We start from the raw sequence: 61,423 nt of genomic DNA, 5'->3' as shown, positions 1-61,423 counted from the left end.
TAATAATAATAGTAATAATAAATATATATTTCTTGGTCTGCAGTAACTTTAACAGAGAAACCAGGCTGCATTAAGTCTACATGATTAGAACATATAGTGGTTATCTTTCCAAAAGTTTGCCAGTGCACAAAGGTTAAAAATAAAGCCCAGATATCTTCTTTCCTGGTTCTGCCCTGCAACACCAGCTCATGATGTGAGACGAGAGATTACACCTGGGCAGAGGCAACATTCTGACAGGAGACAATTAAATGATCATTGAAGAGGATGCTGAAGTTAAGTTCAGTTATCTACTCTCTGATATTCTTTGATAAGGAAGGTGAGGATATTGGATAAACTGTAAATTATATTCTTCATTCTTCAAGTAAGTAAATCCTATATGATGGAGTTGATGGTCTATCAAGCAGTACAATAGGATGAAAATCTAGGCTAGTTATAGATCTTTGTGCCTAAAGAAAAGAACAGCAATGATAAAGGAGTAGAGAGGAACATTAAAATGCCTGAAAGTATTAAAAAGAAGAGCTTTTTTTTTCTTAAATAAGACAGGAAACAGCATCTTTTATTTTCCTCATGCAATGGCAGCACACTTGCTTGTTTTCATGAAACATGATTTCCAAAACAAGGTCTATTGATAAGCTTCTTCAATCACAGAAGGAAAAACACGAGGTTGACTGCTAATGTTAGAAATAAGTCTTCTCACAGAGACTCTTTTTTTTAATAATTTTTTAATTTTTTAAATAAACATATAATGTATTATTAGCCCCAGGGGTACAGGTCTATGAATCTCCAGGTTTACACACTTCACAACACTCATCATAGCACATACCCTCCCCAATGTCCATAACCCCACCACCTTCTCCCAAGCCCCCTACCCCCAGCCACCCTCAGTTTGTTTTGTGACATTAAGAGTCTCTTATGCTTTGTCTGTCTCTTGAGCCCATCTTGTTTCATTTATTCTTTTCCTACACCCTCAACCCCCCACATTACATCTCCACTTCCTCATATCAGGGAGATCATATAATAGTTGTCTCTCTGCAATTGACTTATTTCACTAAGCATAATACCCTCCAGTTCCATGCACATCATTGCAAATGGCAAGATTTCATTTCTTTTGATGGCTGCATGGTATTCCATTGTATATATATATACCACATCTTCTTTATCCATTCATTTGTTGATGGACATCTAGGTTCTTTCCATAGTTTGGCTATTGTGGACATTGCTGCTATAAATATTCGGGTGCATGTGCCCCTTCGGATCACTACGTTTGTATATTTAGGGTAAATACCCAGTAGTGCAATTGCTGGGTCATAGGGTAGTTCTATTTTCAAATTTTTGAGGAACCTCCAAGCTGTTTTCCAGAGTGGTTGCACCAGCTTGCATTCCCACCAACAGTGTAGGAGGGTTCCCCTTTCTCTGCATCCTTGCCAGCACCTGTCATTTCCTGCCTTGTTAATTTCAGCCATTCTGACTGGTGTGAGGTGGTATCTCATTGTGGTTTTGATTTGTATTTCCCTGATGCTGAGTGACATGGAGCACTTTTTCATGTGTCTGTTGGCCATCTGGATGTCTTCTTTGCAGAAATGTCTGTTCATGTCCTCTGCCCATTTCTTGACTGGATTATTTGTTCTTTGGGTGTTGAGTTTGCTAAGCTCTTTATAGATTTTGGATACTAGCCCTTTATCTGGTATGTCTTTGCAAATATCTTCTCCCGTTCTGTAAGTTGTCTTTTGGTTTTGTTAACTGTTTCCTTTGTTTTGCAAAAGCTTTTGATCTTGATGAAGTCCCAATGGTTCATTTTTGCCTTTGCTTCTCTTTCTTTTGGCAATGTTCCTAGGAAGAAGTTGCTGTGGCTGAGGTCGAAGAGGTTGCTGCCTGTGTTCTCCTCAAGGATTTTGATGGATTCCTTTCTCATATTGAGGTCATTCATCCATTTTGAATATATTTTAATGTGTGGTGTAAGGAAATGGTCCAATTTCATTTTTCTGCACGTGGCGGTCCAATTTTCCCAACACCATTTGTTGAAGAGGCCGTCTTTTTTCCATTGGACATTCTTTCTGGCTTTGTCGAAGATTAGTTGACCATAGAGTTGAGGGTCGACTTCTGGGCTCTCTATTCTGTTCTTTTGATCTACTACATGGGAGAGGTCTTTTGATCTATGTGTCTGTTTTTTTGCCATTAGCATACTGTATTGATGATGACAGCTTTGTAATAGAGCTTGAAGTCCAGAATTGTGATGCCACCAACTTTGGCTTTCTTTTTTTAATATTCTTCTCACAGAGACTCTTGCAGTTACTATTCTCATGCTGGATCATCAGAGGTGCCCCAACACCATAAGGTGCTTCCGTTAAGGTTTCTGAAATATTGGTTGCAATGGCATGATTGACAAGGTTATTTTTGGGGGGAGGCTATGTCTTTCTTGTACACATAAACTCTTTTGGAACAGCTGGAGTTAAAGATGAGCAGGAGTTTGGTTTTAAGAGACAAAGTTTCAGGCACCAGCCACAGATGCCTCTGCCCTATTTCACTACATGTTCTTTTCTGATAAACAGATTCAATGGTTGATTGTTAATTACTGTGGTTTAAAGAAATGACCTGCTCACAACCATCACCCTCCTTCTCCCTCATTGTGAATCTCACAACAGCAGATGCTATAGACAAGAAGGTTGTCTGTGTTCCCTTTCACCAGGGAAATTACTTTGGTGACCTGGTGAATGGCATGGGCAATATAGCCCATATTGTCCAAGGTGAACCCTGCCACAGAAATGTGGCCATCTTTTGTCATGTAGGTGGAGAACTCCTTGGTCAGCATCTGCACCTATTCAGGCTTTAGTCCTGTGAAACAAAACATGCCAATTTGGTCAGTGATGTGCTGGCAGTAGTGGGGAAAGTCATCCTTCTTGAGGCTGGAGACCAGCTGAGTCCACATGCTAGTGATGTGGTGGCCCATGCCTGTTACTTCCTGCAACCATTGTTTTCACATGTCAGGGCTGGTCAGAATGATCAATGCAATCCAAATCCCACTGACTGGAGGGTTGGGATACATGGGAGAGGTCAAGATCTTCAACTGTGACTCTACTCTTTTGGTTTCATCAGTATCTTTACAGACCACTGTGAAGGTTCCCACATGCTCATTGTATAAGCCTGTGTTCTTCGCATAGGACTGGCAGAGACAAACATTAATGCCCTGTTCAATGAAGATGAAGCGGCATGTATCCCAGGCATTCTTTTTTTTTTTTCATTTTATTTATTTTTTCAGCGTAACAGTATTCATTCTTTTTGCACAACACCCAGTGCTCCATGCAAAACGTGCCCTCCCCATTACCCACCACCTGTTCCCCCAACCTCCCACCCCTGACCCTTCAAAACCCTCAGGTTGTTTTTCAGAGTCCATAGTCTCTTATGGTTCGCCTCCCCTTCCAAATTTTTTTTTTAATAAACATATAATGTATTTTTATCCCCAGGGGTACAGGTCTGTGAATCGCCAGGTTTACACACTTCACAGCACTCACGATAGCACTTACCCTCCCCAATGTCCATAGCCCCCTCCCCCTCCCCAATCCCACCTCCCCCCAGCAACCCCCAGTTTGTTTTGTGAGATTAAGAGTCATTTATGGTTTGTCTCCCTCCCAATCCCATCTTGTTTCATTTATTGTTCTCCTATCCCCTTACCCCCCCATGTTGCTTCTCCATGTCCTCATATCAGGGAGATCATATGACGTGGATGGAACTAGAGCATATCATGCTTAGTGAAATAAGTCAATCGGAGAAAGACAACTATCCCAGGCATTCTTGTTGCCATCACCACTGGCAAAGCCTTGGTAGGCCATGCCAAAGAATACAAAGATACTGTTTATCTTCACCACAGTTGCTATTTCCTTCCGTTGCTCAGGGTGAAAGTCCACTCCTGTGGGATTATGGGCACAGACATGCAGAAGAACATTTTGCTGTAGCATTTTTGAAATGTCCTTTAGAGTGCTTATGAAGTCACAGCTGCATGTCTTGGGGTCTTAGTATCAATAACCATGTAACTGCATGCCAGCATCCCTGATGATCGGTGTATGATTTCCCTAGGATGGTTTGGGCAGAAAGACATCTCAGCTGAACTTAAAAACTCTTTGCAGTAAACTGTCTCTAATCCTCAAAGTCCTGGTTCCAGAAATGGCCTGCTTAGTGACATACTGGCTACTTTTCAAGACTTCATTGTTCTCACCCAGGGCTACTTCTACAAATGCCTTACAAAATTCAGCAACTCCCACGATGGGCAGGTATTCTTTGTCTACTTTTTTTGCAGCAATCTTGGTCTTTGCCTTCTGGATACTAGGGAGTACATAAGGCTTTCCATATCATCTGGGTAGGCACCATATTCTAATTTATATTTATTTATTTATTTATTTTGCTGTTGGTGTCTCTCTTAAAAGCTTCTGTAACTCCCAGGATGGACTCTGGGGGCCCCATCTCCACATGCCCACATGGATCCACCAGAATCTGACTCTGGTAGGAGTCATAGCAGTGAGGCCTGGGTGGAAAATAGTGGCAACACAAGACAGGATGCAGCTGGAGTGCAGGAGGGCTATGGTGGGTGGTGAGAAAGCAGAGGGTAGCTACAGGAAGGAGCAGCAGGCACAGACACCTTTTAAAAGATTTTTATAGTAATTTATGTTTGTATATGGTGTGAGATAGGGGTACACACTGATTCTTTTGTGAGTGGAGGTCCAGTTGTTCCTTAGCCAGTTGTTGAAAAGACTATTCTTTACTATGAATGTTTTTAGCACTCTGGTTGAAAATAAATTGTCCATAAAGGTGAGGGTGTGTGTGTGTGTGTGAACTTTAATTCTATTGCATTAATCTATATGATATCTTTAAGTCAGTTCCATGTGATAACTTTAGCTTAGTAGTAAGCTTTGAAATATGGAATTATGAGTCTTCCACCTTTGTTCTTTAAGAACATTTTGTCTATTCTGGGTCCATTGCATTTGCATATGAATTTTAGGATTAACTCATCAATTTCTATAAAGAAACAAGCTGGGATTTTGATATGGATTGTGCTGAATCTGTATATTACTTTGGGGTATACTGCCATCTTAACAATATTAAGTCTTCTGATTCAGGAGCATGGGATTCTTTCTACTTATTTAGGCCTCTTAAAATTTACTTCAACAATGTTTTGCAGATTTTTCAGTATACATTTTATATTTCTTTTGTTAAATTTGATTCCTAAGTATGTTATTTAAATTTTTTATTGAAATATTGTTGATACACAATGTTATAGTAGTTTCAGGTGTACAACATAGTGCTTTGACAAGTCTATACATTATACTATACTCCCCATAACTGTAGCTAACATCTGTCACTATAAAATGCTATTATAATACATTGACCATTTTTCCAATGCTGTACCTTTTAGCCACAAGTGGAAGCCTGGACCTCCCACTCCCCTTCACCAATTTTGACCACCACCCCTCCCTCCTCCCTTCTGGTAACCATCCATTTGTTCTCTGTATTTATGGGTCTGTTTCCTAAGCATGTTATTTTTTAACATTATTATAAATGGAATTATTTACTTAATTTCATTTTCTGGCAGTTCATTACTAGTGTATGGTATTAAAATTTATTTGTGCATATTGATTTTGTATCCATTAACTATGTTGAATTTGTTTATTAATTCTAATAGTTTTTTGGTAGTTTCCTTAGGATTTTATATATACATGTTCGTATCATCTGAACATTATATTGTTTTAAAATTATTTACGTATATCACAATAAAATTAATATGTATTTTTCATGAGCTTACTTTTTTGGAAGCACAACATCCAAATAGTTATTTTGTACAGATTAAGTATAAATTCCTATTATTCATTCCTTCACTCCTTCATTCCTCCCAGCTCTCTCCTATCCCTAGAGAATCTAAAGACTCACTTCTGAGACCACTGGAGGTTTGTCCCAGACTAAGCAGAGAAAGCCTGTATCATTTCCTGCTGTTTCTGGGAGAAGGTAGGCATGCAGCTTGCAGAGGGTGAGGGAACTGGAATGGAGATGGCGTTCTGAGTTTCTTTGGTCCTGGCATTCCCCACAATCAGTTCATCATTCACAATGCATAGACTAGAGAAAAGTTGAACCCTTAGACAACTGGAGAAATGGACAACCCTACCCCCAACAACCCTCTTGTTCCCATTGCCACTTAGCAACCAGATTCCTTCCATATCCCTACTGTGCCCGATCTCTGGATTCCTTGGCTGGTACCTCTGCCCCCCCTCCCCACAGAGATCATTTTTGGAGGAATTGTCTACCAGCTTCACTAGATTTATAGATTTAATTCTAATGTATTTACCTTTTACAGAGACACAAGGAATGGATACTTCAATCCTCATTTTCAAAGTAAGACAGTGAGTCACTGAGGTATTATAATTTGACCAAGGTCACTCAGCTAGCTAGTGAGTGTTGAGGTCAAGAAAAGAATCTGGTATTCTGACTCCAGAGTCCACACTCTTAACCATGATCCTAGACCTCTCCTTAGGTCTACCTGTTGGCTTTCCACTGAGGAAACCTCTAGGCTGTACCACTAGATTCCTACACCATTGTCCTCAGACTGGGATGGGTGTTTGTTCCATGTTGTACCTACAACACAGCACTTACCTGGAATTGCTATCAGAAGTCAAGATGAAGGTCAGAGTGAAAGCATGGACAGAACCTTGAGAATTTCTTTCTACTTCAATGAGAACAAACAGCAATATCCCCTTAGAGTTGTATATATTTTTCACACAAGCAGTATTCCCCTTTCAGGGACTTACTTGATAGTCTTTCAGTACCCTGATGGGAGCCAGACAGGGACAATTTTTCACTGGAGATAGGAAGGTGTTTCAAGGACTGAGAGGGTAACAGTAGGGATAATCAACTCCCAGGAGTAGGACCCCCAACATGTATCAGATCCTTTGACAAATACATGTTCACTTCATTCATTTTTTTCTAAAGCAGACCAAGATAAGCATACTAGTAGCCTGTTTTGCAAATCAGGAAACTGAAAGGGTAGATAATCAGCTCAAGGTCACCAAGTAAGGAAATGAGATGAGAGCTATAAAATGCCACAGCCTGTGCCTCTAACATGTGAGCTGTGTTGAGTCAGAAAGGCATGGAGGTGTGTCAGTCCAGGATAGTCTGGGGCAAGGTGGGGATGGGAGAACACAAAAGAATCGAAAAGGAAGGGAAAGGAAGGGAAGGGGAGGGGAGGGGAGGGAAGAGGAGGGGAGGGGGCAGGAGGGAAGGGAAGGAAAGGGAAGGGAAAGAAAGGGAGGGGAGGGGAAGGGATGAGAGGGAAGGGAAGGGAAGGGAAGGGAAGGGAAGAGGAGGAGAGAGAAATGGAGGGAGGGGAAGGGAAGGAATGGGAAGGAAAGGGAAGGGAAAGAAAAGGGAGGGGAGGGGAAGGGATGAGAGGGGAGGGGAGGGGAGGGAAGGGAAGGGAAGGGAAGGAAAGGGAAGGGAAAGAAAGGGAAGGGAAGAGGAGGAGGGAGAAATGGAGGGAAGGGGAGGGAAGGAATGGGAAGGAAAGGGAAGGGAAAGAAAAGGGAGGGGAGGGGAAGGGATGAGAGGGGAGGGGAGGGGAAGGAGTAACTTGGAAAGCTGGGAAAATTGGGAGGTAGTCCAGCCAGGGGAAGGATTTAGTGAGATATCTGGGGAGGGGACTCTATAGATCCGTGCCTTCCTTAAAAACCCCATTGACATAAAAACAGAGCATTGTTTCCTGAAAGGGGAGAACAGTTACTAAGGCTCTCAATATCCTTCTGAACCTCTTACCCACTTTTGACTTTCTTGGTCTGCCCAAGGGAGGAAACACCTGTTTACCATCTGGATACTCAGGTCCACCACATAGGAATTAAGGTCATGCTGAGTTTTAGGCAACATATTGAGGGAGTCAACAATGTCATATTTTGCATGTTTTAGCAGCTGAACCTGCAGGTTTGTGGGGGAAACAGAAAGAAACCTTAGGCCCTTGGACCCTGTATATGTTATCTTCATGTCCCTTTTCCCATGCTGATCTTCTTGATTTTCACATTTACCAGGGTTCTTGACCTTCTTAATATCCCTACTGTCCTTGAAGTATTCTTCCAAGCTCTTTGTAGGGGAAAAAGAGGAAAGGGAGGTGGTGGTCAGGCAGTGTAGATGTTTCCAGGAGCTGATCTGTGTTTGCTGGGGGGACACATGGCCCAGGAGCGGAGTCTGAGCTGTGATACTCACAAGGCTGCATCTCCAAGGTTGAAGGGAATGGTCAGGGAAAAGCACCCCTCATTGTGGTAAGCACTGAGAAGATCCTATCAGTCTCCTGAGTCATAGATCAAGTAATACATAAAGAGGAACAAAGAAAATAAATAGGCTATCTCTGTAGTTTGGGCCCCCATGGGGACTTGAAAGCTCCCCTCAACCCATGAGCAGACCTATGCTTGGGTGGCCCATTCCAGCCCTGTTTCGCCTTATGGTCCCAAGGGTACTTACTGAAGCAGATATTGAAGGATTAAATTCCTAAGAATCTCAGATCCTTTATAGCTTTCCTGGAATCAAAAGACACCTTGAAACTATGGGGTAGACAAAGACTCCCTTGCAACATCCCAAATCATGCTTGGTTCATCCTCACCTTACAGGGCATTGGAGGCTTCAAAGCAAATTACAGTTCTTGTTGGTAACACCTGGCCATCCTGAAGAAGGGAAGAGGAAATCAGAAATGCAGACCATGGAGGTTGCAATAGGTGAAAAAGGGCATGTATAGGCACAGGGGGAAAAAGGGCCAGAGGTCATGGGTGAAATGGCTCCCAAAAATCTATCAGCAAGACTACAGTAGGAGTCTTCAACATAGGATCCTGTAAGTCTCTATTATTATATGCAACTTTGGGTAAATAGGTAAATGACTCTCTCTCTCTCTCTCTCTCTCTCTCTCTCTGTGTGTGTGTGTGTGTGTGTGTGTGTGTGTGTGTGTGTGTACATTTTCCAGGAAGAACAGTCATGCTCTTGTCAGGATTCTATATACCTCAATGCGCTAAGGGTCAGATATAAAAATATAACCTGTATAAGTCCCCAGAAGCTTCAGGGCTGGTGTGGAGGTCATCAATGTTAATAGGAGGAGAAAAAGATGAATGTAGGCACCTACAAGACATAACAATGTGGAGAAGCAATCCTTGATGGCACTGTTCAAGGCCAAAAATAGAAAGAAATGAATTGCAGTTTAGGTTGTAAAGGTTCTCCGTCTTTCCTTCCTCACCTAGACTTTCCCTCCCACCTAGACTTCCCTGACTCCCTTCTTCAGTGCCTGAAGCCCAGGCTCCAGGGATGCCTTCCCCTCCCTATCTCCCTTCCTGCCTCCAAGTCTCTACTAAAGGCTCCAGAAAGAAAAGGGAATGGGGTGGAAAACTAGTGCTCTGCTACCTCACTAGGGGTGTAGCATTCTGCAGGACCATGATACCTCCCAGGGATGACCCAGAATGTCGGGGCAGGGAGGTAAGTGAGGCAAGGCCCAGGAGGCAGGGAGGGAGAGGGACATGGATGAAGACAGAAGAGGGAGTGAAGGTAAGAGGGGAGATGTAAGAAAGACATAGGGAGAAGAGACAAAGAAGGAAGAGAAAGCAAAGCAAATGTAAGGGAAAGAAGCTCTACCTGGTGGTGGGAATCAGGGAAGAAGAGAGAAGGAGAAAATGGCTCTCTGGCTGCAGCTCTTTCCTTCATCTGCCCTAGTTGGCCCTGGCACCCAAGGAAGGAATGGAAAACATGCAGGTGTTGGGCTGGGGGTCTACTGGTGCTAGCTGAAACTTTGTCACCTGTGTGAGCTCAGTCTGAGATGGGGATGGGGAACAAGTCAGCCGTGGGAGCAGGAGATCTTCCCCAGGAGTAGAGGATGAAGCCCCAGGTCAGAATGGAGCTTAGGGTGTGAGGCACCCTCTTATGATTACCACCTTCCCTCCTGATGGCCCAATGCACCTGTGCTTCTCTCAGTCAGTTCCTAGCCTGAAGGATTATTGTCATGTCAGGCTGCCCAGGGCTTCTCTGAAGGACCAGTCATGATGATGTGATATGTGGAGGGAAGAGAGGAAGAAGTGCATCTGAGAGGCCTGTCCTCTCTCCTCAAGCACCTCTGCCCTCTACCTTCCATTCCTGCTTCAGAAAGCCCTCTGCCTACTGACAGTCACCTATTTCTGGCTCCCTGATTCAGGCAACCCTGTTTTCTCCCAAGGAGGGCCCAGTTCCTAACATTGGGCCAGAGGAATAGGACCTTGAGGAAGAGCATCATCCCTGCCCAGGACCTCGGCCCTCAGCATGGGGCAGGCAGCCTAGAATTAGAGAGGGGACCCATTTGTTTCCTTCTTGGGGTGAGAAGGGAAGCCCCATCTCAGCAGGGAGTAGGAAGGCCTGTCTCAGCATGAGGCCATGGGCTGGAGGACCCTTGTCATTTCAGGTATTAACATCTGGCTCAAGGTGATCACTTCTGGTCCTGGAGAGGAGGACCCGTGCTTCCTGGAGCATTCTCATTGGAAGAAATGTTAGAGACAGTTGGGTACAGAGTGGGGTACAGAGTGGGGAAACAGCCCAGACCAGAAGAACAAGTGAGCAGGTCATTGAAGGAAAAGACCTCAAAGCACAGGTAAGGAACACAGAGAGAGGAGAGAGGGGACCCCCTCCTAGAGAGGGTAATTCAGGCTCCCAAGTTACAGAGTTCCCCAGGAGGGGTGACAGAAGTTACTACAGACATTACCTAGGTGGACTGGTTTGGGAAGATGCCACACAGAGGGTTCTCTTTCAGCCACAGCTCTTCAAGCTTCAGCCCTTTCATCTTGCCTAACTCCCAGACTGATGGTACCTGAAAAATATGGGAAAAGAACTAGAAAAATGCCCCAGGACTAAACACCTGTGCCCTCCCTCCTGCTCTGGTATCTTCTCCTGACTCCTGTCATCACTCTGATGAGCACTACCACCCACTGTCAACCCCAACTTTAATCTGGCTCTCTTCCCAACTCATTTTTTTAATATTTTATTTAACAGAGAGAAATCACAACTAGGCAGAGAGGCAGGCAGAGAGAGAGGCAGAGAGAGAGGAGGAAGCAGGCTCCCTGCGGAGCAGAGAGCCCGACGTGGGGCTCGATCCCAGGACCCTGAGATCATGACCTGAGCCGAAGGCAGTGGCTTAATCCACTGAACCACCCAGGCGCCCCTTCCCAACTCATTTTTGAAGACGTTCAGGATATTTACTGTGGGGACCATCTGTATAATGTTAGACAAGCCATCCAGCTGGTACAGTTTGTTCTTGCACAAGTTCAAGGACAAAAGTTTTGGGGGAAGAACTTAGAGTGACAGTTACTATCCATGACCTCAGAGACAAATCTTCCCTCTACCCCCTGTGTTCCACCCTGTACCATAATACCAGCAGTGGACATAAGGCTTCACTTCAGGGAAATTCTCTTTGATTATCTGTATGGTGGAAGCCATGTAGTTTCTTCAATTCAGGATTATATCTATATCATGGCCCATCAACTTTTCAAAAAGATGAAAGGAGGCATCAGAAGACTGAGAGGGATCCAGGGCCAGCATCAACCTTTCCCTCATTACCATTCTTCAGTCTCCCTTCCAGGCAGACCCCTAGAATAGCAGTTATTTTCTATCAGTTGCACCTGGGTCAAAGTGGAGTTTATGGAGGTCAAGAGCTTTATGGGAGATATACAGCATTTGCTCATGGTCAGCTGCAGAGAAAGATGGTGAGAGCCACTGTAAGTCTGTCATGGTGATAGAAAATTGGGAGCTGGGGGAAGGAGAGCTAGGTCTGGGTATGGCATACAATGGGCCTTGAGTCTTCATTACCTTTAGCTGCTCCATTTCTTCTGGCTCCAATTTATTCTGTACAGAGTAGGGTACAGCAGAGGGATTGACATGCATAGATAGATAAGGAGAGGTGGGGTAAGCACTAAAAACTCTCATTTTAAGATTACTGGCCACTGGCCTGTCTTTCTGCACTGGAACTAAGCATGGGTAATATCCTCAACACATACCTTTTGATTTTTCTCATCACAAATCCTGTAGTTGGTATCATTCAATGCAGAGGCAGCACTAACATACTGAATAAAGAACTGGGCTTGGTCTTTAAAGTAATGGAACTACAGGGATTGAAGGCAACAGCAAGTGTCAGAGGTCAGTGGCCCCTGCGGAGCTATCTCCCTGTCTTCCCTGTACCCACTCATCTGGCTTCACCATCCTCTCTTACATTGACCGTGGTAAAAGGGACACTGCAATGGCTTTGGATTGAATTTATTAGCCATGTCTTGTTATACTTTATTCCATACGGAATCTAAGGATGAAAAGAAGGGATGGGAGAGAAGGGAGACAACATGGCATTAAGACTGTAGAATAGACCCACACTGGTGTTCTATTCCAACCTTCCACTGAGCTTTAAAAGGTTTCCATGTAGGGACTATTGACATGATTTTAACTTTTTCTTTTACCAGACATGGATTTTTCTAGTTTTTCATTCTCCCTATTTGAATATTTAACTCCCAAATAATCAAATTTAGATATTTAAAATGATTTTCCTTTAATAAGGTTCCAGGAAATCCTATGTATTGAAAACCCTACGTGTTCCTCTAACAAGGAATTTAGAGAGTATGTACCTCCACACTCAGCTTGAGCCAAACTGTGGCATCTGGTGAGGAGTTGCTCCATATCCTTGCCAGTAATTTCCCCTTTGCCTTTAGTCAACTTCCTGTGACCTCCCTTCAGTCAACCTGTTCCTTTTGAATTGTTTGTGTGAACATACCCTTAGATGATCAAAGATGTTAACTCCTTTTGTCCTCAACAAAGTTCCTAGCATCTCTATATAAGACCAACACAACTCCGGTTGATCTGCCTCTCCTGCACATTCCCTATTTTTTGGTCAGGATACTTACAGTGATCCTGAACCAGCCCCCCTGAGCTTCCATCCTGTGTGTTTTCCATATCCCTCTCTGGAAATGTTCTGTCTTGGAATTCATTATGCCATTTCACACTGCTTTGTTGGATTGGAAAGTAGAGAGAGTGTTGTGGAGAAGTTGGTAGAAGGAAGTGTCCATAAATATATAGAAATGCATAGAAATGTTACAAAACTTTCTATATACTCTCACCTTAATAATGTCAGACCTATAGTTAGAATTGCTCAGTTATTCCAGTTCTATCACTCTTCACTTTCAGTGAGAAAAGAAAAATACTATGGAGAACAAAAATGTTTCAGAGTCCCAGGGGGTGATTGTTGTAAATTAGGCTGCCTAATCACTTACTATCTTATTTGGGAGTCTTTTTTTTTTATTTTTTCAGCATAACAGTATTCATTGTTTGTTGCACAACACCCAGTGCTCCAATTATTTGGGAGTCTTATTGGGGACACCTCATTGCCATCTTTCCATTATTCTCCTGACGTTGGGAAAGATGAAGCTCATATCCACATGTTCATAATGAAGATTCCCTTTGCCAAAATTATCCCAGGAAAAATCTTTGCCTTTATTTTTTTTAAGGAGAGCTACCATCATTTTTATTTTAAATAAAAAATAAATTTAAAATGAAATTAATTTCAAAATTAAGAAAAAACATACAAATTTGAAGACACATCAGTGGTCTCATACTATATACCTCATCTTGGTCTAACAGCATGGTAGGGCAAGTGAAGTGTCAACCTGCCTGGATAGAACAATCATACAAACCCCACAAAGCAAATTTATCTACCTGTCTAGATATGGGAGCTTTATTTGACAGATGGCATAATCAGGGAGGAAATCATGAAGTAGAAGTTAACTATGTAGAACCATTTAGAAAATAGAATGGTATTCATAAAGAACAGAAGTATGAACATTCATGAGTTATACACTAGAAATGCATCTGAATCTTGCCTTCTTTCAGACCTCTTTAATCTAACAACCACCACAACCTGATAGGCACCATCTCTCTCACCTCCCAAGTCCAATAAACTATGAAGCTGATTTCATTAACATCAGCAAGCTGTACTTTCTTTTTTAGTATAGTACAAGCTTTAATGTCAGGTGAGACTGATGTAACAGCCTTCTAAACTGTCCATCTCCTTCTAATCTTGCTCTCAACAATACTCTGAAGTATTCGGAATAAGTTTTCTTTTGTTCAGCCTGACATGTTGTGGGGAATTGACTGCAAGCTGACAGAGTCCTTGAAGTCAAGGGAGTTTTGCCAAGGGCTATCTCCCTCAATCCCAGAAGTTCACTCACTATTTGATTAGGCTTACATAAGCTCTCTGGGTCAAGCTGACATGATCCTTGAGCTCCTCTGTAAATATGCTTGAGTAAACTCTTTTTTTTTTTACTTTTAAGCAAAGCCATGAGGTGTGAATTGTGGTCCTCTGACCTTGAGCTCCTTGATAAACATTCTTGTTATTGAACTATAAAATAAAGTCTCTTATGCATGTTGGGGATCCACTGGGTCATCAGCCCATGGAGACCTCCTGATCCGAGGTTTCTGACTCTTGTTTTTCTTAATTTCCCACCATTCTCTCTTGGTCTTCCCTGGGACTTCTCGTGCTGGTCCACGACAAAATGTCCTTGAGCTCAGGAGACCATTATTTCCAAACTCTAGGGTTTTTTTAATTTTTTTTTTAAATTGACAGAGAGATCACAAGTAGGCAGAGAGGCAGGCAGAGAGAGAGAGGAGGAAGCATTGCTGAGCAGATAGCCTGATGCAGGACCCGATCCCAGGACCCGGTGCCCACGACCCGAGCTGAAGGCAGAGGCCTTAACCCACTGAGCCACCCAGGTGCCCCTAACCTCTAGGTTTTAAGACAAGGATCTGAACAATGAACCGGAATGATAGATGTCAATTACAATTTCCAAGTGTTTACTTTTCTATTTGCTTTCTGTTTTTGATATATAGTTTGATTCCATTATAGTCAGAGAACATACTCTTTATCTCGGTTCTTTTACATTTGTTGAGGTTTGTTTAATGGCCCAGAAGATGGTCTATCTTGATGAAGTTGCATGGGAACTTGAAAAAATGTATACTCTGTTGTTGTTGGGCAGAGTATTCTGGTATATATCATGTAGATTATGCTACTGTATTGATTGCATTATTCAGCTCTTCAATATTGCTGATGATTTTATCTCTAGTAATTCTATTACTTCCTGAAAACAGGTGTTGAGACCCCAGCAATAAGTGTGGATATGGTCATTTCTCCTTTCAACCTCATCAGTTTTTACTTCATGTACTTTGAGATTCAGTGTTTTGATGTGTACACATTAAATATTGTTTGGTCTTGCTGGTGGATTTATCCTTCTACCATTTTGTAATATCCTCTATGCCTCTAATTTTCTTTGTTCCAAAGTCTACTTTATCAGATATCATGGCCTTGGGTATGGATATAAACTTTTTTTTTACTTTAGAAATAAATTTTAATGGAATTCAAATTTACAGGATCCCAAACATGTGCTTTTTTTTTTTTTAATATTTCACACTATTCACTCCTACGGTTTTTCTTTTTTGTACCCCACACTTGCCACCACAACATATCTAATTCATTATGTGGCAAGATTTGGAAATTTTTTTTCTGGAATCTACAGAATTAAGATTGTTTTGAAGGGTCAGGGGTGGGAGGTTGGGGGAACAGGTGGTGGGTAATGGGGAGGGCATGTTTTGCATGGAGCACTGGGTGTTGTGCAAAAAGAATGAATACTGTTACGCTGAAAAAATAAATGGGAAAAAATAAAAAAAAATTAACTTTGAAAAAAAAAGATTGTTTCAATTATCTCTCCCATAGTAGGGTTGCTAAGGGTATCTATATTTTAATATTCAGAGGAATTCAGCTGAAACAATGTACCAGTTGGTAGTAATACTAATGGTTTTGGGGGAGGGAGGATTAAGGCAATTAGATGGTTAGGAACCAGATTTTCTTGGGTTTTAACATTTAAGTTTCTCTAGGTTTGTGTGTTGCACATTGTATATTAATTACTCCACATTGTCTCAGAGCATGCTTATGAGTAAAGATCTATTCATTCCTGGTCACTCCATGATGCACTGATTTTGAACAGGCCTTGGATTAATTCCTTTGGGAAGTGGTTACTTTCACAGTGTGACCTGCTGTCAGAAAAGTCCTGTTACTTGCAACTTTTGATATTTTCCTTGTATGGCACATGGAAGTGAAATTAAAGTATTTGAACCAGAAATTCCATATGCTTAGTGTCCAAAACTTGGAGTTAGCCTAGAGTACTCTGTTTCTCTCATACCTCACACCAAACTTATCAAAAAAATTATCTTGGCTTGCCCTCAAAATATGTCCAGTCTAGTTAATTCTTACCCCCTTTACCGCTACTAACCTTGTTGTTACCAACATCAGTCTTCTGTATTATATTGCCTTCCATCTGGTCCCTCTGTTTTCACCCATGCTCCCTCACTATTTTTAACTCAGCTGGCAAATGATATTTTAAAGCATAAGTCAAAACTTGTCAGTCTTTTGCTATAGAGGACTTGAAGCCCATCAAAATGTTAAAAGGTGATTTCATCATGATAACAGCAACAAAAAGAAACCTTGTTGTTGACATTTGGAGAAGGTCAGTAAACCAACTTAGCTTCATGAAAATTTATAAATAAAGAGGAAGAATCAAATATTCTTTTTTCTGTATAAGGTGTACATAAAGATAGCAAATTTATTGATGATGGAGTTTCTCTTTATAAGTGTGTTCTAGCTAATATAAGAAGGCATGATAGAATTTGAGCATCATCATTTTAATACTCTTAAGTAAGGAACCTACACAATGATGATAAATGGCTGGTAAATATCACACACACACACACAAATCAGACATCATGTGTTATGTTATAGGCACTGTCTATGAAGAAGTCTTACAAAAGGATCAAACCTGTGTCCAATCAAGACTTTTAAGTTCTTGGGACACCTGGGTGGCTCAGTGGGTTAAAGCCTCTGCCTTCAGCTCAGATCATGATCTCAGGGTCCTGGGATCGAGCTCCGAATCAGGCTCTCTGCTCAGTGGGGAGCCTGCTTCCCTTCCTCTCTCTCTGCCTGCCTCTCTGCCTACTTGTGATCTCTGTCTGTCAAATAAATAAATAAACTCTTAAAAAAAAGACTTTTAAGTTCTTGTTCCAGCATTAGGATGCAATGAACCAGTTTCTTTAACAAACAAATGAGGGGGAAAGATATGTGAATATATTTGGTATTTTATGTTTGTATGCTATTGGGATATATTATGCATTTATGCAGATATAGATATCTCCATTTATATATAGATATATATAAAATATGATCATTAGCAAAAAATATCTTTAACCAGCACTTTTTTTTTAAGATTTCATTCATTTATCTGATAGAGAGAGAGATCACAAGTAGGCAGAGAGGCAGGCAGAGAGAGAGGAGGAAGCAGGCTCCCTGCGGAGCAGAGAGCCCTATGTGGGGCTTGATCCCAGGACCCTGAGATCATGACCTGAGCCGAAGGCAACGGCTTAATCCACTGAGCCACCCAGGTGCCCCAACCAGCACTTTTTATTTAACAAAATTTTTATGCCATTGCATGTTCAGAAATATTTAATAGATTTTTATTATTTGTCAAATTAATATGCTTTTTCTTAAAGACATTGCAGAAATTAAAACTAAGGTAACTTACTCACCAGAGCAAGAACTGAGGGCTTAATTTCATTGAGCTGGAAGCTCAGGGAAAAATAAATAGCATTAATTTGAAACATACCTTTTTTATAATTTAAAAATGTAAAAATAATAATTTCTGATTTTCATATAATTTGTACATTAGATTATCATTTCAGTTAAAATATTAATTGTCACAAATATTAACCTACTAATACAGTTTCAAAATTTTTTAAAGATTTTATTTATTTATTTGGCAGAGAGAGAGATCACAAGTAGGCAGAGAGAGGAGGAAGAAGGCTTCCCTCCAAGCAGAGAGGCAGATACGGGACCCGAGCCCAGGACCCTGAGATCATGACCTGAGCCAAAGGCAGAGGCCCAACCCACTGAGCCACCCAGATGCCCTACCGTTTCAAATTTTAACAAATCCAAGGTTTTTCTACAATAAGCTATTATGAAAAAGATTATATACACATTCTATATATTTTATTGTTTTCCATGTAATAATTCCCATAAGTAGATTATTATTTTGGTCAAAACATGAATATTACCAATTTTAAGAAATTTTTATAAGTGACATATATATATATATATGTCACTTATATATATATATATATACATATATATATATATATATATATTTACACCTCTTTGCATGCTAATCAACAGTGAGGGAAGGAGTCTATTTACTCACCAGTCCACCTCAAATTTAAAGAGTTTGCACTCTGATTAGACAATTATCTTTTAAATTTATATTCAGAATAGCACTGCCTCTAATAAATATATGTATTTATTTAAAACAGGAAGATATAGTGGAGTGAGGATCCAGAATCTATTGTCAGTGGAATGGTTGAAATATGAGAGTGGCTGACCTGAGGGCCTCAGAGAAAGGAGCAAATAGTCAAAAATAGGAGGATAAGATGATGATGTGTGCTTGTAATATAATAAAGCAAGAAAATTATCTGAGGTACTGACTCCATCCTGGCCAGACATATCCATCTGGAAAACTTAATGGAAAGCATATTACATGTGTTTTCCTGTTCTTGTTGCCTTATCTTCCAGACATTAGAGAGAGCACAGTGCAGAAGATAGTGATTATAAGGACTATGCCAAACTAAATATGAAAAAAGAAATAAATTTAGAGTTTTGTTTCCAGCACTTACAGATGAGATAAATTGGACCAAACCTCCAACTAAGAACAACTAGAAAAGTGTGAAAAATCATTTAAAATAAAATACTATTTGAAGACATAAAAGAACTTGCAATTCTATAAGTTGCTATGGAGCAAAGATCAGAGGATAAAAGAAAATCCAGAAGGCAATCCCAATGTTTGAGGATACTTCTCTTTGAGCTGCAATTGATGATTCCTAAGGAGACACATAAAATGCTTAAATGCTGGCAAATTTTTTTATTATGATTTTTATTTTTTTAATTTATTTATTTTCAGTGTAACAGTATTCATTGTTTTTGCACCACACCCAGTGCTCCATGCAATACGTGCCCTCTCCATTACCCTCCACCTGGTTCCCTAACCCCCCAGCCCCTGCCCCTTCAAAACCCTCTGGTTGTTTTTCAGAGTCCATAGTCTCTCATAGTTCACCTCCCCTTCCAATTTCCCTCAACTCCCTTCTCCTCTCTATCTCCCCATGTCCTCCATGTTCTTTGTTATGCTCCACAAATAAGTGAAACCATATGATACTTGACTCTCTCTGCTTGACTTATTTCACTCAGCATAATCTCTTCCAGTCCCGTACATGTTGCTACAAAAGTTGGGTATTCATCCTTTCTGATAAAGGCATAATACTCCATCATGTATATGGACAACATCTTCCTTATCCATTCGTCTGTTGAAGGGCATCTTGGTTCTTTCCACAGTTTGGCGACCGTGGCCATTGCTGCTATAAACATTGGAGTACAGATGGCCCTTTGTTTCACTACATCTGTATCTTTGGGGTAAATACCCAGTAGTGCAATTGGAGGGACCCAGGGAAGCTCTATTTTTAATTTCTTAAGGAATCTCCACACTGTTCTCCAGAGTGGCTGCACCAACTTGCATTCCCACCAACAGTGGAAGAGGGTTCCCCTTTCTCCACAACCTCTCCAACACACATTGTTTCCTGTCTTGCTAATTTTGGCCATTCTAACTGGTGTAAGGTGATATCTCAATGTGGTTTTAATTTGAATCTCCCTGATGGCTAGTGATGAACATTTTTTCATGTGTCTGATAGCCATTTGTATGTCTTCGTTGGAGAAGTGTCTGTTCATATCTTCTGCCCATTTTTTGATATGATTATCTGTTTTGTGTGTGTTGAGTTTGAGGAGTTCTTTATAGATCCTGGATATCAACCTTTTGTCTGTACTGTCATTTGCAAATACCTTCTCCCATTCTGTGGGTTACCGTTTTGTTTTGTTGACTGTTTCCTTTGCTGTGCAGAAGCTTTTGATCTTGATGAAGTCCCAAAAGTTCATTTTCACTTTTGCTTCCTTTGCCTTTGGAGACATATCTTGAAAGAAGTTGCTGTGGCTGATATCAAAGAGATTGCTACCTATGTTCTCCTCTAGGATTCTGATGTATTCCTGTCTCACGTTGAGGTCTTTTATCCATTTCGAGTTTATCTTTGTGTACGGTGTAAGAGAATGGTCGAGTTTCATTCTTCTACATATAGCTGTCCAGTTTTCCCAGCAACATTTCTTGAAGAGACCGTCTTTTTTCCATTGTATATTTTTTCCTGTTTTGTCAAAGATTATTTGACCATAGAGTTGAGGGTCCATATCTGGGCTCTCTACTCTGTTCCACTGGTCTATGTGTCTGTTTTTATGCCAGTACCATGCTGTCTTGGTGATCACAGCTTTGTAGTAAAGCTTGAAATCAGGTAACGTGATGCTGCCAGTTTTGTTTTTGTTTTTCAACATTTCCTTAGCAATTCAGGATCTCTTCTGATTCCATACGAATTTTAGGATTATTTGCTCCAGCTCTTTGAAAAATACCGGTGGAATTTTGATCGGAATGGCATTAAAAGTATAGATTGCTCTAGGCAGTATAGACATTTTAACAATGTTTATTCTTTTGATCCAAGAGCATGGAACAGTCTTCCATCTTTTTGTGTCTTCTTCAATTTCTTTCATGAGTGTTCTGTAGTTCCTTGAGTACAGAGCCTTTACCTCTTTGGTTAGGTTTATTCCCAGGTATCTTATGGTTCTTGGTGCTATAGTAAATAGAATTAATTCTCTAATTTCCCTTTCTGTATTTTCATTGTTATTGTATAAGAAAGCCACTGATTTCTGTGCATTGACTTTGTATCCTGCCACGTTACAGAATTGGTGTATGAGTTCTATAGTTTGTGGGTGGAGTCTTTGGGGTTTTCCATATAAAGAATCATGTCATCTGCGAAGAGAGAGAGTTTGACTTCTTCATTGCCAATTTGGATACCTTTTATTTCTCTTTGTTGTCTGATTGCCATTGCTAGGACTTCTAATACTATGTTGAACAAGAGTCGTGAGAGTGGGCATCCTTGTCGTGTTCCTGATCTAATGCTGGCAAATTTGTGACAGATTTTATACAGAGTCATAATGTTAAGTATGTAAATGTTGAAAGTGGGGCTTCCAGGGAGAGGAGATCCTAGCAAACCACTCAGGCTTAAGTAGGGACCTCGAAGAACAATACAAGGCAAGTAAGGGCAAATTGAAACTAGATCAGTCCTCTAAGGGACTGAAGTCCAGATTGATAATCTCAACCACCAATGGGATTAAAGGTATTTGGGGTTCTTTGTTGCTGTCTGACAGTTTATCAGGAAAAACAAACAAATGAAAAAACTTTTTTCATGAAGAACAATAACTTCATTCTAGGACTGAAGTAAATAAATGCACAGTGTATTACGTATAGTTCCCCCCAAAAAATTAGAATAAGTAGTTTAAAAAGAGATAAGATAGGGGCATCTGGGTGGCTCAGTGGGTTAAGCCTCTGTCTTTGGCTTAGGTCATAAACCCAGGGTCCTGGGATGGAGCCCTGTATCGGACTCTCTGCTCAGCAGGGAGCCTGCTTCCCTTCCTCTCTCTGCCTGCCTCTCTGCCTACTTGTGATCTATTTGTCAACTAAATAAATAAAATCTTAAAAAAAGAGATAAGATAATATGATTAAAAATCAAGGAATAAAAAAAGACATTAAAAAATCCACATGAAATCCATATAATGGTATTATTAGATGTAAACTTTAAAATAATCATGCCTATAATTGTCAAGAAAATATAAAAAATTGAAAATTTGGCCAAGAATTTGAAAATATAAAAAAATGAATGAAAATTCTAAAACTCAAAAGCACAATACCCGGAATTAAGAACAATTACAGTATTAGCAGCATAAAAGACACAGTGAAAGGGGAGTCAGAGAGATAAATGAAGGGTCTGAAAAAATATCTAGAATGAAGTATGGAGAGACAAAATGATGAAGGATATAGAAAGAGATGGAACAAATCTAAAAGGTATTCAGTAAATACATTAAACATGTTTAATTGGAATCCTATGAAGGAGAAAGAACAGTGCAGAATAGTATTTCAAGATAGAATGTTCAAGAAATTTTAAAAAGTAACATAAGACATTAAGTCACAGATGTAAAAAGCAGTATGTATATAGGCCAACCATAGTGAAGTATGAGGAAAACCAAACCCAGGTCCATCACAATAAAGCTGTTGAAACACAAATAAAGAGAAAATATTTAAAGAAGACAGAGACAACAGATTATCTTAAAATGAGTGAAATTAAGACTGACATGTAATGTTTAAACAGAAATAATGACAGCTTAAAGAAAGTGAAATTCTATCTTCATAGTGTTGAAGAAAAATAACTGCATACTTAGAATTTTGTGTCTATAAAAGCTCATCTTTTGGAAATGGAAGTTAAAAGTAGGCATTTTAATGCAAACAAAAGCTAAGCAAATCTGTTACCAGCCAACTCAATCTAAAGATTTATGTTCAAGTCAAAAAATGTGATCTGAGATGAAGGCATATAGATGCAAGAAGAATGAAGAATAATGAAATTTCAAAATATGGAGGAAAATCTAAATGAATATTGACAGTAAAATATAGTGATAATTTCTTTGAAAAAATTTTTATATAATTATATTATACCTATATTATATAATAAAATGCATATCAATAAATCAGTAGAGGCATTAATAGAATTGAACTATGAAAGATACAAGTGTTATTCAATGAAATGCAAAAGAACTTATTTATGTTCAACTGTGATAAAGAAAAAGTATATGTTTTTTTTGTTTTTTTTTTATTTTTTTTAATTTGTTTATTTACAGCATAACAGTGTTCATTGTTTTGGCATCACACCCAGTGCTCCATGCAGTTTGTGCCCTCCCTATTACCCACCACCTGGTTCCTCAACCTCCCCCCCCCCCCGCCCCTTCAAAACCCTCTGGTTGTTTTTCAGAGTCCATAGTCTCTCATGGTGCATCTCCCCTTCCAGTTTCCCTCAACTCCCTCTCCTCTCCATCTCCCCATGTCCTCCATGTTATTTGTTATGCTCCACAAATAAGTGAGACCATATGATACTTGACTCTCTCTGCTTGACTTATTTTGCTCAGCATAATCTCTTCCAGTCCCGTCCATGTTGCTACAAAAGTTGGGTATTCATCCTTTCTGATGGAGGCATAATACTCCATTGTGTATATGTACCACATCTTCCTTATCCATTCATCCGCTGAAGGGCATCTTGGTTCTTTCCACAGTTTGGCGACCGTAGCCATTGCTGCAATAAACATTGGGGTACAGATGGCCCTTCTTTTCACTACATCTGTATCTTTGGGGGTAAATACCCAGCAGTGCAACTGCAGGGTCATAGGGAAGCTCTATTCTTAATTTCTTCAGGAATCTCCACACTGTTCTCCAAAGTGGCTGCACTAACTTGCATTCCCACCAACAGTGTAAGAGGGTTCCCCTTTCTCCACATCCTCTCCAACACACGTTGTTTCCTGTCTTGCTAATTTTGGCCATTCTAACTGGTGTCAGGTGGTATCTCAATGTTGTTTTAATTTGAATCTCCCTGATGGCTAGTGATGATGAACATTTTTTCATGTGTCTGATAGCCATTTGTATGTCTTCATGGAGAAGTGTCTGTTCATATCTTCTGCCCATTTGTTGATATGATTATCTGTTTTGTGTGTGTTGAGTTTGAGAAGTTCTTTATAGATCCTGGATATCAACCTTTTGTCAGTACTGTCATTTGCAAATATCTTCTCCCATTCCGTGGGTTGCCTTTTTGTTTTGTTGACTGTTTCCTTTGCTGTGCAGAAGCTTTTGATCTTGATGAAGTCCCAAAAGTTCATTTTTGCTTTTGTTTCCTTGGCTTTTGGAGACATATCTTGAAAGAAGATGCTGTGACTGATATTGAAGAGGTTACTGCCTATGTTCTCCTCTAGGATTCTGATGGATTCCTGTCTCACGTTGAGGTCTTTTATCGATTTCGAGTTTATCTTTGTGTACGGTGTAAGAGAATGGTCGAGTTTCATTCTTCTACATATCGCTGTCCAGTTTTCCCAGCACCATTTATTGAAGAGACTGTCTTTTTCCCATTGAATATGTTTTCCTGTTTTGTCGAAGATTATTTGACCATAGAGTTGAGGGTCCATATCTGGGCTCTCCACTCTGTTCCACTGGTCTATGTGTCTGTTTTTATGCCAGTACCACGCTGTCTTGGTGGTCACAGCTTTGTAGTAAAGCTTGAAATCGGGTAACGTGATGCTGCCAGTTTTGTTTTTGTTTTTCAATATTTCCTTAGCAATTTGGGGTCTCTTCTGATTCCATAAAAATTTTAGGATTATTTGCTCCAGCTCTTTGAAAAATACCGGTGGAATTTTGATCGGAATGGCATTAAAAGTGTAGATTGCTCTAGGCAGTATAGACATTTTAACAATGTTTATTCTTCTGATCCAAGAGCATGGAACAGTCTTCCATCTTTTGGTGTCTTCTTCAGTTTCTTTCATGAGTGTTCTGTAGTTCCTCGAATACAGGTCCTTTACCTCTTTGGTTAGGTTTATTCCCAGGTATCTTATGGTTCTTGGTGCTATAGTAAATGGAACCGATTCTCTAATTTCCCTTTGTGTATTTTCATTGTGAGTGTATAAGAAAGCCACTGATTTCTGTGCATTGACTTTGTATCCTGCCACGTTACAGAATTGGTGTATGAGTTCTATAGTTTGTGGGTGGAGTCTTTGGGGTTTTCCATATAAAGAATCATGTCATCTGCGAAGAGAGAGAGTTTGACTTCTTCCTTGCCAATTTGGATACCTTTTATTTCTCTTTGTTGTCTGATTGACGTTGCCAGAACTTCTAATACTATGTTGAACAAGAGTGGTGAGAGTGGGCATCCTTGTCGTGTTCCTGATCTCAACGGGAAGGCTGCAAGCTTTTTCCCATTGAGGATGATATTTGCTGTGGGTCTTTCATTGATAGATTTTATGAACTTCAGGAATGTTCCCTCCATCCCTATACTTTGAAGCGTTTTCATTAGGAATGGATGCTGGATTTTGTCAAATGCTTTTTCTGCATCCATTGAGAGGACCATGTGGTTCTTCTCACTTCTCTTATTGATTTGTTCTATCATATTGATTGATTTGCGAATGTTGAACCAACCTTGCAACCCAGGGATGAATCCTACCTGGTCATGGTGGATAATCTTTTTAATGTGCTGCTGGATCCTGTTTGCTAGGATCTTGTTGAGAATCTTTGCATCCATATTCATCAGTAATATTGGTCTGAAATTCTCCTTTTTGGTAGGGTCTTTGCCTGGTTTGGGGATTAGGGTAATGTTGGCTTCATAAAACGAGTCTGGAAGTTTTCCTTCTGCTTCATTTTTTTGAAACAGCTTCAGGAGAATAGGTGTTATTTCTTCTTTGAAAGTTTGGTAGAATTCCCCAGGGAATGCGTCAGGTCCTGAGCTCTTGTTTGTTGGGAAGTTTTTGATCACTGCTTCAATCTCGTTACTAGATATCGGTCTATTCAGGTTGTCAATTTCTTCCTGGTTCAATTTTGGGAGTTTGGAGTTTTCCAGGAATGCATCCATTTCATCTAGTTTGCTTAGCTTATTGGTAATAATTTCTGATGATTGTTTGTATTTCCTTGGTGTTAGTTGTGATCTCTCCCTTTTCATTCATAATTTTATTAATTTGGGCTTTCTCTCTTTTCTTTTGGATTAGTGTGGCCAATGGTTTATCGATCTTATTGATTCTTTCAAAAAACCAGCTTATCGTTTCATTGATACGTTCTACTGTATCTCTCGTTTCTACCTCATTGATCTCTGCTCTAATCTTGATTATTTCCCTTCTTGCATGTGGAGTTGGTTTGATTTGTTGTTGATTCTCCAGTTCTTTAAGGTGTAGAGACAGCTGGTGTATTCTGGATTTTTCAATGTTTTTGAGGGAGGCTTGGATGGCTATGTATTTCCCCCTTAGACCCGCCTTTGCTGTATCCCATAGGTTTTGGACGGAAGTGTCTTCATTCTCATTGGTTTCCATGAATTGTTTAAGTTCATCTTTGATCTCCTGGTTAATCCAAGCATTCTTAAGCAAGGTGGTCTTTAGCTTCCAGGTGTTTGAGTTCCTTCTGAACTTTTCCTTGTGATTGACTTCCAGTTTCAAAGCATTGTGATCGGAGAATATGCAGGGAATAATGTCAGTCTTTTGGTATCGGTTGAGTGCTGCTTTGTGACCGAGTATGTGGTCTCTTCTGGAGAAGGTTCCATGTGCACTTGAGAAGAATGAGTATTCTGTTGTTTTAGGGTGGAATGTTCTGTATATGTCGATGAGGTCCATCTGGTCCAATGTTTCATTCAATGCTCTTATTTCTTTATTAATTTTCTGCTTCGATGATCTGTCTATTTCTGAGAGAGGTGTATTAAGATCTCCTACTATTATTGTATTCATATATATATGACTCTTTATCTTGATTAATAGTTTTCTTATGTAATTCGGTGCTCCCATATTGGGGGCATAGATATTCACAATTGTTAGATCGTCTTGGCGGATAGTCCCTTTAAGAATTATGTAGTGTCCTTCTGTATCTCTGACTACAGTCTTTAGTTTAAAATCTAATTTATCTGATATGAGAATCGCTACCCCGGCCTTCTTTTGAGGCCCATTGGCATGAAAGATGCTTCTCCATCCCTTCACTTTCAGTCTGGGTGTATCCTTAGGTTCAAAATGGGTCTCTTGTAGACAACATATGGATGGGTCCTGTCGTTTTATCCAATCTGCAACCCTGTGTCGTTTTATGGGCGCATTTAGGCCATTCACATTGAGAGTGATTATTGAGAGATAGGTTTTTATTGACATCGTGTTGCCTTTGAAGTCTTTCTGTCTGTAGATTGTTTCTATATTTCTGTTCAATGATATTCTTAGGATTTTTTCTCTTTTATAGGACCCCCCTTAATATTTCCTGCAGTGTCGGCTTGGTGGTTGCATAGTCTTTTAAGCCTTGCCGGTCTTGGAAACTCTTTATCTCTCCATCCATTTTAAATGTCAGTCTTGCTGGATAGAGTATTCTTGGTTGCATGTTCTTCTCATTTAGTACTCTGAATATATTTTGCCAGCCCTTCCTGGCTTGCCAGGTCTCTGTGGAAAAGTCTGACGTTATTCTAATGGGCTTTCCTCTGTATGTAAGGAGCTTCTTTGTCCTAGCTGCATTTAAGAGGGTCTGTCGTGAAACATAATTCCTCATTCTAACTATAAGGTGTCGTGAGGACTTTTGAGAATCTAAAATCTTGGGAGAAAATCTCTCTGCCTCTAGTACATGAACGTTGTTTCCATTCGTGAGATTGGGAAAATTTTCATAGACAACTTCTTCCACTATATCTTCTAGACTTCTTTCTTTTTCCTCCCCTTCAGGGATTCCAATAATTCTGACGTTGGAACGTTTCATGGCATCATTTATTTCCCTGATTCTGTTTTCGTGGCTTCTGAGCTGTTTGTTCCAGGCTTCCTCTTGATCCTTTCTCTCTGTTTGTCCTCCAGATCACTAATTCTATCTTCTGTCTCAGTTACCCTAGCTTTTAGAGAATTTAGATTTGATTGGAACTCATTGAGAGCATTTTGAACATCATCCATGGTGGCTTTCAGTTCTGCCCTAACATTGTGAACATCATCCCTGGTGGCTTTCAGTTCTGCCCTAATCAATTCTGTTTGGTCATCCATGGCTTTCTCCAACCTAGCTATTGCCTGGATAATTGTTAGTCTGAATTCCTTTTCTGACATATTGTCTATGTCGATAGCCATTAGCTCTGTTGCAGAAGGCCCATCCTCTGTATTTTTCTCCTGTTGGGTATTCCTCCTCCTAGTCATTTTGGTAAGAGATGACTGAACAGATGCAGCTGGACTTATCAATTGTGGTTCAGTCAATGTGCACCCTGGAACGCTTCTGTGCAATCAGGATTCCCCACCCAAATGAGAGAAAAAAGAAAAGAAAAAGAAATAGAGAAGAAGAAAGAAAAAAAGGGGAAAGAAAAAAGGAAAAAAAGAGAGAGAGAGAGATAGAGAGAGAAAAAAAAAAGCAAGATAAAAGAGAAGGCTCAGCCCAAATGGGCCACAAGGTAAGATTTGTGGAGTATACAAACCAAAACAGACAAACAAAAAGAGTGATAAAAGTATATGAGAAGAGAAAAAAAATATGTATATATAAGCAAAGAAAAAGGGAAGAACCTCATCAGAAAGAACCCCAAGTATAAGATTTATATATTATCAGGACAAACACAAATTCACAGAAACACTGACAGAAGGAAAAATTGGGAGAGTGGTTATAGATTCTCAGTGTGGGTGAGGAAAGTTATTTTGATTCTTCCTGAAGGTATCTTGATGTTTTTGTTAAGGGACTCAACTGTCCTAAGTTACAGGGGGATTAGAAACTGGTTTGCCTATAGGGGTAGCCTTGATTGGGGAAAGGGGATTACCTTGAAGTTTAACTCTATATATATAGTAGAAAATAAAAATTAAAAAAGAATAAACTAGACTAAACTAAGTTAAAATTAAAAAAGAATTAAAAAAAATAGAAAAGCAAAAGAAAAACACGGGTGTATGTATCAAAAAGTTCAGGTTAGAAGGTTATTAAAAATTTTGATGTACTGGACATCTCAGTGTGGTGGTAAATAGGTGAAAAAATTATCTGTATGGATAAAAAAAAGAACCAGAATATTGGTAAAGAGTTGAAAATAAAAGTTGTATTTATGAAGTGTGGTGGTTGTTTTCTTGTAGTCTTTTTTTTTTTCTTCCTTCCTGGTTGGTTTTCTGGGGGAGGGGCCTGCCACGTGGGTTTCAGACAATGATGTTCCCTGAGTTAGGTCCTCCTGCTCCCCTCCAGGGGGTGGGCTCTGAGGATACTGTTTTTTTCAGGCTTTTGTTCTCTGGGAATTTTTATGTTCTTTCATCTGCTTTCTCTTGCCTTGACAGCTTTTGATGGTTTTTGGAGGTTTAGAGGAGAGCAAACTGCACCCCGATCTCCCTCTCAGAGAGAAGCCTCAGAATGTTTTGCAAGAGCTGCTGGCAGAGTCGGTTCTGAGTCTCTGTCCCTGGGGATGCAGGAACTCCTCGTTGTACCCAAAACCATGGCAACGGTGGCTGTCTGGGTAGCTCCAGACCGCCAGAGAGGTTCCGAGCAGAGATCGCACACTGAGATTTTTCCGCTGTCCTGGGCTGGGAATGTCTGGTTTTTCCGGATGCCAGAGCTCCAGGCTAGCGCCTATGAGCACCTGTCCCAAGGGAGGGTGTGTGATACGTGCGTTTCAGGATTGCCATCTGGCCAGGCTCCCAGCCCCTCACGGGAGACAGACCCCACTCGTTCTTCGGCGCACTGGCATTCAGGCGCACTGGCGGCTCAGGGACAGAGACCTGATTTCTCCGCCGCACTCTCTCTGGCTCAGCACCAGGGGAGGCTGTCCTGGGTCAGGGGACTTAGGTCCCTGACCCTAACTGCCCAGGTTCCCACTATTACCCCCCGCGATCCTTTGCTCTTTGTTTTTTGAGTGGTTTCAACCAGACTCCAAGTTAATGCTGGTCCCCAGACACAGGGCACTCTTGTATTGGGGTATTACTTTCCAATCGGTCACCTCTGGTGACCTTTTGTTTATCTTCCGATATCAGTCCGATGCTCCCAGTCAGCTTTACCTGCCACTGGCGTCTTCTGCTCCTGTAGAGATCCAGACGTGTATAATTCTGATCTCAGGCTGATTTCATGGGTGGTCGGAGTTCTTTGGTAGGTAATCAGCTCACTTTAGGGTACAGGTTGAAACGGTGCCTCCTCCTACTTCCCCGCCATCTTCGCAAAAGTATATGTTTTAACCTGAAGAGTAAACACTACAAAAATGACAAAAGAATGTTGAACTTCCCAGTGAAATGGGTAAAAATTGAATAATCAAAAATAATAGTATTAAACACTATGTAATAGAGGAAAAGGAAACCAGAAAGGAAAATAAATATAGGGTAAACAATAAGATAATTTAAAGTAAATTATATCTTGAATTACATTATATGTCAGTGGCCTGAAGTTCTCAAATTAAAAGCCAGAGATCATAAACCTAGTTTAGGGGTGCCTGGGTAGCTCAGTTAGTTAAGTGTCTCACTCTTGATTTTGGCTCTTGTCATGATCTCAGGATCATGAGATCAAATCCAGATCAGGCTCCTGGCTCACTTGGAAGGCTGCTTGAGATTCTCTCTCTTCCTCCCCACCACGCTCTCTCAAGTAATTAAAAAAATCCTTAAAAAGCATCTAGATTAAAAAAATTCAATCAAATGCTCCTTTAAAGGGACATGTGTAAAATGTAAGTATATAGAAAATTTGAAAAAAACGATGGCAAAAGATATACCACTTAAACAGAGTCTCAAAGCCGGTATGACAATTCATAAGAGAAAAAATATACCTCAAGTAAAAACATTACTAGAGAAAAGAGGAGATTACAAATGATAAAATGCTTAATTCAACAAAAATATTAGTAAAATAGTTTTTAAATTAACATATAATGTATTATTTGCCCCAGGGGTACAGGTCTGTGAATCATCAGGCTTACACATTTCACAGCACTCACCAAACCACATACCTTCCCCAATGTCCATAACCCAGCCACCCTATCCCCACCCCCCCCAATCCCCCCAGCAACCCTCAGTTTTAATAAAATAGTTTTAAATTTTTATGCACCTTTTAATATGGAGCCCAAATATACATAGCAAAAACTAATAGAAATAAATGGTGAAAACATACACAGTAAAAAAAATGACAAAATTAAAGGGCAAAATGGACAAATCCACAATCCCAGTGGGAAATTTTCATACACTTCACTGAGTGACAGAATAGACAAAAAATCAGTTAGATAAAGAAGATTTAAACAACATGAGTAGCAAAACTTCCTTAATTGACAATAAAACACTGCATATTACAATGCATGTAACGTTCCAGAATATATCATATATGGGCCATAAACCAAGCCTGGAGAAACCTCGGTGGGGATAATACAATATACCCTGAATGGTTAATGTTAAAATTCAAGGGTAATAGTGGGTTCTGTGTCTCTCCCCTTCCTCAAGTATGCGTTCCAAGAATGTTAATTTCCAATACTTCTCCTGAAGTGATCCTCCTCAGGCCTCAAATCCTGGACCAGAGAGGATCACATGACTCAGGACTTCCACTCAACCAAGGGGAACATCTCAGCTTAGTTACAGCATAGTTATCTCAGCATCACCACAGGAAGGGAGGTTTTCCACATAGAACCAAGATGGGTATGTTAGGGCCCACTCAACCCATTTCTTCAAAAGTGTAAAGAAGAGCCTGGACCCTTGCTACTCTCCTGCCAGGCCATCTAAAGAGGGCTTAGCTGGGTGTCCTGTGGCTTAGGATTGAGAAGGGGGCCTAGAATCCTCTGCCTCATGTTTACCAGCTCACCTATGGTGTGACCGGAAGGAGTGCCCTGTCACCACTGTCCTCAAAGGGTGTTTGAAGAGAATCTGTGGGGTCTGGAGCTGGAAGTTTGTGGCAGATCTGATTACAGCTCTTGAGGAAAGTAGGAGCAGGCCCTAAATCCTTATCAAAGCCACAGGAGTAAGATGGAGTTCTTGCAGGAAATTCCTTCCCCAAGGGCATAGAGAAGCGATTCCTGGCAGCCAGAGACTTAACTTACTGTTCTTACTGCCCCTGACCCACCTCAGTTGGCTTCCAGCCTAACACTCAAGGAACTACTTCCAACCTAGTGATCTCCACAGAGGCATTAAGTAGAATTAAGAACTGGATCATAGAAATTTGTAGCTGCAAAGTGAGAGAACTCTGAGGGTCAGCTGTGGCCAGGCTCTGTGTTGGCTGCATTACATTGTGTTCCTTCATGAATTTCTCCTTGTGAGAAATTCTACAGATAAGAGTCTGTAGAATTGCTACTCTTTGCCCTCCTTGAAGTTGCTAAGGCTTAAGAAAGTGTAGAAAATTGTCTGGAGTAATTCAGACATTATGTGGACATGTAGACACTGGAACTGAGCTTTATAGAATGGGCATGATCCCACTATGCATAGCTTTAATAAGCTCTCTCAGCGATATATCAGATTTACTTAAGAAGGAGCAAAGTTAAAGACCTGAAAATAGTCACATGGCTGGAAACAACTCCATTCCATATCGGAGAGGTCATACTAGAGTCTGACTAGTAATTTATAAAGGAAATAGCAAACGCAGTTTGGTAGCATACTGGAATGAGAGTAGAAAAAAAAAATCATGCCTTTTCCTTGCGTGTGAGGGGGAAGTTATGTAGAAACATTCCCCCTGGTGGTCAGGGCCAGAATTGTAGCGCTGAAGGTCTGACCAGAAGACTTTGTAAAAGGAGGGAAGGGAGACAGAGGCCTGGACTCTAGTGCATCAGCCAGAACTTTCTGGTATTTCTCATCCTTCTTGCAGCAGTCTCTTCCTGGGTTTCTATGCCCTGAGAGAGGATATTCAACTTCTGATGAGCTGAAAAGAAATAAGCACTTAATAATGTTTAAACATTTGGAGTTAGGGAAGCATTAGGACAAAAACATATACACATACGTAGATAAACTGTCAAGCTGTATTTTTAAGTGTTTCCCTCAACAATTTTGCCTACTTACAAAATATTAAACAATATTAAATATGTGCTTAGGAAATAAAATCATCCTATATCTTTCATCTATATTATCTCCTCAACCATGACCCAAAGGTACTCACTGAAAATAGATTGGTGTACATTTTCTACATGTGTAAAATAGATGTTTACCTATCTTAAAATATGTGTTAGGTATTATATATATATATATATACACACACACACATACACATATATACGTATATATTCAATGGTTCATGTGATCCACATATATATGCATATGTATATATTCTTTTTAAATTTTGCAGTCACATAAAGAATTTTCTGCAAATTGGATTTTTCACTCATTGAGACATCTCTGGATTTTCATGTCTTTGGACAATGTGGTTTAGCCTCTGTGGACATTTACTGAACAATCATTTTGCATTATAATTAAATTAACTGTTGATATCTTTGTCTATCTCACTCCTGATTAGCCAAAGTCCTTCATGCATAGGCATATTAGTAAAAAGTCTGCAATATTATTTGCATATGTTCTTCCTACTTCTTACATTTCAATTTTGTTTCTTTTGGAACTATAGAAAGTATTTCTAAATTTTAATTATATTTATGGTTTAAAAATGACATAGGTCTTTCTTGGAGGGTAAAGTGGGGACTGAAAAATACAAAGGGAATAGGAAAAGAAGGGAAGGGATCAGAGATGCTGGGAGGGTTCTCAGAGGGCTCCCAGCCAGTGGGGGAGGGAGCAGTGGGTCATCGGGGGAGGGAGCTCTATGCACATTCACCGTCCTTGAACACTCCATTGACAGAGAAGCAGAAGACAGTCTCCTGAAAGGGAAAAGTACAAGTGCTCAATCACCACCTAAACCCTCTACCCATCTGTGGCTTTCCCGGGCTGCCTGAGGGAGGAAGCAGGTACTCACCATCTGCAGCCACATACCTACCATGAAGGAACTGAGGTCATGCTAAGTTTTGCACAGCACACAGAGGGATCCCATAATGTCATGTTTTATCTGCTTCAGCAGCTGAACCTGCCAGCCCAAGGCAGGGAGGAGACGCAATCAAAGGTCGGGGTGGAGACAACCCAGGCCCTATGATTGACAGCTTCAAACCCTCTTTTCTAACTCAGTCTTGCCTATCACACACTCACACACACACAAGGGTCCTTGAACTTATTCACATTCTTGCTACCCTTGAAGTACTCATACAAGTTGCTTATATGAGACAAAGGAACAGAAAGTGGTGGTCTGGCCAGTGTAGGTATTTCCCACACTGTCTGGTGTGAAGACTCTGGCCCACAACCAGAGTCATGGATCAAGTAGTAACTGTGGGGGAGTAACGAGGACAGTCTATCTCCATGGTCTGGACCCCAAATGAGATTTCAAACACCCAATCAGCAGTTCTGACCTTGGATGACCTCTCTTGTCACTCTGATGAGCACTACCATGCACTCTCAACCCAATTTTGATCTTTCTCTTCTGAACTTACTTTTGGAGAGGTTTAGAATCTTGATAGCATGGGCCATCTGTATAATATCAGACAGGCCACCCAACTGGTATGGTTTGTTGTTTCACAAGTTCAAGGACAACAGTTATTGGAAGAAGAATTGGAGTGATAGTTACTAAGACCTTGGAAACAAATATCTCTCTTTTTTGCATTTCACTGATGTACTCCTTCCCTCCTCTCCCCCATTCTTTGACCTCTGAGGAACTTTGGCAATGTCAAGGAAAATAGTGTCTTGATTTCTCTGGAGGCTGGTTAAGAAAAGTATTCAGCAGAATAAATGATAAGTGTGAGTCTGCATAGAGAGAGCACTAGTGTGAAAACCAGACCTATTTCTTTTTACAGGACATAGATCCTTTTTCTCTTTCATGTCCTCCAGTCTTATATAGGACAGAAAATACATACTACTATATTTGTGTGTGTCTGAGTGTGTAGTCATATAGATGTACAAAATTGCTGATATTGCTGAGTAGGGGAGTAATCACAATTCATTTCCTTATATTTTTATTTGCTTTTAAATTTTAAAAGTTTATTGTATTTAAATTTCATAATATAAATTACGTTTGAAAAATACTCCCCCACTTAAATTTTATATGATTTACAGATCTCCAAACATGCAGATATATTTCTAAGAATCATCATACATAAGCCTTTATTTTCTGAATTTTGTTAATAAAAATGTTATGAAAAATTTAACATACACCAAATAATATAGAATACACTTTCCAATAAGATAGCCAGTAGTCACATATGGCTATTGAATATTTGAAATGAAATCTTATCTGGATTAAGATGTGTTTTAAGTGTAAAATACATGCCATAAAAAAACTAACACTTATTTTGCATCTACTAAGTTCTGAGATGGTATAGTATATTGTTATGCTTAATTTGGTATGGATTTTGAAAAGCCAGTTTTTATAAAGCTGATAGATCTTATAATTATATAATAATATAGTACTGTCAAAATATTCCTAGTTATTCCAGACCCAACACTTTTCTTTGATGCCACTAGTTCAGTCAACAGACCTTCAAAAAGCATTTTTATGTTTGGGGGATAATAGTTTGGTGACAGATATAAAAGTGACTAAGATCGATTTCTACTCTTGGTGGAGTTCACAAAAGCATGCACAAGGCAGGTATCTAAACACATAATGTCCTTATAGAAATACTGCATTCATCCTGCATTTTCTTTTTTTTATCCTACATTCTCATAAGCAGCATGGGTCTAATAACATTAGCCAAGAGTTTTGGAGTCAGATTGAAGTATGTAAAAATGCTTTCATGAGGTATTAATCCTAAGACTTTAGTGAATTGCAGAACCTAACTTCGATGGTTGCCATGAGGCTTCATGTAAGAGCATATGCAAATTATTACCCGCATTACCTGGTGTGAAATAAGAATTTGGAAAGAAGTTGGTTCTTTTCCTTTCTCTCCCTGATATTTCACATAAATTTTGGAATTTAAAATACTTTTAAGAAGATGAAAGTCCAGATTTGTGAGCTACAGAGTAAAATGCCCAAGGAGCTTAATTGCTACACTGTTAAGTCATTTACACAGTAATTGGGAATGTGAATCATCTATCTAAAGAAACTACATAAATTTTGTAAGTTTTGTTGTTGTAAGAGGGTATTTCCAAGCTGGTCTAATGAGGTTATTTAGAAAATAAACTTGCATTTTTTTTCTTTATTTTCCTGTTAACTAAGTCTCCTCTTGTTTAGACTCTGATTAGCAGAAACTTTTAGCAAATTTTAAAAATTCATTAAAAACCGGAGAGCCAAAGAATATTTGAGAAAATTCCATGGGCTCATTCAGAACTTGCTTATACCTAAGATGTAATTAGTAAAAAGTCCTTCTCTTTTAAGTGATTAAAGAATAATCTCAAAGGTGAATTTGGGCTCTAAAATTTTGAGTAAAAGAGGTTTTTTTTTAGGAGGTTAAGCTTTTTTTTTTTTTTTAATTTGACAGACAGAGATCACAAGTAGGCAGAGAGGCAGGCAGAGAGAGAGGAAGGGAAACAGGCTCTCTGCTCAGCAGGGAGCCCGATGCGGGGCAAGAGGTTAAGCTTTTAAATCATATGGACAGTGAATATGAAACTGTAATCTATCCTTCAGAAATTCATTTCAACGTATTCATTTATGCTTTCATTATATATCAAAGTCTACAACTGTACCTGATCCATGGAGTGAAGCACTTTTGAGGAGTGTATCATTAGCATTTAAAAATTATTATTTATTTATTTGACACAGAGAGAGAGGAAGAGATTAGCAGAGGGAGAGGGAGATGTAGATTCCGTACTGATGAGAAAGCCCAGTGTGGGACACAGTCCCAGAGACTCAGGGTCATGACCTGAGCTGAAGGCAGACGCTTAAGTGACTGAGCCATCCAGTTGCTCCTGTCATTAGCATTTTTAATATAGGTTCACAATATTTGTGAATAGGAAATGTTTCTAGCCGATCAAATGTTCACTACCCACTTTCACCCCAGCCTAGGATAATGAATGAAATGCAATGTTTTATGACTTTTAAGTGCACTTTTAATTAAAATTCTTATGGTTCTCAGTCTAGATTCTTAATCTAAGCTCATCTTAAATTATTTCTTTTCTTTTAAATTTCTTTTCAGCATAACAGAATTCATTGTTTTTGCACCACACCCAGTGCTCCATGCAATACGTGCCCTCCCTATTACCCACCACCTGGCTCTCCCAACCTCCCAAACCCCACCCCTTCAAAACACTCAGATTGTTTTTCAGAGTCCATAGTCTCTCATGGTTCATCTCCCCTTCCAATTTCCCTCAACTCCCATCTCCTCTCTATCTCCCTATGTCTTCCATGTTATTTGTTATGCTCCACAAATAAGTGAAACTATATGATAATTGACTCTCTCTGCCTGACTTATTTCGCTCAGCATAATCTCTTCCAGTCCTGTACATGTTGCTACAAAAGTTGGGTATTCATCCTTTCTGATGGAGGCATAATACTCCACCGTGTATATGGACCACATCTTCCTTATCCATTCGTCCATTGAAGGGCATCTTGTTTCTTCCCACAGTCTGGTGACCGTGGCCATTGCTGCTATAAACATTGGGGTACAGTTGGCTCTTCTTTTCACTACATCTGTATCTTTGGGGTAAATGCCCAGCAGTGCAATTGCAGGGTTATAGAGAAGCTCTATTTTTAATTTCTTGAGGAATCTCCACACTGTTCTCCAAAGTGGCTGCACCAATTTGCATTCCCACCAACAGGGGAAGAGGGTTCCCCTTTCTCCACATCCTCTCCAACACACGTTGTTTCCTGTCTTGCTAATTTTGGCCATTCTAACTGGTGTCAGGTGGTATCTCAATGTGGTTTTAATTTGAATCTCTCTGATGGCTAGGGATGATGAACATTTTTTCATGTGTCTGATAGCCATTTGTATGTCTTCATGGAGAAGTGTCTGTTCATATCTTCTGCCCATTTTTTGATATGATTATCTGTTTTGTGTGTGTTGAGTTTGAGAAGTTCTTTGTAGACACTGGATATCAACCTTTTGTCTGTACTGTCATTTGCAAATATCTTCTCCCATTCCGTGGGTTGCCTTTTTGTTTTGTTGACTGTTTCCTTTGCTGTGCAGAAGCTTTTGATCTTGATGAAGTCCCAAAAGTTCATTTTCGCTTTTGTTTCCTTTGCCTTTGGAGACATATCTTGAAAGAAGTTGCTGTGGCTGACATCAAAGAGATTACTGCCTATGATCTCTTCTAGAATTCCGATGGATTCCTGTCTCACATTGAGGTCTTTTATCCATTTAGAGTTTATCTTTGTGTACGGTGTAAGAGAATGGTTGAGTTTCATTCTTCTACATATCGCTGTCCAGTTTTCCCAGCACCATTTATTGAAGAGACTGTCTCTTTTCCATTGTATATTTTTTCCTGTTTTGTCTAAGATTATTTGACCATAGATTTGAGGGTCCATATCTGGGCTCTCCACTCTGTTCCACTGGTCTATGTGTCTGTTTTTATGCCAGTACCACGCTGTCTTGGTGATCACAGCTTTGTAGTAAAGCTTGAAATCAGGTAACATGATGCCGCCAGTTTTGTTTTTCATACAAATTTAATTTCTTACACAGAATTCCTGGGTTGCTTTGGATAACCAGTCAGTCAAAGATTAACATTAAAAATGGTAGCCAGAGTCAAGTTTGGACAATCCTCTCAAAGAAGCTCAGCTAAGGTGAAGAAACAGAATTAAGAGAGAATAAGAATAACTAACATACTAGACACTGCTCTAAGTGTCATACACAAATTCTTTTAATCCTCATAATTATCCTAGGAAGTAAATACAAATAATATCCCTATGTTGCTGATAAAGAAAGGTGTTGTAGTTTCCCAAGTTTGCACAACTATGAAATAGTAGAGTCTAGTTAAAAACCTTGGGGTCAAACACTACTTTCCAAAGGTCTGTGTGAGACAAATTTATCTTGTGCCTATCCCCAGAGATTCTGATTCAATTATTGTGAGATAGGATTGGAGTAGAGGCAGTGGTCCACTGAAGTCACCTCCTATTGGCTCATGAGATCTGGTCAGAAAAATTTCAGGAATTTTATCAGCTGATTGAATTTACTATTTCACATCGATAGGGTAAAATTGGTCATCATATAACTGCACCCCAATATTTATAGCAGCAATGTCCTTTGTAACCAAACTATGAAAAGATCCCAGATGCCCATCAGCAGATTAATGATTAAAGAAGAAGATGCTGTATAGCACACACACACACACACACACACACACACACACACACACTGAAATACTACTCAGGCATCAAAAAAATGAAATCTTGCCATTTGCAACCATGTGGATTGAACTAGAGGGTATTATGCTAAATGAAATAGGTCAGTCAGAGAAAGACAATTATCATATGATCTCACTCATGTGTGGAATTTAAGAAACAAGACAGAGGGTCATGAGGGAATAGAGGAAAAAATAAAACAAGATGAGATCAGAGAGGGAAACAAACCATAAGAGACTCTTCGTCATAGGAAGCAAACAGGGTTGTTGGAAGGGAGGAGGGTGAGGGGATGGGGTAATGAGCACCGGTGTTATATAAGACTGATGAATCACTTACAACCCCTGAAACTAATAATAAAGAATATGTTAACTAATTGAATTTAAATAAAAAAATAGATAAAAAGAAAAAAGAAAAGGAAAGGAAAAATAAAATAAAATAGGCCATTGTGGGGGTATTTATACCACAAAAATCAACAAAGGCTATGTATCAGCCTCTTCTACAGAATAGTTATTAAACATTTAGCAGCAGACCACTGGGTAGAGATCAGGTATCAGTATTTTTTAAAATTCCTCAGGTGATAATAAGATGTACGTGAAATTGTAAACCCCTGCTTGTAAACTATTGACTGTCATTTTTTCAAGGGATGACATCAGAGGGGGTAGAAGATGGGATGCTCACCTTTTACCACATAATTTACTTGAGAAGCACATACATTTCTTTCATAAAATAATATGCCAAATTTAAAGATACCAAGAAAGATATATCTTTTTCAAGATTGCCTTTGCCTTCTACTTGTAGATATAGAAATAGCAGCTGATATTAATTTATGTTATGGCAATTGTATGGATGTAGAAGGTAATCAAGGGAGATTCTTTAACATAGTCTATAAAGAAAGGTTGAGTAGCAGAGTCAGTTTTTTGAGGAGCCAATAATGGATTCTGATCAGCAGGTAGAGTACACCTCCAGTAGACACTGGCTTCGGTTAGGAGATAAAGATACAGAAAAGTAGGTAGTGAAATACAGGGAGATCTAATACTAGGGAACTATAGTCCAGAAATAAGAGATTTGACTTGGGATCACTGGCAAGAACCAGGAAGAAACTTGGTCATGAAAGATTTTAGTCCTAAGAGCAATGGAATGGGAAGAAATATGGGTAAGTAAAATTGAGCCAATGTCATAGCACTGGAAGACAAAAGCTCAATTAACTAAGCCAAGATTAAATGAGGACCAGCAACAAATGTGGCTTGATAGTGAGCCTTAGTTTGGATCACAGCTGTAGGAACAAAGATGATATGGCTACCAGCACTAAAATTATGTGGAAAGAGAGTGGCTGCAATTTGTTACATATAACTTCAGATCAGCAATTGTGATACCCCAACAATCATAGTTTTACCTTAAGGTACAATTTCACTTACACAGACCATAAATAAAACGCCACTGCAAATGGTCAACAAAATGAGGCTGCATCAACTCCATTACTCTCCAGCTTTTATGCAGCAAACATCCTTATTTTGGTCTCATTTCATGATTTTTAGCAAAGACCAACTAGTATAGTAAAAATGAATAAATAAATAAGAAAGGGCAGGTAAAAATAGAACAGTATAGACTTGAAAGATAAGGAATATATATCATATAAAAGCTAGGATATAGAGGGGATGTTATGGCTTCATTGTGTTCATATAATAATGAAGTCATTCTTAAATTTATGATCCACACAGTAGAGGAAATTTTTGGGATTGTAAAGGGACCCCTAATGCTGACATCCAAGAGATATGTTGATAGACAAGCAACTTATCAAATCTTATTGGTGAAATTTTTTCAGTAGTCTATACAGATGCATCCTTTGAATGCTGACACATTTGGTTAAAGGTAATAAGTGGTAATAATAGATCAAATAAACTTACTAACTGCAAAAGCTCAAATTTATGGAGTTTCTTGGGGGCAGGCACTCCAATAGTACCTACCACATTGTAGGTATTCAATAAATTTTTATTGAACTGAAAGAATGGTGTGTGGCAATCTGTATACTGAAAAATCATTAGAGCAGACTTAAGATTGTTAGAGTAAAAGTTTCAAAAGGAATTTACTTAGTCTTCCAGAGAGGGTTCTTGATGAAGGCATTTTAGTTACTGTGATATGTTAACTGGGCTAGACTATAGTACAGTATTCATTTATTAAACATCCATCTAGACATTGGTGTAGAGGTATTTGTAGATGTGGTTAACATCTGAAATCAGGTGACTTTAAATAAAGATTATTCTCGATAGTGTGAGTGGGCCTCATCCAATCTACTAAAAGGTTTTTTTTTAATATTCATCTATTTATTTTTAGAGATAAAGAGACAGCGTGTGAGCATGTAGGGGGGGTGGGTAGGCGCAGAGGGAGAGAAAGAATCCCAAGCAAGAAGACTCTCATCTGAACACAGAGCCCAATAGGGGCTCAGCAGCAGGAAGGGTGGGTTGCTAAAAGTGGGGCTCAATCCCATGACCCCTAGGTGGACCTGGTCCAAAACCAAGTAGGATACTCAACTAACCAAGCCGCTCAGGTGCCCCACTTTTTTTTTTTTCTGAAAGTTCTTAAGGGCAAAAACTCAGGTTTCCCAGAGGAAGAAGAAATTCTGTTGCAAAACTGCAGCATTAATTCCTGCATGCGCCTGTTGGCCTGCTCTGTGGACTTCAGACTCGCCAGTCCCCACAGTGGCATAAGACAGTTCCTTGAAATAAATTTAAATAAATAAAACTCTTTGAAAGAAATATATCCTACTGGTTCTGTTTCTCTGGAGAACCCTGATTTACACAAGTTCTTGGCTTAATGCTTAATAGGATAATATATACTACAGCTCTTTACAGTCTTTTTGAAATGATATTCTCTCTCCAGTCGTTTAAATATTTGACTCGTCTCTTGTCGTATATTGACTTATTTCCTTATTAATTTAATGGCATAGTTCTCTGAAATCAAGTTTGCAAAAATTTATTTTACTTATAGTAGGCTAGTTTAATTCCTCCTGAGATTTTATTTTTTTTTTTAAGATTTTATTTATTTATTTGACAGAGAGAGAGATCACAAGTAGGCAGAGAGGCAGGCAGAGAGAGAGGAGGAAGCAGGCTCCCCGCGGAGCAGAGAGCCCGATGCGGGGCCCGATCCCAGGACTCTGAGATCATGACCTGAGCCGAAGGCAGCGGCTTAATCCACTGAGCCACCCAGGCGCCCCCCCTCCTGAGATTTTAAAATCTTTTTTGGTTTTCTTTTTATATTCTGACAACCCAAATAATCCAAAAATGTCTTTAGTCAATTTTAGGACACAACTGTTTTATTATTTCTAAAAAGCATGATGACATTTAATAGCTTTCTATGTATACTTGCAAATTTTAAAGTTCCTTGACATTTTTTGGCATTCTTTCAAGCATATCCTTTTCTATTTCACTCATATTAAAGATTTTTTGACTAATTAATATAAGACAATTTCTGTGATGGTTAATTTTATGTGTCAACTTGACTGGGCTTAGGGACGCCAGGTAAAATATTATTTCTGGGTGTGTCTGCAAGGATGTTTTTAGAGAGATTAGAATTTTGATCAGTAGACTGAGTAAAAATAATTGTCCTCACCAATGTTAGTGGGCTTCATCCAATCTGTTGAGGGCTCAAATAGGAAAAAATGCAGAGAAAGGTCAAATTTATTCTCTCTGCTTAAGCTAAGACATTCTTCTTCTCCTGCCCTTGTCATTGGTACTCCTGGTTCTCAGGTCTTTAAAACTGGACTGGGACTTATACCATTGCCTGTTCCCCACCTCCCACAGCCACCCTCTGGCCCTGCATTCTTGGGCTTTCAGATTTTGACCAGAAGTTCAACACTGGCTTTGCTGGGCCTCCAGCTTTCATTTAGTAGATTATGGAACTTCTCAGCCTTCATAATCACATAAGTCAACCCCTCCTAATAAATACCTAACATATCTTTCTATCATCTACCTATCTGTCTTATTGGTTCTCTTTCTCTGGAGAACTCTGACTAATAAAGGTATCAACAAGAAGTCTATGTATACAGATGCAGGTGTGGATAGGTGAAGTGATGTGGTGGTAGAAGTCAGTGAAAGTTCACTTTTGATACCTACAATTTTCTAGTAAAATAGAAAGTAACAGAAAAGTTGGGATGGGGAGGTGGTGTTGGGAGTTTGAGGAGAGAGAAAGTATGAAATCATAACTTAAAACATTTGGAAAGTTAAGGGAGAGGAGGCCTATTGAGTAATTGAGCAATTTACCAGCAGCATTAAGGGCCTAGTTGAAGTTCATGTTAGTCAAGTTAAAGTTAGTCATGTAGTTGTGCATTTTCCTCCAGCTAGGTTTAGCTGTGTGGGTTCAAGCTCCTTGAGGTGTATTTGGTTTAGTCGTGGTTATGATTTTGCCAAGGAAAGAATACAAAATGAGAGAGGGGCAGGAGAGTACAGGATACATGTAAACAATTGTTAATGAAGACTGAACATAACATTTAAGCTGGAGAAGGAGGGGAAAATCAATAAGGGAGCAAGGTATGATGACATCTGATAAGATCTATGGGCTGGAGATTTTTGTGAGTTTGAAAGAAGGTGGGGTTCTGAGTGAACTGAAAAGAAAGGAGGTGATAGTTAGAAAGAGGAATGTTTGAAATTAAGATTATGGAGAAGTTGCTAAAATAGCTATGACAGGGCCCAAGGTAGGACCATGTGAGTGAGTATCTGAGATGGGGTTAAAGATAATGTCATGAAGGAGAAATGTTCAAGGAACTGAGGGAGTCAGTGTGTCAGAATGGTTGTTCTTGAGCTCACCAGGAATTAGGACAGTACCACTTAATTTAGAATGACCACATTCCAGGAGCTAAAATCTTCAAGAAATAAGAAGAGATGGGAAACTCAAGTTTGGTCGATGACAACAATAAAGGCTAGTTGGTGATAAGCTGCCAAAAGCCAGCAGTTTTTAAAGATGTGAGAGAGGAATTGCCCAAGGCAGCAATGAGAAACAAGAAAGACATTTATTCAACCATCAGGTTCTGTGGTACAGTGGTGGTGTGAGAGAAAAATCATATACTTCTCTTGAGTGGACTTCAGGGAACACAGAGTCCTCAGAGGGTGAACCTGGTTTCTGTTAGGGGAAGACAATAAAGGACAAATTTAGAGAAGAGGTTGAGGATATAGGGGAATTACTGAGAGTGCATTTTGTTTTAGAAATAGGGAAGGGGTGTGAGAAATAAACTAGGGAAGTGATGTGGTCACAGTTTTATGGAGGTTAAAATGAAGGATTTGAGGGGTATCATGGGGGATCTCAGGGTTCTTGTGGTAACTGGCATAAATGAAGATAAACATTGTTATTAAGTGAATTCTGATGGAATCAAGGCAGATAAACTCAAGGCAGATTTTGAATACTGGGCTATGGTGGAGTGGTTGGGTGTCTGGAACTTCCTGTTGACCCCAAGTAATGTGGAAATTCAGTCTTACAAGTGGAGCACTGGTCCACACAATGCACCCTGTCATTCTTAGAAACAGAGATTGCATAAGTAAGTAATGATAGAAAAATAGTCTAGAAACTGTACTTCACATTCAAGATTGGACCGCCTCTGGGGAAGTAGGAGAGTAAATGGACACAAGACAAGGGTCAAGGGAACCTCAGTTTTCCTGTACTATTTTTATTCTTTAAAAAAACTAAATAAACCAAAATGTTAAAAAACATTCAAACCTGAGTCATGGAAACATTCGTGTTTATTATATTTAGTGTCTGGGACATTTTAGACACTCAATAAATATTATTTGTTGAATGAGGGTAGCTTTCTGCTTTAAAAATTTCTTCGACAGGGAGAGACAAGATGGCGGGAAAGTAGAAGGAGGCGCTGTTTCAACCTGTACCCTAAAGTGAGCTGATTGCCCACCAAAGAACTCTGATCACACATGAAATCAGCCTGAGATTAGAATTATACACGTCTGGATCTCTACAGGGACAGAAGATGCCAGTGGGCAGGTAAAGCAGAGTATGAATGTCAGACTGATATCAGAAGATAAACAAAAGGGGGAGGGAACCACTAGAAGCAACCCCTTGGAAAGTAATACCCCAATACGAGAGTGCCCTGTGACTGGGGACCAGCATTAACTTGGAGTCTGGTTGAAAGTACTCAAAAAGAGCAAAGGATCATGGAGGAATTTGAGGGAATTGGGGCGGTTAGGAACAGGGGCTTAAGTCCTCAGACCCAGGACAGCCACCCCCGGCGCTGAGCCAGAGAGAATGCGGCGAAGAAACCAGGTCTTGGTCCCTGAGCCAGGAGCACATTGGGTGTGGCTCCTGTGAAGGGCTGGGAGCCTTGCCAGCTGCCAGAAACACAGCCTTTTTGCACTCCCCACGTGATCGCCATGCCGTGCTATCAGAGCCTGAGTCACGCCCCACACCTCCCCCTGAGAGAGACACCAGGCTGGTGCTCTCAGACCCGGAAAATCTAGACACTCCCAGCCGGGGCCAGCAGGAAAATCTCAGATCACTGCTTGGAACCTCTCTGGCAGTCTGGAGCTGCCCAGACAGCCGCAGCTGTCATGGTTTTGGGTACAAGCAGGAGTTCCTTTGTCCCCAGGGACCCTGACTCAGAACCTGCTCTGCCAGCAGCCAAGGGGGAATTTATGTGCTCTGGAGCACCCAGAGGGGAACAGATTGAGGTTTCTCTCTGAGAGGGAGGTCTGGGTGCAGTTTGCTTTCCTCTAAACCTCCAAAAACCATCAAAAGCTGTCAAGGAGAGAGAAAACAAATGACTAAACAAACATAAAAACCTCCAGAGAACAAAAGCCTGAAAAACCGGTTTCCTCAGAGCCTACCCCCTTGAGGGGGGCGGGAGGACTTAACTAAGGGAACATCATTGACTGAAACCCAAGTGGAAGGCCCCTCCTCCAGAAAACCAACCAGGAAAGGAAAAAAAAGGCAACAAGAGAACAACCACCACTACTTCATAGATACAACTTTTATTATTTTTTTAAGATTTTATTTATTTATCTGACAGAGAGAGATCACAAGCAGACAGAGAGACAGGCAGAGAGAGAGAGAGGGAAGCAGGCTCGCCGCTGAGCAGAGAGCCCGATGCGGGACTCGATCCCAGGACCCTGAGATCATGACCTGAGCTGAAGGCAGCGGCTTAACCCACTGAGCCACCCAGGTGCCCTACAACTTTTATTTTTAACTCGTTACCACTATTCTGGTTCATTTTTTATATACATATAGATAATTTTTTAACCTATTTACCATCACAGTGAGATACCCAGTACATCAAATTCCTTAATAACTTTCTAATCTGAACTTTTTAATACATACACCCGTGTTTTTCTTTTGCCTTTCTATTTTTTAATTTTTTTAATTTTAGTTTAGTTTAGTCTAGTTTATTCTTTTTTAATTTTTATTTTCTAATATACATATACAGTTAAACTTCAAGGTAATCCCCTTTCCCCAATCAATGCTACCCCTATAGGTAAACCAATTTTTAGTCTCCCTTTATCTTAGGAAAGTTGAGTCCTTTAACAAAGACATCAAGATACATGCAGGAAGAATCAAAAATAAACTTCCTCGCCCACACTGAGAATTTATAACCACTCTCCTATCTTTTCCTTTCGCCAGTGCTTCTGTGTATTTGTGTCTGTCCTGATAGTATATAAATCTTATACTTGGGGTTATTCTTGATGAGGCTTTTCCTTTTTTTGCTTTTATATATATATATATATATATATATATATATATTCTCTTGTCATATACTTTTATCAGTCTTTTTGTTTGTCTGTTTTTGTTTGTATACTTCATAAATCTTACCTTGGGGCCCATTTGGGCTGAGCCTTCTCTTTTATCTTCCCCTTTTTTCCTCTCTCTCTCTCTCTCTCTCTCTTTTTTCTTTTTCTTTTCCTTTTTCTCTCATTTGAGTGGGGAATCCTGATTGCTCAGAAGCGTTCCAGGGTCACCTTGACTGCACCACAGTCGATACATCCAGCTACATCTGTTTAGTCATCTCTCACCAAAATGAATAGGAGGAGGAATGCCCAACAGAAGAAAAATACAGAGGATGGACCTTCTGCAACAGAACTAATGCCTATCGACATAGACAATATGTCAGAAAAGGATTCAGGCTAACAATTATCCAGGCAATAGCTAAGGGAGAAAGCCATGGATGACCAAATGGAATTGATTAGGGAAGAACTGAAAGCCACCAGGGATGATGTTCAAAACGCTCTCAATGAGTTCCAATCAAATCTAAATTCTCTAAAAGCTAGGGTAACTGAGACAGAAGATAGAATTAGTGATCTGGAGGACAGATAGAGAGAAAGGATCAGGAAGAAGCCTGGAACAAACAACTCAGAAGCCACGAAAACAGAATCAGGGAAATAAATGATGCCATGAAACGTTCCAATGTCAGAATTGTTGGAATCCCTGAAGGGGAGGAGGAAAGAAAGAAGTCTAGAAGATATAGTGGAAGAAGTTGTCTATGAAAATTTTCCCAATCTCACGAATGGAAACAGCATTCATGTACTAGAGGCAGAAAGGGTTCCCCCCAAGATTTTAGATTCTCGAAAGTCCTCATGACACCTGATAGTAAGAATGAGGAATTATAACTGTAGGCAGACCCTCCTGAAAGCAGCTAGGACAAAGAAGCTCCTTACATACAGAGGAAATCCCATTAGAATAATGTCAGACCTGTCCACAGAAACCTGGCAAGCCAGGAAGGGCTGGCAAGATATATTCAGGGCACTAAATGAGAAGAACATGCAGCCAAGAATACTTTATCCAGCAAGACTGACATTCAAAATGGATGGAGAGATAAAGAGTTTCCAAGACCAGCAGGGCTTAAAAGAGTATGTGACCACCAAGCTGACACTGCAAGAAATATTAAGGGGGATTCTTTTTTTTAAGATTTTATTTATTTATTTGACAGAGAGAGACCACAAGTAAGCAGAGAGAGAGAGAGGGAGAAGCAGGCTCCCCACCAAGCGGATAGCCCAATGTGGGCCTTGATCCCAGGACCCTGAGATCATGACCTGAACCAAAGGAAGAGGCTTAACCTACTGAGCCACCCAGGCGCCCTTAAGGGGTATTCTATAAAAGAGGAAAAATCCTAAGAATATCATTGAACAGATATATAGAGACAATCAACAGAAAGAAACACTTCAAAGGTAACACGATGTCAATAAAAATGTATCTATCAATAATCGCTCTCAATGTGAATGGCCTAAATGCGCCCATAAAAAGACACAGGGCTACAGACTGGATAAAATGACAGGACCCATCGATATGTTGTCTACAAGAGACCCATTTTGAACCTAAGGATACACCCAGACTGTTTGTGAAGGGATGAAAAGCATCTTTCATGTCAATGGACCTCAAAAGACTGGGGTAGCGATTCTCATATCAGATAAATTAGATTTTAAACTAAAGACTGTAGTCAGAGATACAGAAGGACACTACATAATTCTTAAAGGGACTATCCACCAAGATGATCTAACAAATGTAAATATCTACACCCCCAATATGGGAGCAGCCAATTACATGAGAAAACTATTAATCAAGATAAAGAGTCATATTGATATGAATACAATAATAGTAGGAGATCTTAATACACCTCTCTCAGCAATAGACAGATCATCCAAGCAGAAAATTAATAAAGTAATAGGAGCATTGAATGAAACATTGGACCAGATGGACCTCATAGACATATACAGAACATTCCACCCTAAAACATCAGAATACTCATTCTTCTCAAGTGCACATGGAACCTTCTCCAGAATAGACCACATACTGGGTCACAAAGCAGGACTCAACCGATACCAAAAGACTGAGATGATTCCCTGCATATTCTCTGATCACAATGCTTTGAAACTGGAGCTCATTCACAAGGAAAAGTTCAGAAGGAACTCAAACACCTGGAAGCTAAGGACCACCTTGCTTAAGAATGCTTGGATAAACCAGGAGATCAAAGAAGAACTTAAACAATTCATGGAAACCAATGAGAATGAAGACATTTCGGTCCAAAACCTATGGGATACAACAAAGGCGGTTCTAAGGGGGAAATACATAGCCATCCAAGCCTCCCTCGAAAAAACTGAAAAATCCAGAATACACTAGCTGTCTCTATACCTTAAAAAAACTGGAGAATCAACAACAAATCAAACCAGCTCCACACACAAGAAGGGAAATAATCAAGATTAGAGCAGAGATCAATGAGGTAGAAACCACAGATACAGTAGAACGCATCAATGAAACTAGAAGCTGGTTTTTTGAAAGAATCAATAAGATCAATAAACCATTGGCCAAACTAATCCAAAGAAAGAGAAAAGGCCCAAATTATTAAATTATGAATGAAAAGGGAGAATTCACAACTGACACCAAGGAAGTAGAAACAATCATCAGAAGTTATTATCAACAGTTATATGCCAATAAGTTAAGCAACCTAGATGAAATGGAAGCATTCCTGGAAAACTATAAACTCCCCAAACTGAACCAGGAAGAAATTGACAACCTGAATAGACCAATATCTAGTAATGAGATTGAAGCAGTGATCAAAAACCTCTCAAAAAACCAGAGCCCAGGACCTGAGGATTCCCTGGGGAATTCTACCAAACTTTCAAAGAAGAAATAACACCTATTCTCCTGAAGCTGTTCCAAAAAATTGAAGCAGAAGGAAAACTTCCAGACTCTTTTTATGAAGCCAGCATTACCCTGATCCCCAAACCAGGCAAAGACCCTACCAAAAAGGAGAATTTCAGACCAATATCACTGATGAATATGGATGCTAAGATTCTCAACAAGATCCTAGCAAAGAGGATCCAGCAGCACATTAAAAAGATTATCCACCATGACCAGGTGGGATTCATCCCTGGGTTACAAGGATGTTTCAACATTCACAAATCAATCAATGTGATACAACAAATCAGTAAGAGAAGAGAAAAGAACCACATGGTCCTCTCAATGGATGCACAAAAAGCATTTGACAAAATTGAGCATCCGTTCCTGATGAAAACACTTCAAAGGATAGGGATAGAGGGAACATTCCTGAACTTCATAAAATCTATCAATGAATGAAGCACAGCAAATATCATCCTCAATGGGAAAAAGATTGCAGCCTTCCCCGTGAGATCAGGAACAGGACAAGGATGCCCACTCTCACCACTCTTGTTCAACATAGTATTAGAAGTCCTAGCAACAGCAATCATAAAACAAAGAGAAATAAAAGGTATCCAAATTGGCAAAGAAGAAGTCAAACTTTCTCTCTTCGCAGATGACATGATTCTTTATATGGAAAACCCAGAAGACTCTACCCCCAAACTACTAGAACTCATACAGCAATTCAAAGGATACAAAGTCAATGTACAGAAATCAGTGGCTTTCTTATACACTAACAATGAAATTACACAAAGGGAAATTAGAGAATCGATTTCATTTACTATAGCACCAAGAACCATAAGATACCTGAGAATAAACCTAACCAAAGAGGTAAAGGATCTGTACTCGAGGAGCTACAGAACACTCATGAAAGAAATTGAAGAAGACACAAAAAGATGGAAGACCGCTCCATGCTCTTGAATCGGAAGAATAAACATTGTTAAAATGTCTATACTGCCTAGAGCAATCTATACTTTTAATGCCATTCCGATCAAAATTCCACAGGTAGTTTTCAAAGAGCTGGAGCAAATAATCCTCAAATTTGTATGGAATCAGAAGAGACCCCGAAATGGTAAGGAAATGGTGAAAAACAAAAATAAAACTGGTGGCATCACGTTACCTGATTTCAAGCTTTACTACAAAGCTGTGATCACCAAGACAGCATGGTACTGGCATAAAAACAGACACATAGACCAGTGGAACAGAGTAGAGAGCCCAGATATGGACCCTCAACTCTATGGTCAAATAATCTTCGACAAAGCAGGAAAAATATACAGTAGAATAAAGACAGTCTCTTCAATAAATGGTGCTGGGAAAATTGGACAGCTATATGTAGAAGAATGAAACTCGACCATTCTCTTACACCGTATATGATATATTCGATATCAGCCACCACAACTTCTTTCAAGATATGTCTCCAGGGGTGCCTGGGTGGCTCAGTGGGTTAAAGCCTCTGCCTTCGGCTCAGGTCATGATCCCAGGGTCCTGGGATTGAGCCCTGCATCAACTGTACTGGATTTAAAATTACAAAAAGAGAACATTTGTGAATGGTTGTTTGTAATAGAATACTTGGTAAAGGAACTCTATTTATATTGCTAATACTGGGGATGCCACAACTGGTCTTTATAAAAAAGAAAAAGTGAGGGGCGCCTGGGTGGCTCAGTGGGTTAAGCCTCTACCTCTGGCTCAGGTCATGATCTCAGGGTCCTGGGATCAAGTCCCTCATTGGGCTCTCTGCTCAGCAGGGAGCCTGCTTCCTCCTCTTTCTCTGCCTGCCTCTCTGCTTACTTGTATCTCTGTCTGTCAAGTAAATAAATAAAATCTTCAAAAAAAAAAAAAAAGATATGTCTCCAAAGACAAAGGAAACACAAGTGAAATGAACTTTTGGGACTTCATCAAGATCAAAAGCTTCTGCACAGCAAAGGAAACAGTCAACAAAACAAAAAGGCAACCCACGGAATGGGAGAAGATATTTGCAAATGACAGTACAGACAAAATGTTGATGTCCAGTGTCTACAAAGAACTTCTCAAACTCAACACACACAAAACAGACAATCATATCAAAAAATGGACAGAAGATATGAACAGACACTTCTCCAATGAAGACATACAAATGGCTATCAGACACATGAAAAAATGTTCATCATCACTAGCTATCAGGGAGATTCAAATCAAAATCACATTGAGATATCACCTTACACCAGTTAGAATGGCCAAAATTAGCAAGACAGGAAACAACGTGTGTTGGAGAGGATGTGGAGACACGGGAACCCTCTTCCACTGTTGGTGGGGATGCAAGTTGGTGCAGCCACTTTGGAGAACAGTGTGGAGATTCCTCAAGAAATTAAAAATAGAGCTTCCCTATGACCCTGCAATTGCACTCCTCAGTATTTACCCCAAAGATACAGATGTAGTGAAAAGAAGGGCCATCTGTACCCCAATGTTTATTGCAGCAATGGCTACAGTCGCCAAACTGTGGAAAGAACCAAGATGCCCTTCAGTGGACGAATGGTTAAGGAAGATGTGGTCCACATACACGGTGGAGTATTATGCCTCCATCAGAAAGGATGAATACCCAACTTCTGTAGCAACATGGATGGGACTGGAAGAGATTATGCTGAGTGAAATAAGTAAGGCAGAGAGGGTCCATTATCATATGGTTTCACTTATTCGTGGAGCATAACAAATAACATGGGGAGATGGAGAGGAGAAGGGAGTTGAGGGAAATTGGAAGTGGAGATGAGCTTTGAGAGACTATGGACTCTGAAAAACAACCTGAGGATTTTGAAGGGGCGGGGAGTGGGAGGTTGGGGGAGCCAGGTGGTGGGTATTATGGAGGGCACGTATTGCATGGAGCACTGGGTGTGGTGCAAAAACGATGAATTCTGGTACGCTGAAAAGAAATAAAAAAAAATTCTTCAACAAACATACAAAACTCTCAAATTAACACGAAGTGCTACAAGAATATAGAAAAAGGAATGTATAGAGAGAAGTGAGAAGGGCTTGAGAAATCCTCATGGACAGAGTGGATGCTGATCTATGCAGAGTATCTTTACCACCATACATGAACCATATGGCAAATATTGGATACAAGCTAAAAACATCGTTCTATCTCCATCTTACCTTAATGGTCTAAGATTCTGTGCGAGTATCCAGAAAATGACTGAACATTTAGTCCTTTCAAGTAACTACTGGATCCTCACTTTCCTCCCCCAACATTGACACTGGGTGGGTGCTGCTGTCTCAAATTTCTGCTCTATCACAGATGTATCATTTCAATCTATAGACAGGTATTTAGTGTCTTCTGTGGGCCCAGCAAAGTGCTAGGGACTGGGAGATAAATGATGAATAGCCTCAGTAGATCCTCCTATGAGTACCCTAAACTGACTACTACCACGTTCACTGGCTGAGAAAATTGAAAATGTGACTTTTACATAGGATAGCACCACTGTGACGGAAAAGTTCAGCCGTGGGCGTGAATGAGTGAACTGCCCACCCTCTCAAGGAGCTCCCCTCCTCCACGTCCTGGCGAAGGATTTGAACAGACGCCACTGAGCATTATTTCTAAACCATTGTTTGGTTATCACGGAGTACTTAGGCTCTATGGCTATAAAACCCGGTTCCAGAGTTTGGAACCTAACTGGGCAAGAAAGAAGTGCTTGCTTATTGTAGAGGTCCCAATTATCTTGGAAGAGTGAGTGAACTTGGGAAGGAGGGAAGTGGATCCTTAGCAAGATAATAGTGGGAGAGACCCGGGAGGCAGGCAGGTGATCCCTCGGCAAATCAGAGAAGACTTGGGCAGTGTCTGGGGAGGTTGCGCCAGTATGACGTCATCAAGACACTGACGCAGGAGAGAGGTCCTGAGAAGAGGGAAGACAGTGGACTCAAGCCTACAAGACGAAAGCCCGGGGAGAGGTGGACTTGGGGGCAGCGAAGAGGAGGACTTGGGATCCCTCAGCCAATCAGAAGTGGTTGGGGCGGCGTCCGGAGCGGAGTTGCCTCCGCGACTTATAACTGCAGGGTGCCACGCGGGAAGGTTAACCTCGTCCAGTGTGTGGAGTGGCGTTGGTTCAGCCGTCGTCCTTTCAACCGTCTTCAAGCCATCAGGTGAGGACCTGCCGTCCCAGCAGAGCCAGAATACTATGGGAGCAGGAGGGCGCAGCGGCTGCAGGGCGGAAGGGGTCGGTCTCTCGGGAACTGGCGCCGCCTCTGTGCGTTGCGGAGTCCTCCCAGGGTGGGTCTTTGGAAGGTAGGAGGGGGCGGCGTGTTTGCGGTGGGTGCAGGCCCGAGAATGAGAGGAATCTGAATGCTGCCGGGTTTGGACCCTCTGGAGCTGGCCCTTTGCGTTCTCCCTTCCTGTGGCCAAAAGGTGGGCTGTGCGCCCAACAAAGATAATGGTTATTTTAAAATTTAAGTGAAGTGCTCCTGATAAAATGGCCCATGCGCCCAGCCCTTTGTAATTTATTTGTTAGTCCCTGTTTTCCTATCTCTGGAGATGGGCGACTGGTCGTTCATCAGAAGGTCTTGGGGTGACCTCGATGGAAGGGAGGCATACTCAGGATTCTGGCTGTTTGGGGGTCTTTCCATTCTACTCCGGGCACTAGACGTGTCTTAACCCCACCAGTATGGGACCAGGCACGAGCTGGACAGCTTTGTTTTCTGGTCTCTGGGGTCTTCAGTTGTCTCTGCTCAGATAAATCCAGAATGGTCACAGGGCACCTCATCTCCTAACCTCTCCTTATGCAGAGAAAACATGATGAAGTAAAAATCAACTCTATTTGGTTTATCCCTCAGCTGAAGTCCTTGGTCTGATCCTAATTAGTTGTGTCTTATAACAGCATTTACAAACCAGTGCCAAAATGAGCTAATATGAGACATGTAATTAGTTATAACTGGATTAAATCCTCTGCCTCTCTTATTGTGGCTCCTGAATCTATCTTTGGGCAGATAAAATGGAAAGAAACTAGTGCAACTTATGCCACCCTTATTTGTTGTTGTTGTTGTTTATTTTTTTTATTTCTTTTCAGCATAACAGAATTCATTGTTTTTGCACCACACCCAGTGCTCCATGCAATATGTGCCCTCCCTATTACCCACCACCTGGCTCCCCCAACTTCCCACCCCCTGCCCCTTCAAAACCCTCAGATTGTTTTTCAGAGTTCATAGTCTCTCATGGTTCACCTCTCCTTCCAATTTCCCTCAACTCCCTTCTCCTCTCCATCTCCCTATGTCCTCCATGTTATTTGTTATGCTCCACAAATAAGTGAGACCATATGATACTTGACTCTCTGCTTGACTTATTTCACTCAGCATAATCTCTTCCAGTCCCGTCCATGTTGCTACAAAAGTTGGGTATTCATCCTTTCTGATGGAGGCATGATACTCCATAGTGTATATGCCACCCTTTTTTTTAACCCTTTTTTTACGCTGCTTCTTACTCCCCAAGAAAAATGCCCCAAATTAATTGAATGCAATATGAATTTGCTCAAATAAGTGCTGTCTTTTGTTACAAAATCATTAGTTGGTTAAACACAGTCCTTATTTTTCTTCTTTCTCTATCTCTTCTTTGCTTCTGTCACCTCCATTTGACCTCAGCTCTGATTGTAAAAGAGTCAGACATACTGACTCTGGATTTTAGAGCATCTTGGTTTCTAGTGCATCCTGATTCAGGCTTTTACTACTTATCGGAAATGGGGCAGTGATGTGTAATTCAAAGTATTCTAATAAAAACATGACTTTTCTAAGATGTGTGCTGTTTTCTTTTTGAAAATCAGCAGGTAAAATATGCATTGATATTAAATATGAGAATTATTGGCTGTGATTCCTTAGTATGACATTAATTCTGCTGATTTTAAGTTAAAACTTTTTTCAGTCTTTCTTTTAGTCAAGATGGGTGATAAGTCAGAGTTGTCTGAAGTAAAGAAGTTTGACAGGTCAAAACTGAAGAAAACCAATACTGAAGAAAAAAATACTCTCCCTTCACAGGAAAGTAAGTCATCGGACTGGGGGTTTCTACTGGAGAAAAACAATGGTGAACGTTTATAGGCTCAGTAAATAAACTATTCCAGTAAATTTTGCCACTGACTAAGCAATAATTAGAGTACCATTGTATTTAATGCAACAGTTAAAATATCAAATAGTTGTTTTCTTACTTCAGTTCTATAAGCAGTTCTCACGTGACAGACCCAAGAAGTAATGGGAAAATAAAAATCTAGTTTCTTGTTGGAAAATTACTAAAAATCTCATTATAACTAATCTTGGAATATTAGACTAAGGACTAGAAAAGTCTTAGTTTTGTCTACTTTATGGTTATTCGGCATTTTCTGCATCTAGCAGGTTGGGTCCATGATTTCATTCCTAAAGAACCACACAAGCTGCAGTATTGGCTTTCTCTACCTGATTGACAAGATAAGGTAGAGAAAAACTTTAGATTTGGGGGCACTCAAGGTTCCCAGACTCCAGAGGATCAGATTTGCCCTTGAGAGTTATAGCCAGATAGAAAAACTCCAAGCATATTCACAAACCTGAGGGGCACTTTTTGTCATGTCAGTGTTATTTGATAATGCAGTTAAGTCAGAAGTACCTGAAAAGGTATAACTTCCTAATTATATAGTGATAGATAAATCTGAGGAAAATGCTTCACTTCCTCTTCAGTCTCAGAATAATCTATAGAAAAAATGGCAATAGCGTAAATCTGCCTCTCATATGAAAAAAACCATGTAGTTGATGTACGTTCTCATAAATGTTCAGGTTGTTAACATGTGTGCACATGCAACACAAACACTCAACTGGGGATTTGTGGTTAGTGCCTTAGCCTTCAAATTTAAAGCAGATATGGCAAGCTTCAATAACTTGGCAAATAACTCTTGGAAGAAAACTGAACTTACTCCTAGGAATATGTCTTCTTAATGATTTTTTGTGTGTTTGTTTTACCCCCCAGCTATCCAACAAGAGAAAGAGTGTGTTCAAACGTCATAAAATGGGATCTCCTGCCTACACCAAATTTCAACATTGCTTAAGTATCTCAGTTTGGGGCTTGTTTTATATAAGCCTACATGTTTGTAGAGATTTTAGGCATCTTCTGATTTCTTCCCACCTGTATCCCAGCCAATATTCCCTTTTTAAAATTTTCCGTTGATACATACATGCCATCTGGAAGGTGCTGTCCATAATCTTACCATTTATGACCTTTGTTTTTGTATTCCTTGCATCCCCAAAAGTTAAGCTACTTTAAACTTTCTACAGTGGATGAATCTGCTATTCGACGATATTCATGAAGTGGCATGCATTTGTAACTTCTCAGTTTATTTTCATTTCTAATGTGGTGATAAAATAATAAGTATAGTCATTGTATTGAGACTCTGGTGGCCCATTCTTGGTGGTCTTCTAAGGAATGAAAGTGCACCAAAGGTACTCTTTTTAGCCAAACAAAATGGTTTAAAGAAAGCCACTTTAGGATATTAGTCACAGGGAAAAGTCTCTCCTTTGTCCAGGTCCAGTGGATTCTGACTTGGGAATGCTAGGTGCTTTTCCATAGAGTTGGAATCATGGTTCTCCCATGAGAACCTTGGGAGAGGGGGTAACATGGACTAGCCTCCTTATCTTGAAAGTGAGAAAATGAAAACACAGGGTCTGAAGTGATCTAAGGCAAATAAGTGCTGGGATGTTTAAACTGGGCTCTCTCACTTTCTTTAATGTGTTTTTAAACTTAATAGAAGGAGACCCCGACACTGGGGTTTGATGGGAGAAAGGGGAAAGAGGCACATGCTAGCACACATCGTGCTAAGCACATCACATCTATTGAACACAAATTCAGATATATAATACCTGCTAATGACCTGCAACACTGAATCTATGCTCTCATTCTTGTCTGGAACAGAATTTACTGTTTTCTGAACCAATTATTTTTGGTGTTCATGGTGAGCACAAGGTGTGTGTGTGTGTGTGTGTGTGTGTGTGTGTGTGTGTATGTGTGTGTGTGTATATATATATATATATATATATATATATATATATATATGGGTCAGCTGATAGCATCAGTTGGAGAATGTCATCAAAACAATGTGACCACCAACTGACCCATGAGCTGGACCCAGGAATTCAGAGGTGTAAATTCCTGGGTCCAGCTCATTGGAACACAGAATGGAATATATATATTCCATTCTGTATTCCATTCCATACCTTAAACAGTACTTTTATCAACTTTCAAATTGTAAAAAGCAATCCCTAACTCCCATCAATTAGAATTGTTAGCATTTGGGTGTATAACCATCCAAGCTATAGTCTCTTAATACCCATGTCTTTTACTACAAAAATATGATTCTCTTATTTGAAACTTCAAATACCTAATTGAAACTTCAAGTATTACATTACCCCTTTCTGATGGATTACATATTTAAATAACCACAGGAAGTGGAAGCTGTTTTCTTTGCCAGAGCATAAACTTCCATAAGCAAAAGATTATGTGGGACAGCTCTGATCAATTGTCAGTGAGATAGCACAGTCACTGGGCTTAGTGTAGCTAGAGGATTTAAGACTTGGAAGCAACCATGTTGATCCCCAACGCCTTACCTCTTGCCTAAAACAATTATCCAATAGAGTTATTCAACCCCTTGCAGTGACCTGATGATCATATGTGCCCAAATCTGCTTTCCTGTAACTTCTATTCAATAGTCCTAAGACTGTCTGCTGGAGGCTCACACAACATAGTAATACCTGCTCCAATATTTGAAGTCAGCTGTTGTGTGTCTGTTCCTGTACCTCTCTTTTCCTCGCAACAATTCTCAGATCCTTTGGATCTAAGTTACATGTATGAGGAACCATACATACTGTTTGCTGATGTGCCCAAATTTGCTCATTATCAGATCTCTTTGAATCCATATTCTGTCATCCAACACATTCGCTCTCTTTTCAGTATTGCCACTTGCAAATTTGAGAAAGGTGTTGTAAATCAATGATAAATTCAATAACCTCTACATTTGTGCACTAATCCAGCACAAGATTGGACCCATTTCAAAGAGTCTAAAGGAAAGCATGAATGTTGTCAGGTGAGCTGGGGTAGACAATTAATTACTTCCATTGTTCAGTTTCATCTGGTAACCATTCTTTACATTAAGGTATTGATTCCAGTCTGGGCAGTGTAAGTGCTAAACTGAGTGGGAGCAGATGAGAAATACAAAGACTTATAGTTGCTAAGTGAATACTCCTACAGACAGAAGATGAGAAAAACATTTGCCCATCTAGAGTAGTTTTACCCTGTATTTTTAAATATATAATATGGAGATGGTCACTAGATTCACTTGGCTGTCCAAATAGGGGGAGATTTTTTCTAATAAGCCCATTACAAGCATTGAAATCTAGGGTCCTGAATTAATTTATTGCAAATCTGGAGGAGGGTTATCATCAGGATGGTGACATAAGTTGTTCCTGACTTCAGTGCCCCTCACAAGACTAACCATCCATAGACAAGACACCATTGTGAAAATCCCAGGACTTGGGGCTGAGGCTGAAGCCTCACCAGGATCATAAAGAACAAGGACTGTAAAAGAAGAACAGTGACACCATTATTGTATTGTTCCTACCTCAGGATGGTAAAGCACTGCACTTAGAATAGCCCCTCAGCTTATGGTTTCTCCAATGGAAAGAAGAGAGCTTTCCTAGTGTTGTGGGGACACTTCCTAGGAGGCCCACTTGGATCTCATTTTACAGGGATCACTGTGGAAATCTCCAGGTCTTGACCACCAGACAAAATACAGAGACAAAATGGGAGCAGGATTCACAACTAGTGTCAGTCTAGGCAGATGGCCATTCCTGTCTGCAGTGGTGCCTGAGCAGAGATCTTAACCATTGGTTTTGCTCATGTGCAAAGTTGAGCTTGTGGCCATGTGTCTGGCCATGGAAGTTAGTTGACAGTTTTGCCTAACTTGGGTCTCCAGCTAATGAGCCTTATAGGCTGTTGAGCCCCTTCTATGGCTTTGCCTGGGTAGGAAAGCAAATTCACAGGCCCAGACAGCAAATTCACTGGCCCACCCAACTAATAAGTATACCCTCTAGTCCCATAGAGTAGGACATCTGGACAGAGAACCTGGAGAGAAGTGGAGCCCATCTTACAGTTCTGCTTGGGCATGGATTCAAGTCGGCAATCTTGCCCAATTGTGAAATATAAATATTAAATATTGCCTTTGGCCTTACATAACCAAGGAGTGTGAACAGTGACCCTGGGTAGTCTTAGATAATATCCTTTGGTACTGCCTAGCTGCACAGCCATGCCTACAGCCCTGCCCTGCAGCAGAACCTAGCTTACAGCTTTGCCTGATTGTTGAACATAGTTTACAGTCTTAAACAGGCAGAAAGCCTAGCCAGCAGTCTTGCTCTATAGTCAGAGGTTCTGTCTGACCATGAAGACCTGCCTGTGGCCATTCCTAAACAGAGTCCAGCTAGTGACACCAACTGGTCGGAAAGTGTAACTGGATAAACAGATCTTACCTGGCCAGGAATGATTGTGGAATATAGTCTGCAGTCCTTCCCAACTGTACGGTCCAACCCCATGGCACTGTCCTATCAGGCAGCACATCCTGTGAGTTTACCTAAACCGAGGTAATTGCAGAGCCCAGGTAGTGGCCCCATGTGGCTGCAGAATACAAACAGAAGCCCCATCTGACCAGGCAGCCTGTCCAATGGAATTTCTTATCTGTGGAACCCAGCCAGTAGGCCTACATAAATATGGAATCCAGCCTGTGTCATCCCCCTGGCCTCAGAGCATGGGCAGTGGCCTCACCCAAAAAGAGGCTTTGTTAGCATGACCTACCTGCTTTTGGATCCTGTTGCATGTAATTTCTCCCAGGAATTTCCCTGGTGTAATTTTAAACCAGCCCCCATTCACAGAGGGTAGAGAGAGAGTGAAGAAAAAGGCAGGCCACTCCAAGTTAGTAGGTGGAAGTTTTAATAAGCAAAGGGAACTTACATATGGGGCTTCTCTGTGTGTCAGTAAGAAATGGATCCCTACATGTGTCAGCCAAATCTTAAAAGTTTGTAAAGAAGCCCTAACTGGGTTCAGTCACATATATCATGTAGGTGTTCTCAACATGACATCATAATCTCAAGACCATGTGCTTGGAGTGGCCTCTGAGAATGGGAAAGATAAGTAAAGCCCACATTCTAAGGACAGGGGAGGAGGTAAGACACCTCTGAATGCCTGGGTCCAGCTCATGGATCAGTTGGTGGTCACATCTTTTTGATGACATTCTCCAACTGATGCTATCATATGACCCATCCAGTATCCTAAAGCTGAGCTGACTGATGGAGGTCTTTCTCTGGCAAAGTGAACCTATAAATTCTGGAAGAGAAGATAGCTTACCCAATCGTGCAGATACCAATGCAAAAAATTAAGAATCACAGAATTATGTATAAGTACTACCAAAAGAAGAAACTAATAACACTTCTATAACTCACTATAAAGAATATGAATTTTCTGAAAAGAATTCAGAATAATCCTTTTTAAAAAGTTTAGTCCACTACAGGAACATACAGACAGACAAAATAACATAAGAAAAACAATGTATTGGGGTGCCTGGGTGGCTCAGTCAGTTGAGTATCCGACTCTTCATCTTGGAACAGGTCATGATCTCAGAGTCATGAGATTGGGTCCCTTGTTGGGCTCCATACTGAGCCAAATGGACCTAAAAGATATATACAGAACATTCCATCTAACAGCTGCAGAATACACATTCTTCTCAAGTGCACATGGAACATTTTCTAGGTTAAATCATATGTTCGGTCACAAAACAAGTCTCAACAAATTTAAAAAGATAGATATTATTTAATTTTTGCAATCACAATGG

The 61,423-nt window shown here is 40.2% G+C and overlaps 1 protein-coding gene and 2 pseudogenes across 1 annotated transcript; 1 reads left to right on the top strand and 2 right to left on the bottom strand.

The window, feature by feature from the left end:
* Positions 1–2,605: 2,605 nt before the first annotated feature.
* Positions 2,606–5,080, bottom strand: LOC123934704 (annotated as a pseudogene).
* Positions 5,081–5,912: 832 nt separating this feature from the next.
* LOC123934703 lies at positions 5,913–13,628 on the bottom strand (annotated as a pseudogene).
* Positions 13,629–53,510: 39,882 nt separating this feature from the next.
* On the top strand, positions 53,511–56,885 carry TMSB15A (thymosin beta 15A). Its single transcript, XM_045996247.1, has 3 exons — positions 53,511–53,690; positions 55,456–55,572; positions 56,524–56,885. Exons 2-3 carry the CDS (start codon positions 55,473–55,475, stop codon positions 56,559–56,561), a joined length of 138 nt encoding a protein of 45 aa, XP_045852203.1. The 5' UTR covers positions 53,511–53,690; positions 55,456–55,472; the 3' UTR covers positions 56,562–56,885.
* Positions 56,886–61,423: the final 4,538 nt, after the last annotated feature.

This window comes from Meles meles, chromosome X (assembly GCF_922984935.1).
Source record: "Meles meles chromosome X, mMelMel3.1 paternal haplotype, whole genome shotgun sequence".
NCBI lineage: Eukaryota > Metazoa > Chordata > Mammalia > Carnivora > Mustelidae > Meles > Meles meles.
Note: the sequence above shows the minus strand (reverse complement) of the source record. Positions and strands in the feature narration are given on the sequence as shown.

Excerpts from the sequence above, each read along its gene's own strand:
- TMSB15A (XM_045996247.1), top strand. The coding sequence starts at position 55,473 with ATGGGTGATAAGTCAGAGTTGTCTGAAGTAAAGAAGTTTGACAGGTCA. Across the intron at positions 55,573-56,523 it reads TACTCTCCCTTCACAGGAAA|CTATCCAACAAGAGAAAGAG; the intron begins GTAAGTCATCGG and ends TTTACCCCCCAG.